Source organism: Equus quagga, chromosome 11, assembly GCF_021613505.1.
Source record: "Equus quagga isolate Etosha38 chromosome 11, UCLA_HA_Equagga_1.0, whole genome shotgun sequence".
Classification (NCBI taxonomy): domain Eukaryota; kingdom Metazoa; phylum Chordata; class Mammalia; order Perissodactyla; family Equidae; genus Equus; species Equus quagga.
In genome coordinates, this window is record NC_060277.1 from 67,081,458 (window position 1) to 67,145,827 (window position 64,370).

The 64,370-nt window shown below is 46.5% G+C and overlaps 2 protein-coding genes across 2 annotated transcripts; one reads left to right on the plus strand and one right to left on the minus strand.

The window, feature by feature from the left end:
- Positions 1–25,334: 25,334 nt before the first annotated feature.
- On the minus strand, positions 25,335–46,441 carry PELP1 (proline, glutamate and leucine rich protein 1). The gene is made up of 17 exons (XM_046675412.1): positions 46,087–46,441; positions 38,406–38,470; positions 37,910–38,015; positions 35,419–35,568; positions 35,106–35,177; positions 30,711–30,770; positions 30,252–30,402; positions 29,951–30,080; positions 29,712–29,799; positions 29,154–29,242; positions 28,957–29,073; positions 28,678–28,825; positions 28,374–28,533; positions 27,610–27,665; positions 27,242–27,448; positions 25,628–27,109; positions 25,335–25,483 (listed from the first exon to the last, which is right to left on the minus strand). The coding sequence occupies exons 1-17, from the start codon at positions 46,333–46,335 to the stop codon at positions 25,391–25,393; spliced, it is 3,423 nt and encodes a 1,140-aa protein (XP_046531368.1). The 5' UTR covers positions 46,336–46,441; the 3' UTR covers positions 25,335–25,390.
- Positions 46,442–51,444: 5,003 nt separating this feature from the next.
- On the plus strand, positions 51,445–60,447 carry ARRB2 (arrestin beta 2). The gene is made up of 15 exons (XM_046675413.1): positions 51,445–51,563; positions 54,781–54,811; positions 55,444–55,504; positions 55,614–55,658; positions 55,875–56,071; positions 56,359–56,418; positions 56,832–56,899; positions 57,022–57,157; positions 57,390–57,474; positions 57,789–57,861; positions 58,139–58,276; positions 59,169–59,252; positions 59,350–59,429; positions 59,542–59,596; positions 59,889–60,447. The coding sequence occupies exons 1-15, from the start codon at positions 51,541–51,543 to the stop codon at positions 59,980–59,982; spliced, it is 1,230 nt and encodes a 409-aa protein (XP_046531369.1). The 5' UTR covers positions 51,445–51,540; the 3' UTR covers positions 59,983–60,447.
- Positions 60,448–64,370: the final 3,923 nt, after the last annotated feature.

Below are 64,370 nucleotides of genomic sequence, written 5' to 3' on the forward strand. Positions count from 1 at the left end.
GCAAAGGAGGTCAATAGAAATACATCTGTAATGCATACTTTCTTGTTTATTTTTTTAGTGGGAAGTGATTCAAAGTTCAGAAGGTACAAAGTGGTATTCACGGGTGTCTCCCTCCCTCTTGGCCCCAAGCCCCCTAATTTCTCCGCCCCCAGCAGTCACTGATCTGCACCCATTCACAAGTAAATACATGCCTATCCTTTTTGTCCTTTTTCTGCACATGGTAGCACACTTTATACGCTGTTCTGCACCTTTTTCCCCCCAGTTTGCAACATAAATCAAGAGATCATTCCACATCAGTCCTTAAATAGCTTCCTTGTTCTTAAGGCTGCCATTGTTTTGATGGAGCATAATATACTCTACTAATTTCTTGTAAATGGACATTTAGGTTATTTGCAATCTTTTGTAACCATAAAAAATTTTTATTGCTGAAAGAAATTACCTGGTATATACATCATTTCTCAGATGTAAATATATCTGTATACAAAATGCTAGAAATGGAATTTCTAAGCCAAAAGCATGTATAATTTTGGCACAAATTGCTACACTACTCTCCATATAAGCTGTACGAATTTATACTCCCATCAATGAGTCCACTGATGTGTGGGAGTGCCCATTCTCCTTCACTCTTGTCAATAGTGTGTTGATAAACATTTTTGCCTTAGCCAATCTGTTAGGTGAAAAATGTTACCCTAGTGTAATGTTAATTTGCATGCTCTTATTATAAATAAGGTTGAGCATCTTTTCATATTGTAGGAGCCATCTGTATTTCCTTTTCTGTGAACTAGCTATTCCATTTTTCTATTGGATTTTGGTCTTTTTCTTATTGATTTGTAGGGACTATTTATATATTAGGAAAATTAGCCCTTTTCCAGCTCTATCACTACTAAAGGGTCCCAAAGTAACAATGGTCCTTTTTACCTACATCAACTCCTTAGAGCCCAGATTTTGGTCTATAATATTATTCTCCACTAAAAGAAACTTGGCCTTCTTAGGGGGTAGCTGACTCCATGGCTGGGGGCAGGTAAAACTCAGGATAAGCCTGGAACATGCTATTGTTGCTAAAAAAGTAAGAGCACTCTCAAGAAAGTCACAGGCAAGATGTGCAATTAGAGAGGCTCTGACTGGCTGGGTTGTGACCTTTCAAGGAGCAAAACTAAATAATAAATAGGGTTAATTCCAATAGATAAATGCGTCAGAATGCTTTATGTTGCAAGTAACCAAAAGATCAATTCAAAATGGTTCAAACAATACAGAAAAATTATTATCTCAGAAAATAAGAAGTCCATAGGGTAGGCTGGCCCTAGGGTTGTTTAGTTCAGTGGCTCAACAGCATCCTCAAGGAGCCAGGGTTTTGTTTTTCCATCTTTCCGTCCTCCATGAGTCAGCTCCTCAATGAGTTATCTTCTTAACAAAATGGCTGCTACCACTCTAATAATCCCATACAGACAACAACATCCAGTGGGAAAAGAAGGACCATTTCTTCTTGTGCCTCCCTTTTTAAGAGCAGAGGAAGCTTTCCCAGAAACCATCCAGCACCTTTTCCTTATCTATTTTTAGCCAAAACTGAGCACCAAACCCAAATCCTTCAAACCAGCAAGAGAAACAGAACCATCATGATCATCTTAGCCAGTCAGGATTTGCCCCTGAGTTAACCAGGGAAGGATGGACACACAAACACATTTGAGGCCCTCGCCAACAAGGACGATGGGATAATGGATGGGGAGGTAGGCACCCAAGGGTGTCTCCTACAATGAGTTTGTGAAAAACCCAAATCCATAATAATATTAAAAAGAGAAAAGTCACTGTGAACTATTACAAAAAAGTATAATCCAAAAGAGAGCGATTATTTTGGGATTTTTGAAGTTTTTGTAGGTTTTAATAAGAAAGGGAACATTACTCTACATAAGCATGTGTGTTTCTTCTAAGTACACTTCTGTTTATAATGAACACATATATGCTCACTTCCATTGGTAAATGGAAAAGAATAAAAACAGGGAATGGTGTGTGAGCCAAACAGTCTGGGGGAAAATAGGAGCTGTTCCAAGAATGGGAAGGACTGATAAGAACACGCGGCTACATGTGATTATCAGGTAGAAAGGAGGGTCAGCCAGCTAACCAGCACTGATGCTCACACTCCGTGACCAAGGAGAAAGGGTGTCCTGAATTGCTGAATCAGCCAAATGTCCTAAAGAGGAGCCAACCCAATCCTTTTCTCCCAGAAGATGAATCCCCAAGACACCCCCTTAACCGTAATAGGACATTAATAATGCATGCAGAATTTTAAATAATACTAACGAAGCAAGTCAACATGTCATAATGACAGAACAAGGGATTCTATAAGTCTGGCCAAGTGAAACTAAAGGAATACATCATTTCAGGGGGGACAGACAGATCGCAGAAACTAAAAATTTATGTGGAAGATACAAACATTGAAAGACTTATTGGGGTAACAGGAGAAGTTTTGCTGGAACACAGCTCCCTGGGAGAAACAACAAGCTTCAGAGCCCCAAGCATGAATCCATCTGCTGAGAAGCCCAATTCCATAGCCTCAGTACATAGAGGATCTGAGACAATAGTCTTGGGGCGAGTGGCGGGGGGAGATTTCAGTAACACCAAGAAAACATCAAAAGAAGTATTTTAATAACCTTAAGAAAGTATCTTATCCCTAGAGAAAAACAAGAACAAGGAGAAATCAATGAAGTAATCAATTAAATCCATTGTGTTGGTGTTTTAAAATAGATTTAAGTTATAATGACAGTCGGTCTTGTAATCATTGTATTTGTGTGTATTTTGTGTACTGTTTAAAGTATATTCAAAAGAATCATCATATTAAATTTGTAATTGTAGTTTAAATTGTTTAAGGAGATTTAATGAAGTTTGCAATCAATGTTTAAATATTAAAATTTATTTTTCGAAGTTCTGTTTATAGATATGTTTAATAAATTGAGCATTAAATAAAATACAAATATTTTTAGGGTGTTCTCTCCATGGACAAAAATCTCCTCAAACTTTCAAAACTTTACCAATAATAAACATAAACTCTGTCAACAGTAAGCATAGAAAAATACCTGAAAAAGTGTACACTGAAGTCTTAGCAATGATTAATTCTAGAGAGTGGGCGACGGTGGGGAAGGGATTTTCATTTTTTACATACTTTGGAATTTTTAAAACTTTCTACAGAAACATAAGTTATTTAGTAATCTCAAAAATGTAATCTTGAACAAAATTCAAGGCTATAAATCCTATTATAAAAGCATTAACTATAATCGTGTGTGGCTATAAAAGGAGGCCTGATCCTGCCTGGTGGTGCAGCAGTTAAGTTCACGTGCTCTGCTTCAGTGGCGGGGGGTTCGCAGGTTCAGGACCTAGCACGGCTTATCAAGCCATGCTGTGGCAGGCGTCCCACATATGTTAAGCAGAGGAAGATGGGCACAGATGTTAGCTCAGGGCCAATCCTCCTCAGCAAAAAGAAGCCCCAAAACTGAAGTTCAAGTTTTCTGTTATAAATGAAATTCAGAAAAATCAAAATGTAGTGGATAAAACTGATTATCTATAGAAATGGCACAAACCTAATGATTTTCTTACAGATTAAAAGTGTGGTTGAAGAGTTAGGAAGACACCCAAAAGTTGTTCACAGTAACTTCTGGGTAGATTCCGTGAGATTAGGTTATGATGCATTTGTGACCTTGAGAGGTAAAACCCAGGCCGTCCAACCCCCCCCCCCCCATTTTTGAATAGGAATATCTATGGTGGTTATCCTAGGCCTGTTCCGCCATTGTATGGCAGGGGGAGGGAGACAGATGACTTTCTCTTTAGTTCACAGGTCTTCAGAAGGAGAGGAATTTCACTGAAAAAGTCATACTTATGGAAACACAATTGAGATATCTCATCCATAGCTGAACCTGATTTAGATGATGAAATTCTGGATTTCAAACTGATGCTGTCATGGGATTAGACTTTGGAGTGCCCTGGAGTGGGTGAGTGTATTCTGCCTGTGGGAGGAGTATGAATCATTGGGGGCCAGAGGGCCTACAGTGACAGCCAGTCTTCAGAACAGCCCCCAGTGATCCATACCTCATGGTATTCATGCCCTTGCACAGTCTCCTCCGAAATTGTATCAGGTTAGCATAGCCAATAGAATATGGCAGAAGGGAAGGCATATGACTTCTGAAGCTAGGTCCTAAAAGACACCTCTCTCTCCCTCTCCCTCTCTTTCTTTCTTCTTCTCTTCATCTCTTCAACTGCTTTTCTGAGAGACGTCAGCTGCCATGTCATAAGGATAATGAAGAAACTTCATGGAGAGGTCCACATGGCAAGGAACTGAGCCTCTCTGCCACAAGACAGTGAGGAACTGAGGCCTCTAACTAACAGCCATGTGAGGGGGCCATCTTGGAAGCAGTTCCTTTAGCCCCAATCAAGACTTCAGATGACTACAGCCCCAGGCAACATCTTAAATGAAACATCATGAAAGACCTGAGCTAGACCCACCTGAGTCTCAGAAACTGTGTGAGACAATAAACATTTGTTGCTCTAAGCCACTGAGTTTTGAGGTAATGGTAATAAATCAATAAATAATTAATATGGTCTACATATTTTTCTGAGTCCCCAAACACATAAGGTTATGTAATGTCAAAAAATATTCATGATGAACTGACCACTTACAAAATTAGTCCTTACTCAGATATTCCTCCCTTATGAGTACCAGCTACCAACTTTGTCCATTTAATTGGCCGCAGAGTGGAACTTCAGGTGTTGAAAAAGAAGCCTTCACCAATTGGAAAACTGATCAGGAAACTGATCAATCAGTAAAGCAATTGACAAATAATGTTGATGTAGCAATAAAGACCACCCACCTGAGATAACTCAAACAGGGGCTAAGCAGGGTTGTAGGGCCTGCTATAGGTGACATATTGGCTGCAATCAAAGGGACAGACATGGGCAACCAGCAAAGCTTTTCTATGCAGGTGATGTCCACTGGTCATTTCTGTGTGCCCTCCTCTGTCCCCATGTGGCTCCTGGGCACTGACAACAGAAGGTTCCCTGAATGAAGGGCAGAGAGGACCCTGGATGCTGACCCTGCTCCTCTCTGTGGCCCCTCCCAGTCCTCACTCAGTAGTCTTTTCTCACCGTCATCGTCTATGCACAGGAGTCATTCCCAATCCCCTTAGGTTCAGGATTTGAAACTCAAAAATCCAAAACTGAGGATTAAGCACAGTAGGCCCAGCTGAAATTGTGGAAGGAAGTACCAGGACCACAAAAACACATATGTTAATGTTGTTTTTTACAAGTATTATTCCATCAAAGTGGGGCCTAGGAATGTAATTTAATGGATTATAAATATTGCCCCTAACAGTCGTGGGAGGAAGGTAGAGGATATGAGAGGGCAAAGAGATTGCCAAATGCTCTGTGCTGCATGATACAGTTCCTCCAACAAACCTTCTGGACCTTCCATAAATATTATGAAATGCTTGATGTGATGTGATTTTGAGTGGAGGAACTGAATTTTGCAAGTAAGTTTGCTCAAGAGCCATCCAGAGATACCATCCCGGGAACTGGGATTAGAGGCAAGAGATATACTAAGGCCACTAGCCTGAAGACTTCCACAGAAATTTGGGGGAACATTTTGCATTTCTCTAGGCTATGAAAATTTGGGGGGTATGAGGAAATTTCCCCTAGAATGTAAGGGACAACGGTGTCCCTAATTGACCATCTTGCTATATTTTGAGCTCCCATCCAGGACAGTTTGAACTAAGATAGTATAGCCAATTACATGTTGATCTTGAGCAAGCAGCGCACCCTCCTCACTACTGCCGAATCGTGCATATTGATGCCAGGCTGTTAATGGTAGTCGCACACAAGCCACTATGGTCCTAGGAAATCCACTTCAAAGACAAAGGGAAGTTGTGTAACTACACTGAAATCAGCCTTATAACCTTCAGGGAATGGATGCCCAATCTCGAATTGGATGTCTCAATAGTAAGTCATGTATACACTGTTACATGAACTTAGAGCCACTGAGCCTAAGAAATTCTCTGGTGAAATAACTAGTGGCAGAAGACTTCAACATCTCGTGTTTCCCAGCCTTTACAGACATCCCATTGCTTAAGAAAGCGGAGTTTCTCAGGAAGCATATATGATATGATTGAAATTGATCAGCCTCCACACTAAGCCTTCTGCCGAAACAGGATTCCATTATTCAGTTGAAGGACACTGGGTTGTTGATTTTTTTTTTTGGTGATTACAAATAAAGCTGGTATAAAGATTTGCAAACAGGTTGCCATGTGAACAAAAGTATTCATTTCTCTTGGGTAAATACCTAGGAATGGGATTGCTGGATCACATGGTAAGTCTATGTTTAACTTTATAGAAAACTGCCAAACAGTTTCCCCTAGTGGTTACACCATTTTGCATCTCCACCAGTGTGGAAATAAACAAAGATCATCCAAATGAGAACAAACAGAGGCTATTTATTCAGAGCTTGCTATAAAGCAAGGGAGTCAGGCACCATCACTTGTGTTTGGCAGAGACTTAAAGGCAGGTGGGATAGTTGGAAAGCTTCACAGTGAAAACAGGGGGCGGCTTCAGGTATTTCCTAGTTGGAGGCTGTTGGCATGGGAAAGCTCTAGACAGGCTAACTAAAGCAGGGGCATCCTATGAGACTGGTTAGGGGAGCATATTTGTCTTTCTCTGGTTGGTCCTAAATTGGAAGTATGGGCAAAAATTAGGGAAGCTAGCAGTTATTGACCAAGTCCTGACCATATGGGACCATTTGCTTCAAAGGTTGTAGTTTGGCTTCCCTGACTGGTTGCTCCAGAGGTTGTAGGTCAGAGTTCTTTTTTTTTTTTTTTTTTGGTGAGGAGGATTGGCCCTGGGCTAACATCTATTGCCAGTCTTCCTCTTTTTGCTTAAGATTGTCCCTGAGCTAACATCTGTACCAATCTTCCTCTATTTTGTATGTGGGATGCCGTCACAACATGGCTTGATGAGCGATGTGTTGGTGCATGCCTGGGATCCGAACCCATGAACCCCAGGCTGCTGAAGTGGAGCACACGAATTTAACTAACTACTACGCCACTGGGCCAGCCCCAAAGACAATTTTTAAAAATTTAATCTCAATCCCTGAAGTACGCTTTGATTAAAAAAAAAAAATGTGGACACTAGAGGATCAGCTCAGATCCTGCTGTCTGCAGTTTTGCTTTCCTGAGTTATCTTTTCTCTCTGCTGTCAAGTTTAAGGGCAATGAATCAGACACCAAAACATTTGCAAACAGCTGGAATCAGCCTTAAACAGTGCACAGTGAAGCACCAAGCTTTAAACTATTAAGACCGACCACAGAAATTGTGGAGAAGGCCATTAACCATGCAACAACAAAATGTAAGAAAATAAGCTTTTACATAGAAAAGAGAATCAAATTTCAAAGAAAAGAATGAATTCAAAAACAGAATTCAAATTAAAACTCCATAACTTTTTTCTTTTCTTACTGTGATTTTTAACTTTTCATTTAAAAACAATTGTAATGGTATGATTATATAGACAAAGTTCAATAAAACAAAAATTTTTTCTGTCTCAAATTATTTTCCAGCTATGATTATTATAATTATTTTTTCAATTCATGATTACCAAAATTAATTTAAGGGTGTTAAAAATGAACTGCTTTGGATGTCAAACAAGCTAGGTACACAGCTGCCCCTTGGTCTTGATTGTAGCAAGGATGGCCCCTGTGATTAAAACCTTCCCTCGGACATTGTGACAGATTGTATTTTCTAGACACGGCCACATCATTGACTTTGAGTGATGCACTTTGAGTGATGTACTTCACGTTCAATCTTCTTGCTCTTGAGCAGACCCTGTGACTGCCTTGACAAATGGAATACAACAGAAACGACACTCTGTGACTTCCAAGACTAGGTCATAAAAAATTCATTCACTTCCTTCCACTTTGTGCTCTTGGAACCCAGTCACCACGCTGTGTGGAAGCCCAAGCCACATGGCGAGGCCACATGTAGGCGTTTGTTCCAGCTGATAACCAGTATCAACCACCACATACGTGAGTAAGGAAGCCTTCAAGATGACTTCAGCTCCAGTCACAACCTGACTCTAACCACGTGAGACACTCCACGTGAGAACCACCTAGCCCAGGCAACCCCCAGAATCTTTTAAGATAACAATAAAATGATTGCCGATATTTTAAGCCTCCAAGTTTTGGGGTGACCTGTTAGTAGCAATAAGTACCTAGGACAGATTTTGGTCCCAAGAGTGGGGTGCTGCTGAAACAAAAATCTAAAACATGTGGCACTGGCTTTAGGACCAGGTGTTGGGCAGAAGCCTAAGGGACCTCAGTGAGAGTGTTAGTGAAAACCTAAAGTGCTTCAAGGAAGTTGTTGGCAAGGCTTAAAGGAACTGGAGAGAAGGCTTATTGGAAACTAGAGGAAGAGATTATGTGGGCTGGTGAAATCTTATGTGTGTAGTATTGTTGTGTGATAGTGCAAGAACAGGAAAAGTGGGAAATGCATCTAATAAACTCAATGATCTAGTGAAATTTCTAGGCAAAATATTGAAAGGACCACCCGACTTCTCACTGCGTATGATGAAATGCAAGAGGAGAGAGACAAGTTAAAGACAAAATGTTACATATGAACAATCCAGGACTTGCTGAGTTTAAAATAAAGCTGTTTTGAGCCAGCTCTGATGGCCTAGTGGTTAAAAGTTCACACACTCCGGGCTGGCCCCCTAGCAGAGTGGTTAAGTCCACGAGCTCCACTTCTGCGGCCTAAGGTTTTGCGGGTTCGGATCCAGGGCTCAGACCTAGCCACGCTGAGGTGACGTCCCACATAGCAGAAGCAGAAGAACCTACAACTAGAATATACGACTATGTACTGGGGCGCTTTGGGGAGAAGAAGAAGAAAAAAAAAAAAACATTGGCAACAGATGTTACCTCAGGTGCCAATCTTTAAAAAAAAAAAGTTCACACACCCTGCTTCGGTGGCCCCAGCCCCGTTTCCCAGTTGCAGATCCACACGCCCCATCCGTCAGTAGCCGTGCTGTGGTGGCAGCTCACATGGAAGAACTAGAAGTACTTACAACTAGAACATACCACTATGTCCAGGGGCTTTGGGGAGGAAGATTGGCAACAGATGTTAGCTCAGGGTGAATCTTTCCCAGAAAAAAAAAAAAAAGAATTGCTAAGAAAAAATAAATAAATACTAAGAAAATAAAGCTGTTTCTTACTCTCAGCCACTCCAGATGACCCACAGTGCCAAAATTGAGAAATGGCTTCTGGGCAGAGATTAAATCCAGGGCATTTTCAGGAAAACACGGTCTATTGTAAATCTTTAACTGCAAAGGTTAATCTCCAACTGTAAAATCATTTGTTAAAACCTCAGAAAGATTTAAGGTGGTGCTTCATACAGACAAAAGCCTTTTAAGGATCTTAAGGGGATGTCTGGCAAAATTTCTCTGTTAAAACTAAAAGGCTTTTAAGAATCTTAAGAGCAAGTAGCGCAAGCTAGAGAAGGGATTATTGTAAACAGATTTGTATATGGATTTTTGTCTAATAGATTGGATCATAATTGATACATACAACACCCACAAGGTTTTTTTTAAAAAAAAAAAATTATATGAGTTTGAACTGAAAGGAACAGAAACAGTACAAACAGAAAAGAGGACTTTATTGGGGGGGGGGGGTTTCAAAGATTGGCACCTGAGCTAACATCTGTTGCCAATCTGTTTTTTTCTTCTTCTTCTCCCCAAAGCCTCCCAGTACATAGCTGTATATTCTAGTTTAGGTCCTTCTGGCTCTGTTATAGTGGGATGCCACCTCAGCATGGCCTGAGGAGTGCTGCCATGTCCATGCCCAGTATCTGAACCAGCAAAACTCTGGCCCAGCAAAGCGGAGCATGCGAACTTAACCACTCAGGTACAGAGCCAGCCCCAGAAAAAAAGACTTTGGATCCACAAATTTCTACAAGCAAGAGTCAGGCTAAGAAAACTACTCACCGACAAACAGGGGCTACTGTTTATGGAAAAGGAAGGATGGCATGGAAGAGAAAACTAAGATCTAGAGGGTGCAACCAAGAGCCACAGTGAGCTCACAGGCAGTAAACTGAACCCCAGTCAAGCAGCTGTACCTGAGAAACCACACTCAGGAAGCTTCATCCTCACCTGGAACGGCCCTTGGACTTTGATGCCATAATGGGATGTGACTTGGGGGAGGGACTGAGTGAAATTTGCATGTGGGACAGATATGACTTGTGGTGAGAGGGTGGACTGTGACAGATTGTGCTTTCCAAATATTTCCACAATAATGTATAACATCTTACATGCTCTTTTGTAATACTGATATTCCTCTCATTGAATGATGGGGTCCAGTTCCCTCTTCTTGTGTACCTGAGTGGACTTTTGTGACTGCCTCAACCACTAGATATGATGGAAGTGATGCTATGTGACTAGGTTAAATGTCATGCTCTTCCTTGCATCTTCTTTTTTTCTTTTTGAGGAAGATTAGCCCTGAGCTAACATCTGCTGCCAATCCTCCTCTTTTTGCTGAGGAAGACTGGCCCTGGGCTAACATCAGTGCTCATCTTCCTCTACTTTATATGTGGGATGCCTGCCACAGCATGGCTTGCCAAGTGGTGCCATGTCTGCACGTGGGATCCAAACCAGCAAACCCCGGGCCACCGAAGTGGAACATGCGCACTTAACTGCTGCACCACGGGGCTGGCCCCCTGCCTTACATCTTCTTATCTTGGGATATTTGTTCTTGGAACCTAGCCACCATGCAGTGAGGAAACCCAGGCCACATGGAGAGGCCACATGGAGATGTTCTGGCCAACAGCCCTAACTTGAGATCTCAGTCAACAGCAAATATCAACCACCAGCATGGCAAATGAGGAAGCCTTTGAGATGACTCCAACCTCAGCCACTGCCTGACTACAACTACATGAGATTGCCCAAGTGAGAATAACAGCCGAGGCCCATGAACGGCCAGAACTGTAAAAGATAACAAAATGATGGTTGATGTGTTGAGTCACTAAGTTTCAGGAAGATTCATTATGCAACAATAGATAATGGGAACAGACATGCAGAAACCAAGGACAAGAAGCAGAAGGCCTACAGAGATGAGCTACCCCAATCCTTGTAACAAAAAGGGTTGACAGAAACTGCAGGCCCCTTGCCTTACAGGACACAGAACCCTATAGGCAAGGCATATGGAGGACAAACAGGGCATATGTCTGCCCAATGGTGTTCTACTTTGTAGATGTCAAGATATATGTGGAGGGGCTGGCCCTACGGCCAAGTGGTTAAGTTCCCGCACTCTGCTTTCACCAGTGCGGATCCTGGGCGTGGACATGGCACCACTCATCAGGCCATGCTGAGGCAGCATCCCACATGCCACAACTAGAAGGACCCACAACTAAAATATACAAGTACGTACTGGGGGGATTTGGGGAGAAGAAGGAAAAATAAAAAACTTTTTAATTAAAAAAAAAAGAGAACTCTTGAATCATTTTTAATTAAATCATTTGGGTAGCCCAAGCTTCTTACTTAATCCTTCACTTTGAAATCCACACCTACATTAAGTCCAAAGTAAGCTAACTGAACTGAAAATACACAGTTCCTTGGAAATCGAATAAAAGATCAAGTATCATTTTTCAAGTGACACCGTATTACTTGGAACTGCACTGGAAAATTTTCTACACTTATGACCTTATGAGTGGGAGACTGTGGAATGTTGGAAACATCTCAGATTCAATATAAGGTCATCTGAGCCGTAAGACTCTAAGAGACAAGATTAAGAAAAGCAAACCACACTCAGCCATAAAAGAAGACAAATTGTGGGGCCAGCCCCATGATGTAGTGATTAAGTCTGCACATTCTGCTTCAACAGCCCAGAGTTCAAAGGTCTGGATTATGGGTATGGACCTACACACTGCTCATCAAGCCATGCTGTGGTGGCTTCCCACAAACAAAATAGAGGAAGACTGGCACAGATGTCAGCTCAGCGACAGCCTTCCTCAAGCAAAAAGAGGAAAATTGGCAACAGATGTTAGCTAGCGGCCAACCTTCTTCACCAAAAGAAAAAAAAGACAAAATTGTGCCATTTGCAACAACATGGATGGACCTTGACGGTATTACGCTAAGCGAAATAAGTCAGACGGAGAAAGACAAATACCATATGATTTCACTCATACGTGGAAGTTAAACACATAGATAAAGAGAACAGATTAGAGGTTATCAGAGAGGAAGGGGTTGGGGTGAGGGGGAAAGGGGTAAAGGGGCACATATGTAGGGTGATGGATAAAAACTAGACTATTCGTGGTGAACACGATGCAGTCTATACAGAAACTGAAATATAGTAATGTACACCTGAAATTTACACAATATTATAAGCCAACATGACCTCAATAAAAGAAAAAGAAAAGAAAAGAAAAACACCCGTAAATGTTCTAATTGAAGACAGAGTATGTTAACAGAAAGGGGAGCCTGAAGAACAAGAGCGTGTGAGGTCAAACAATCATCAGGACACCTGACAGCTGTCATTATCCGAAATGCCTGGAGATGAGAGAGATGGGGTGACAGCCTCTGTGCTGGGAGCATTTCTAACACGTTCACAAATGTTAGGATTTTCTATTCGGGGATTGGAAGGAAAAAGCACACTAGTTTAACTGACTGAAATACCTCTGCCACTGATTTATGACGGTACCTCGAGTTCAATGTACAGAAGGTGCATCCCATTCCATAAGGGCCTAGCTCTCCATTGAAGAATGACGACATCCAAAGGGAGCCCCCTAACCTGGAGGGTTCCAGGGACCTGCCACAGAGCTCTCTCCTTTAAGCCTGCCCTCATTCTTGAAGAGAACATCATACTTCAACTGATGGGAAAGTTTTATCTTGCTGCTTCCAACAACCTTGTCTCCAAAGCCCCAGATAGTCCCCACTTTAGTTCTCACAAGACTTAGGCTGAGCTGAAGCACACCCCAGTGTGATGCCTCCAATCTGCGGTCCATGAGCCTAGAAGGGAGGGAACCCAAGAAGAATTGGAGCATTCTTCACCAGTGCGCCTCTCTCCCCATGGTGAAGAGCAGATTATGGCTCAAGGATGGGCCAAGGAATAGGGTTGTGTAGAGGTCCCTACAGCCTACCTCAAACACGGAGCACACAATACATAAAGTAAACAGGTTTAGCATCTGCCATTTGTTATTCCTAAAATGATACATCCATCCACTCCACACTTTTCCTGAGAAAGCTGGCCCTTATAACCAGGATGAGGAGACTACTTCTCAGTCCAGAGAGATATTGCAGACACTTCTGATAAAGAATGGATGATCAAACACACCTTTACCTCCACTCTCTCCTAAAGCCCCACACTAATGGCAATAAAGGAATTTTTTAAAACATATAAACCCACAAGAATAAAGACAGCAGGGGGGCCGGCCCGGTGGCGCAGCGGTTAAGTTCGCATGTTCCGCTTCTTGGCGGCCTAGGGTTCGCCGGTTTGGATCCCGGGTGCAGACATGGTACCGCTTGGCATGCCATGCTGTGGTAGGTGTCCCACGTATAAAGTAGAGGAAGATGGGCACGGATGTTAGCTCAGGGCCAGTCTTCCTCAGCAAAAAGAGGAGGATTGGCAGTCGTTAGCTCAGGGCTAATCTTCCTCAAAAAAAAAAAACAATAAAGACAGCAGAAAAGGTGACAACTGCAGATGAGAGATGTCAACAAATTCTGTCACCTGGAAGCAATCAGGTGATAACTGCCTTAAGAGATTGGAAAACCAGGAAAAACTAGAGACACGGAGTGGGGCAGAGCTGGCGTTAGAAAACTCCAAGGAGCAAGCCAGTTCCTGACACAGAACGCCAAAAAGGCCCAGTAACTGAAGGCACCAGATACCTCTGAAGGCACAGGTGCAGAGCAGGACTGAACACTGGAAAACTCGCTAAAAATCCTTAAAGGCAGCATATCTCTTCCCCCAGTCTGTGCAGCCAGGCAACTACCTCTGCCCAGCCCTGGAGGAAAAGTAGAAGTTTCCTTCCTGGGAACACCAGGCATGGCTGAGAGCCAGGGTGCAATTTTATGCTGAAAACAACATACTGGACAGGGGAATTCCCAGTCCCCCACCCATCAAAGCTCCCTGAACACCAGCAGCCAGGCAGAGATAAGCAAGAGACAAGAGGACTCCTGTTCAAAGAAACTGAGCACAACCAAGTGAAATGATCTACAAACACAGGCATTTGGGGTCCTCCCACAAAATAATCAGGTCCCCAGCTGATCATGCCCAGCAAAGCCCTCCAGTAGCAGAGTCCCACTGATGCACACAAAGTTTCCAATGAGCATCTCATAGGCTCTTGCTTTAAATATGAAAGACAGTGAAGCATCACCAGATATCTGAGGAAAGCTTCTAGTGGGAAATACAGAGACCAAACAGAAAGGGGACTTGGAGAAAAGAGAGATAAGGGGACCTGAAGAAAACTTTTTAAAAAATTACCATTAACATCAAAGGAAAGATAAGAGAAGATATTGTAGCTATGAAACAAGAACAGGAACCTATTTTTAGAGGAACATTCAGAGACTAAGGACAAGCCCTTGGAAATAAAAATATGATAGCAGTAATTAAAATTTCAAAAGAAGAGCCAGAGGAAATGTGAATGAAACCTCCCAGAAAAAGACAAAGAATAATAAGATGTCCTGAATGAGAGAAAAAAAAATGAGGAAAATTTAGAAAATATGTAAGAAAATTTTCTAGAACTGAGAAAGTATTAGTTTCAGATTGATACAACCCACAAGTGCCAACAAAATGAACATAAACACCTACACCAAGGCATACCACTGTGAAATTTCAGAATGCTGCAAAGAAAAAAATCCTAAAAGTTTCCAGAGAAAATTTTTTTAAAAATAGTTCACATACAAACTGAGTCCAAATGGCATCAGACTTCTCAATGGCAACACTGGAAACTAGAAGAAATGGGAAAATGCCTACAAGATTTAGAGGGAAAATAATTTCTGACCCCTGTACCTGGCCAAACTGCCCATCAAATGTGAGGATAAAGTTATTTTCAGACATGCAAGAAGTAAACCAATTTACCTCTTAAGCACCCTTTCTCAAGAAGCTATTAGAGGGTGTGCCCCACTGAAATAAGGAAATAAGCCAAGAAAAGTGAAGGCGTGGGAACCAGGAAACAGAGGAGAGGCAAAGAGAATTTCCAAGGAAGATGGTGAAGTTCCAGAATAACAGATAGTAGGTCTAGAGAAGAAGTAAGCCAGAGTAAAGCAAGAAGCATGTTCCCAAGAAAGAATGAATGTTTACTTTAATTAAATATAGATTAAAATTTTAAGATGTAGAAATATTCTTAGTTATTACGATGTCACAACAAAAGCAATAGGATGAATTTTCCCCTTAAATCCTCTCTGCTTTCTCTCAGCTTATCTCACTGTTTTCTCCTACTCCCACTTATGATGCCAATCAAGGACATGGCTCTAACCAATCCCAAACTCTTCTTTTCTGCTGCCTGCTATCCAGTCAATTTCTGGCTTTCCCAAGCATTCCTTTATGTTTCATTCAACCCACAAAAACATGAGCGCCTACTATGTTGTTGGAAGAGCAACTCTACCATGTATTCAGCCTGACCCACACATTCAGAGGTCTTTTTGAGTGCCGGCCTCAGTGTTCTGTGGAAACTGAAGAAGTGATGCAAGCAATAAAACGAGGCTGGAATTTCGTGTGTGTGTGTGTGGCTGCATTTCAGTGGTCAAGGGCCGCCCATAATGACTGTAGCCAGATGAGAGGAGAGGGATCCTTGGCGGGAGCCTGAGAGTCCATCAATCCTCCCACAACCTGGCCCTTATTTTTGCCTGACAAGCATGGCATTTCTGTTTAACAGGCATCTTTTTAGTAAAAATTATCAATCTCTTATTTATTTTTGCTTTTGACTGGAGAGAAAAGCAGCAGTAAATACTAATTAGAAACTAATGCCTTAACAGCGAAGCAGGAGTTAGCAGAGGCAGCCCAGGCCACAGAGATCCAGCCAAGGGCCACGAAGGGGTCTAAGTGGGGGTGAGGAAAGGGATGAGGCTTGGGAACAGGACAAGAAACAGAGTTCAGGCCACAGATGGGACAAAAGTACCTGTGACTTGGTGACATAAAAAGCTAAATTCACAAACAGCTGTAACCGACATTAGCAGGACAACTGAGGAAATTTGAATATGAGCAACATATTAGGTAATAGTATTCTCTCAATTGTTAAATTTCTTGAGTGATAATCACCTCGTGATTGCGTAACAGAAAGTCCTTATTCTTAGGAAATACTGTATAAACATTTAGGAGCGTGGAAGTGATACCGACCCTGGTATCAGTTTCCCCAGGTTAAACCCAACATATATGGGGTTAAAACCAAAACACTCATTCCTTGCTTACTCTCTGGCTTCCTGCCTCCAGAATCCACTATCCTCCATGGAGACAGACACCGTCAAGGACAAGCACCTGGACCATCTCCTCCCCACAAAGAGATACGAGCTGGTGGGAAAGCTGCTGACCAGCAAGGTCACGAGCTCCCTCCTCTCTGCAAGTGTCTCAAGGCCCAAGACAGGCTGGTGGGAAAGCTGCGACCAGCAAGGCCATATGCTCCCCCTCCCCTACCTAAAGCCCCAAATAAAAACCCTTCCTTTTAGCTTCTCGGGGAGTTTGGGATTTGAACGTTAGCTGCCCTCTCTCCTTGCTCAGCACTGTGCAAAAATAAAGTTCCTACTTTCTTCCACCACCCCCGCTGTCAGAGATTTGCTTCCTGTGCAACGGGTGAGCGAACTCACTTCAGGTTCGGTAACAGAAGTATTTAAGGGTAAAGTATTACGATGATACAACTTACTCTCAAATGATTCAAGACATACAGAAAGCAATGTGGCAAAATACCAATATTGGATTAATCTGAAGTGAAATTTGTACTGCTAGTCTGTTAACTTTTCTACAGATTTGAAAAAACTTTTTTAAGTTAGGAAGTTTTAAAAATTTTCTTAAAAACTGAAATACTTTGTTTGCTACAGTGTAAATGTGAAAATGTCCTGCTTCTTGGCTCATCACTTGGGACCGGTGGGCTCCCCAACCTTCCCTCCAGAACGCCCGTCCCGTAATGCCCAGCCCACAGGCACTCTCTCCAAAGCGCCTCTGATCCCTTGCCTTCCCACTAACCCCACCCCTCTCGTGGACCTAACACACAGTCCCTGTCCAGAGGGTGCTACAGATATCTATTGAGGGAATCCCAGAGCAGATCATAGGGAAGTCACTCGGCCAGCGTTTGAAAACAGATTTCTGCCTGGGCCCAGGCAGGAAGCGACTGAACGTGGGAAAGCAAACCAGGCACACGGGCTGGAGATCAGTGTGACCCCCGAGACAGGCCAGGGAGTGGCACCTGCCGGGCTCTGAGAGCTGCCCCTCAAAGTCTCCCTGGCTTGGAAAGGGCGGTGCAGTTCCAGGGACAGCCTGCTGCCCCGGGCCATTCTTCTGTTGTTGCTGCGTTCAGCCTTGTAAGAGGGAGAGGGCTGGAACAGACAGCGTGTGAGATGAACACTGAGTGACCCCTTCAGACAGCTAAAGGAAGAACAGCTTGGAGACCTCAGTCTGACAGGCTAAATACCCCTGCTGAGCTCAGTTTCTCAATCTCCTCCAGCAATATGCACTCCCCCGGCATCAGGTGGACCGGAAGCCTCCCCAGAGAGCTTATCCAGTTGTAGATAAGGTTTGCTTATCTCCCACTTTCAGCCCCTCGAGGGACTGAGCGGGGATCAGTTACTCATTTCCCCATTCATTTATTCGTTCATTCAATAGTCACTGAGCCCCTGCTACGAATCAGGAATTTGGGACTGGAGATACAGCAGTGAACCAACCAAAAACAAAACAGTCTCTGCTCTCCTGGTGCTTAGAGTCTACTGGGAGGAGACAACTCCAATAAAGTCACACTACATAATATACATCAGGTGGTGCTAAGTGCTAACAAGAGGGGAGCAGGGTAAGGGCTTAATGATGGGAGGTGCGGAGGGAGGGGTGATTTTAGATAGGCCGGCCAAAGCCCCTCTGAAAACATCAGCTCTCTGCCCGTTAGGGGTGGTCAGGGATCAGAGCCCGAGATCTTTTGGGAGCTTTGCCTCCCCTAGAGGTTATGACCGGAACCACACAAAAGGCTGAGCAGCAGCCTGGCCCCAGCAGTCAGAAACCATTGAAGGAACATGCCCGGAACTGAGCAGGGCTCATGGCGGGTGGCTGCAGAGGCAGCACAGTGGCCGGTCCCTGGGTGGAGACAGGAGGTGCAGAGGGCGGGCAGCGCCCTCACTATCCCATCTTCTCTCCTCCTTCACACTCAGAATTGTGTATTTCCCCTTTTCTGGCCTCACAACCCTCCCAGTGAGTTCGGCCCCAACCACCCTTCTCAGACTGCTTTCCAACGGACTGCAACGGACATTTCTCAACAGCACTGATGTTATTCCTGTCCTGTTTGAAGTTCTTGTTTTCTTGGACGCTGCCCTCTCCAAGTTCTCCTCACTCCCCTTTAAAGGCCCCTCTTGCCCCTAAAATGTTGGTGTTCTCTGGGCTCCACACTCAGCCCACTTCTCTCTTCACTCTGCTCATATTCCCTGGATGACTTGCCCCCTCCCAAATCTCTGCAGCCCTGAACCCTCTCTCAGCTCCAAACCCCACAGATCCAGTTGCTCGCTCTCCTAGAGGTAATGCTCGCTCAAAGTGTTCTGCATCACTGCCAGACTGGGAATTCCTTTAGAGAAAGATCTCGAAAGATGTATTATTTCCCCAATGCTTGCTACCCTGCTTGTACACCATAAGCACTCAATAAACCCCAAACTACTCCTATCTTGGCTATAGGCCCTGCCATTTGGGGATTATCTAAATTTTCCAGCTATTTACTCTCCCAAAACCCCATCTCTAGAGGGCAAAGCAATAAGGACAGTGAGTGACAACAGAAGACTAAAGGCCTAGGCCAGGCAGCCAGCTCTTCCTGGGGAAAAGCAAAAGGACTTAGGGCCTGACCTCCCCATCCCTGCCCGTGGCTACCGCCCAAAGTCCCACTTCAGAATTCTCCACCTAGACCAGTGAACATTTCCTCTCACCTCTTGGGCTCCAGCTCTTCTCCACAGGCTGCCAAAGCTGATGGAAAACAGAAATAGTCACTTTCCTCCTCAAGGTTAAACTTTAAAGGAATCCCTGCTACCTAGAGAACAAAGCCAAATTCCTGAGAACAGCTTCCAAGGCCCTCCACAACCCGTCCAACCACACCCCCATGCCACCTTTAATCACCACCAGCTCAGCTCCAGCTCTTTACTTAAGCACCTGATGGAAAGCTGTCTTCACCCTCCACCCATCTCTGAATCCTCCTAGTCCTGCTAAAGCCACGTCGTCTTCCTGTACTATGCAATTGTTTGAGGAGCCCAAAGACAGAACCACATTCTGATCCCTATAAAATTCTACCATGCAACTTAAAAAAAATCCTTATCAGACATTCCAAATACATATCGGCTAGCCTTCCAACTTTGTGTCTCATGAAAATTTAATAAACAGATCTGCATCCAAGTTACTTACAGTGATTTTGAGCAAGGTCTGGACCACACTCCAAGAAATCTTCTCCAGAATAACCCTGATCTATTATCCTTTGGATATGATTATTAACTGCTTGAATAATTTAATTTACTATCCTAACATTCAGCCAACATTCTCTACATGGTCACAGTGTATTGTGAGACCGCTGAAGAGCTTGCTAAAGTCAAGAGCTCTCCCCATTTCTACAATTCTCCATCCAGAAACCCAAAAGGACTAGTTTGACAGGCCCTGTTCTGAATTGTGAGCCCATTCCGGCTCCTTTCAATTATTTCTTCCCAAAGCCAAGCCAAAACACACCTTAATAACCTACTCTTCCTATCAAATATTGGAACGTATCATAAATCCATCAAGAAAAGATTGTTTAATAATAGACATTTCGACAAAACAGTAAAGTCGGATCTGTACTTCACATCTCACACTAGGATAAATTCCAAATGGATGAAAGATTTAAACATAAAAATTAAAACTACAAAAGAATTAGTATTATAAAAGCATGGCATCATTAAAATACTAGGAAAAAAGTGAAAATCTTCTAACAATCTCAGAATGGTGAGGCTTTTTAAAAATATGACTCAAAACCCAGGAGCTTTACGAGACGTATTAAGAAATACAATTAGGGGCCGGCCCTGTGGCCGAGTGATTAAGGTCACACATTCCGCTGCAGGCGGCCCAGTGTTTTGTCACTTTGAATCCTGGACGCGGACATGGCACTGCTCATTGGAGCACGCTGAGGCAGCATCCCACATGCCACAACTAGAAGGACCCACAACTAAGAACATACAACTATGTACCGCGGGGCTTTGGGGAGAAAAAGGAAAAAAAAAAATTAAAAAAAAAAAAGAAATACAATTAATAAAAGCAAAAGTTTTCAGCATGGCAAAAACCACTATCAGGTGGGCCAGCCCCGTGGCCGAGTGGTTAAGTTCGTGCGCTCCGCTTTAGCGTCCAGGGTTTCGCTGGTTCAGATCCTGGGCACGGACATGACACCACTCATCAGGCCACACTGAGGCGCTGTCCCACATGCCACAACTAGAAGGACCCACAACTAAAAATATACAACTATGTACTGGGGGGATTAGGGGAGAAAAAGCAGATAAAAAAAAAAAAAAGAAGAAGAAGATAGGCGGGCAGGCCCTGTGGCCAAGTGGTTAAGTTCGCGCACTCCGCTGCAGGCAGCCCAGTGTTTCATTGGTTCGAATCCTGGGCAAGGACATGGCACTGCTCATCAAACCACGCTGAGGCAGCATCCCACATGCCACAACTAGAAGGACCCACAACAAAGAATATACAACTATGTACTGGGGGGCTTTGGGGAGAAAAAGGAAAAAAATAAAATCTTTAAAAAAAAAAAAAAAAGAAGATTGGCAACAGTTATTAGCCCAGGTGCCAATCTTTAAAAAAAAAAACCCACTATAAGCAGTCAAAAGACAAAAATAAAGCCAAAAAAATTGCAATTCTTATTGTAGACAAAGAGCAAACTTTCCATAAAGAGCTGTGAAACAATAAGGAAACAGATCAACAACTTAATAGGCAAAGCATATGCACATTTCACAGAACAGGAGATTCAGAGAGATCTTAAACACATGAAAACAGGTTCAAACTCTCTCTTAAAGGAAATATAAATGAAAACACATTGATGTGCCACCATTTTCCATCTAATATATTGGCAAATATATTGGCAAAGATCACAAAGTTTGCTAACACACACTGATAAAGGTTTCAGGAAATACTCATATTTCTGATGGGGCAAAAATTGGTACAACATGCAAGAAAGGACTCAGCAATTCTATACCTAGGAATTTCTCTTAATTATACTTATGGACAAAATAACACGTGCATACGTCACTTGTATACAAATACATATGTTTGCTTGTTTGTGGCAGCAAAAGATAGGGAATTGACCTAAATATTCATCGGTCAGGGACTGGTTAAATAAATTATGGGACAATGAAATTCTAGCCCGCTGTATAAAAAAGAACGAGGAAACTCAGTGTGAACTGAAATGGAATGATCTTCAAACTCTGTCAATTCTATCTTCAAAAATTATCTAGAATCCAACCACTTCTCCACCACTTGACCCAAGACATCATCTCTCCTAGCTGGATTAGCCTCCTGACTGGTGTCTCTGCCACCACCCTTACTCTGTCCCCTTCATCTATTTCCCAAGAGTAGTCAGTGAGATCCTGTTAAAATATAATCATGTTATGTCAAGTCTCTGATCAAAACCCTCCCGTGATTTCCCACCTCCCTCAGAATAGAAGCCATATGGCCTACATCCCTGTCCCCCCATTCTGACTCGCACTCTATTATCTCTCTGACCTCATCTCTTTTTCAACCCCAATGGTCTACTTGCCTTCAACACCCAAAGAACGCTCCTGCTTCAGGACCTTTTGTTTGCTGTGCCCTCTGCCTGGAAAACTCTTCCCCTAGAACTCTGCATTGCTCTCCCCTCAACTCCTTCCGGTCTTTATTCACTATCACCTTCTCAGCAAGACCTTCCTTGACCATCCTACTTAAAATTGCACAAACACACACACATACATAATACCATGGTAGATACATGGATGTTCTCTGCATAATTCTTTCAAATTTTCTTAATGTCTGAAAATATTCATAATAAAATGTGGGAAAAAACACACCCACACAAACCCATTCCTGTCCTTTCTTTCCCACTGCACTCGTCACCACCTAACATACATTTTACTTATTTATTGTCTACCCCACCGCACATCTAGAATATAAATTCCATTAAGAGCAGGGCAGGGATTTTGTCTGTTTTCTTCACCGCTCTATCTCCAGCTTGTAAAACTGCCTATCACTGTACCAACATCAAATTCCTGGTTCTAATAGTGCACTATAACTATGTAAGATGTAACCACTGGGGGAAATGAGGTGAAAGGTGCCATGTCACTCCCATCCTCTCTGAACTACCTTTGCCATCTCCTGGGGATCTATAATTATTTCAAAAAATATCTATTGAGAAAACACTGCCTAGTACACAATTGGTATTCAATATTTACTGAATGACTAAATCCCATGACTTAATGAAATTAAGTGATTCACATATATTTGTTGTTGTTGTTTGCTGAGGAAGATTAGCCGAGCTAACATCTGTGCCAATCTTCGTTTTGTATGTGGGTCACTGCCAGAGGATGGCTGATGAATGGTGAATGTCTGCCCAGGATCCAAACCTGGGAACCCAGGCCACCAAAGCAGAGTGCACCAAACTTAACCAGTACGCCATAGGGCTGGCCCCAAGTGATTTATATTAAGTGATAATATACTACTACTTGTGTGAAAAATAAAGGAAAGGATGTTTATACATATTTGCTTGTATATGCACACATTATCTCTGGAAGAATATATAAAAACTGATAAAACTGGCTGCTCTAGGTGGAAAACCTGGGTGACTGGAGAATAGGGGTGAGAAGACAACCTTTTGTCCCTCTTGAGTTTTGAACCGTGTGAATAGATTATCTATTCAGGATACAACTTAAATTAGAAAAATTTCTGCTCTAGCCCCTTCCTGAGGGTGAACGTCAGCTTCACCCATCTACAGTTTCTAGAGTTCAGGTTCTTTCCATTCCTGAAAAATAACTATCATAGGAGTTTTCTCACTTGTGCATCTTTGTCCCTGCAGTGATCCTTAGGCCTTACATGGCCCTCTCCACCTAAAAGAAACTCCTTAAACTTGAATCAGAGAAAAAAACAGCTGGAAAAGAAATATCAAGGATAGAGAAATGTGAATATCACAATACACATACAATATGAATTACTGTTATAGGCATCCCCTCTTATCTGCAGTTTGTTACCCGTGGTCAACTGTGGTCCAAAACATCAAACGGAAAATTCCAGAAATAAACAATTCCTAAGTTTCAAATTGGACATGGTTCTGAGTAGCGTGATGAAGTCTCGCACCATCCCGCTCAGTCCCACCCCAGACGTGAATCATCCCTTTATCCAGCATATCCACAGTGTACAAGCTACTCACCCATTAGTCACTTACTAGCCATCTATCAGATTGACCGTCGCAGTGTTGCACTGCTTGTGTTCGAATCACCCTTATTTTACTCAATAATGGCACCAAAGCACAAGAGTAGTGATGCTGGCAATTCAGATACGCCAAAGAGAAGCTGTAAAGTGCTTCCTTTAAGTGAAAAAGTGAAAGTTCTTGACTTAATAAGGCAAGAAAAAAAATCATATGCTGAGGTTGCTAAGATCTACGGTAACTTTCATTACAGTATACTGTTATAATTGTTCCATTTTATTAGTTATTGTTGTTAACCTCTTACTGTGCCTAATTTAGAAATTAAACTTTATCAGAGGTATGTATAGGAAAAAAACATGGTATATACAGGGTTTGGTTCTATCTGTGCCTTCAGACAGCTACTGGGGGATGACTGGGGACTGGGGGATTATCCCCTGCAGATAAAGGGGGACTACTGTACTTTTCTTAAGTTTGATAGTGGTATTGTGACCATGCAGAAAAATGTCCTTAATCTTAGGAGGAGACGATGTTGAAGAATTTAGAGGTGAAGGGCCATAATGTCTACAACTTACTTTTACATGATCCCACAAAAAAAGAAATGTGTATAGATAACTATAAATGTATTGATTACAGACATATATGTGCATATATAAATACATATGTCTATATGTAGTTATAGACAGTTATACAGAGATGAAAACTAACATGGCAAAATGTTGACAACTGAGGAATCCATGCAAAGGTTATATACTGTAGTATTTTTCTACAGGTTTGAAATTTTTCAAAATAACAAGTTGGGGGAAATTCTTTTAAAACTCTACTAAGTTTCCAAAAATTAGCTCAAATGTCTCCTCAAAGAGGCCCTTCAGGATACACACATTTGGGAGAAATCACTCCCTTTTCTGCATTTCCAAGGCACTTATGTTCATACTTCAAGAGTCTGAGTGAAAAAAATCACAGGGCATCTCCCTGAAGCCATGAGTTCGACATCCTCTCATATATACACCTCTAGGCTCACGCTCACACGTGCATCCCCACAAGGCCTAGAAGTCTAAGTGCTTAAAGGGACCAAACACCGGCTAGGAAATGGCCAGATCTCAAGAGCAGGTAAGAAGGCCTGGGGTGAGGAGCTTGTCAAACTCCTGTCAGGAAGGGGGGCACAGAAGAGGGGCGGTACTGGGATGTTGTCACTGGAAGGACCAGCCCCAGAACAGAGTTCATTCCCCATACCCACTGTGGATGCCCCTTTACTTTGGGACACCCAAGGTTCAAATTTCACAGAATCCAATGACCAAACTCCTCTATACCCTTCATATTTTTCTAAAGTTCCATCACAATCACTCAGCCTACTCTTTCAGACCAAGGGCCTGTGTGTGCGCGCACACGCATGTTTACAGAGATTCACTCACTAGGACACTTAATCCCAGCAATTTCCCACACATTCCCACACCTGGATTACAACTCAAAAGCAGGGCTATGTCTTCTTACTCCTTGTAGTCTTAACCACACAGGCAACTCAACACATATTCAGCATCAGCAAGAGCAGAGGGTGAAAATTCTAAAATTCTGGCACTGACTTCCTGAGCAACAGGACAGTCCATTACTCCTGCAAGTCAATGGTTCCTTCTCTGTACAATGGAGACAACAGGACAGCTATACAGACATTTGGGGAAAACTATGGATACCTTGAAAAGCCCAGGAGACCTGGGGCCTTCTGGCTGGGGCCACAGCTGTGGCAAAAGGCAGAAGCAGCAATCAATATCCAAAGACATAACTTTATTGGAAACAAGTAGTGGGGATGTAGGAAAAAACTAGGAATCAGGCTCTGTAGCAGATGGTGGCTTCTCCTCATCAGGGGGACAATCGATGAAGTCAGCCAGCATGGCAGCTGTGTCATCCTGCTCCTTTTAGGGACAAAGACATAAGATTCAAAACAGTTAACACACATACACAGAAGAGTGAGTGGGTCAGGCTGGGGACAAACACAAGCAACTGCAATCCCTTTTCCTCCACACTCCAGAACCACCCTCCCTGCCTGGCCCACTCACCTTCTCCTGGAGAGCTGCCACCTCTGTCTCTGTCTCCATTTCTTCTGCTGCAGGTGGCTCTGGTAGGGGTGGTACCTTGTCATCCCCACCCTCAGTCCCCTCTTCCAGCAGGGTTGGGGGAGCAGAAGGCTCCTCTTCAACAAGCTCCTGAGGAGGTGGCCCTGCTGGGGGGCTCCCCCCTTCCTGCTCCACCTCCCCCTGGGAGGGGAGCACCTCAGGAGCCAGCGTGGGGGCTGTCTCGGCCCCACGCTCCTCCTCAACCCCTGGCTCCTCTACTTCCAACAGCAGCCCGGGTTCCGGCTCCGGTTCAGGCTGCACCTTGGGGGACTCGGCAGGGGGCAAAGCTGGAGGCAGGCTTGGGGGTGGAGGTCCAGCTTCGTCTACCTCCCCTCCTGCTGAGCCAAACTCCAGCTCTTCCACCTCTTCCAACTCCTCTTCCTCCTCCTCGTCCTCCTCCTCTTCTTCTTCCTCTAACTCACCCTCCTCTTCCTCAAATTCCTCCTCAAACTCTTCTTCCTCTTCTTCTTCCTCTTCAAAATACTCTTCTTCATCCTCTTCCTCTTCCTCAAAATCTTCTTCTTCTTCTTCCTCCTCCTCCTCTTCCTCTTCCTCTTCTTCCTCCTCCTCCTCCTCCTCATCACTGCTGTTGATATTAATAACTGTCAAATCTTCTTCCAGGGCTGGGGGTCCTCCCCCACCAGGAGTCCCTTCAGGGACCAACTGTGGTGGCGGGAGTGTCACAGGGCCAGGCACAGGAGGGGGTGGAGGCGGAGGGAGAGGCCCTGGGGCTGCGGGAAGCTCTTCAGGCTCCTCCTTGGCTGGCACAGGAGGGGAGGCTGTTGGCGGCCCAGCTGGGGCTACAGGGGGGGGTGTAGTGCCTGAGGGGGGTGGGGGCGGCAGGGATGGCAGCCCTTCAGGCACGATCACCACACTGTCATCAGAGTCGCTTTCCAAGGAGATCTCCACATCAGATGCCTCCTCCTTATCATAGTGGACAAAGGCTGGTCTGGGCATTCTTCCCCCGAAAGTTTCATCTGGTGGTATAGCAGGTGGAGGAGTGCCACTAGGCGCAAGGACAGGATCCTCATTTGAGGCTGCCCGGTGGTTCTCAGGGCCAGGAAGGAGCCGGGGGGGTACAGACACCAGGCCTGGGACAGAGAGGCCTAAGTGGTTGGCTGTGGCTGGAGGTCCAGGACGTGCTGGGGGCATTGGGCCCACTGAGGGCATTGGGCCCACTGAGGGCAATGGGCCCACTGAAGGCATAGGGCCTGCTGAGGGCACAGGGCCTGCTGAGGGCATGGGGCCTGCTGAGGGCATGGGACCCGGGGGATGGAAGGGTGCAGCCCTGAATGGAGATGGGGCCTCAGGAGGGGGAACTGGGGCAGACGTGGGGCAGGTGGGGCCCATGGACTGCAGGGGAGGAACCCGGGGGTGGGTCAGAGCAGCACAGGTCACCAGTGCTTCTGAGCAGAAAGAGGAGACCTGAGGAAAGAGGAGTAAGTGTAAGCATATAAGAATACAAGGTTTTGCGGCACCAGAGAGGGAGAGCCCACCAGCATCGACAACAAGAGAATCCAAAAACCAAAGAGGTACTCAGTCCCAGTCAGCAGGTACCTCGAGGCTGTCTTCTCTCTGGCCAAGGGAGAAGGCTTGCAGGGCACAGGCGAGAGGAGGTGGGCAGCGGGGAGAAGGTGCCAGTAGAAGAGCCAGCAGCAGGCGGTAGAGCTCACGGCGGCAGCGGGAGCTGGTATACGGGGAGCTGCCTAGAACCTCACCCTGCTGGACACCCATGACCAGGGGTAGGACCAGATCATGCAGTCTCTGAAAAGGACACAGGGCACACCTAGAGACATCACCGAGACTACCCAACCCTTCTCCAGGGCCTACCACCAAGTTTGAATGGACCCACCTCTGGGGACACCCCCACACACGTACAGAGCAGTGGCCCCCACCAATCTCCATGGGGACCAGGCTTCACTAACCCTGTGAGTCTCCTCCTTGATGAGAGGCCCACACATGAGGATGGTCCGGCTGAGGCCTGGGGAAGGAGAATGGTGTCTAAGAGGCAGGCTACCAACAGGGTTAAGAACAAGGGCTTCTGAAGCACTCAGCCCAAGGTGAGCATACAGCTCTGCCCTGCCTAACTGGGACAAGTCACTTAATTTCTCTAAGTCTGTTTTTTCAACCATAAAATGGGGATCATAAAAGCACCTCTACTACATGGGGCTGTTGACAACATGTAAATGAGATGATGTAGGTACTACATTATAAATCTGCGTTTATGTATCCGGGGAGAGTTGGCGGGCTGTGAAATATATGGGACCCAATTGGAAGTCACCCATCTACTGAACAGTATCTGACTATACTTCTGCTTTCAGATTAGCGATTGTGTTGGAAGCAGAAAGCCCCACTGAGCAACCTGCCTGGGCAGCATGTAAGCTCCACAGGGCTCATTTTCCCCCATGCTGGAATAGTACCTGGCATGTAGAGAGGATATGCAAACAAAGATAAATGAGACTCTGGAGAAGCAGTGTAGACCCAGAACTCCCCATCCAACAGCAGGATCCAAGATTCTACCTGCAGCCCTGGTGGTTGCATGGCTGCTTCTGCTCTTTCCTTTGGCTTCTCTGCAGAGTTTTAGCTGATTCTGCAATTTACTGACGCCCTCCACTTCAACAACTTGTTTTGCGCTATATCCCAGGCCAACCCAGCACCCCAAGAGTACAGAAACACAGGCCTCACCCACCTCTCAGGGCAGCCGCACACACATCGCTGTTGGCATTGCTCTCCCCTTTCCGGTGGCTGGGCGGCGCCATAGCCTCCCCAACATCCAGCTTTAGCTTCTTGGGAGCGCTAGGCTTCCCGGACTGTAAACCCCCATCAGGGCTTCCCCGAGGACTGCGCAGCTGGTGGTGGAGGGAAACATAAATCACATACAGGGGCAAACAGGAAGGCAGGACAGAGGCAGGAGACAGTGTTTGGTGAGGAGGGTCATTAGGATAAGAGGCGCAGGATGAGAGTCCTGAGACAGGAGCAGAGGCCTCACTCACCTTCAGGGCATCAGCTGGGGGGGAGATGTCACTGAGCAGGTGGGTGAGCAGAGCCTCTCCCGAGGCTCCTCCCTGCAGCACTCCTGCCGAAGCCCCACACACCTGCACCCACAGCTCTAATACAGCGTACACTTTGGTCCGCATGGTGCTGTGGAGTGAGCAGAGGACAGTTCGTGAAAGGGAGTTGACATGCCAGATCCTGCCTCTCTTTCCTTGGTACTCTCAGCTCCTCGGAACCCCCAGCCCACCTGCACCCCTTCACCCTTCCGTGATGGTCACCTGTAAGGCCTCTCCTGGCCTGGAGAGAGGGTATCCCTACCAATGCTCCAGGCATTGAGGACCTGGGGAAGCAGGCGGCTGATCAAGGCCCCAAAGCGCAAGAGCCGGCCTCCACACCTAGGGGCAAAGACAGGACAGTGACCCCCGTTCCCAGCATGTCCCAGTCCCTTCACCACACCCTGCCCGATCCCACTCACGCAAGGATGAGCGCAGAGAGCAGGTCTAAGGCTTCAAGGTGGATAGAGGGCAGCAGCAGCAACCGCAGGGGACCATCTCCAAGCAAGCTCTGCAGAAAAAAACGGTAAGAGTAAGGAGTGGAGAAAGAAAGTGAGACACACAGAGAGAAACAGAGGCAGAGTAGCCGTGTGTGACTAAATACACGTGTACACAAAGGTACGGAGCCCACCGCTGACCCCAGCTCTCCCAACAAGATCAAACCCCCATCCTCTAAAACAGATCCTGAAAGGAGCATGAGGGGAAAGATGGCTGAACCTCTCAGTAATGACTCAGCCGACGCCAGCTGACCCCAGGGTAGCATCTGCTACAAGTGTTCCTGCAACATGTGAGAGAATCCACTCTGCTGTATACATGTGTCAGGAGAAGCACAGGGAATAATTGCATTTGGACGAAAGTAAGGAGATGTCCAGGACAACCTCAGGGAGGACATCATTTTGGGAGCCTTAGATCCTACTCTGCTTTCCTGGTTGTCCTGGTTCTTGAGGAAGGGCTGTGAACAGAGGACAAACTCCACTTACAATATTCTTGGCACTGATGCTGAGAGTCCGGCAGATAACATCCAGGATTTCCTGCACAGGGACGGACACAGGAGCCCCAAACTCAGAGCTAAAGAGAATCAGAGCAGGGAGACCCTCAGCGCAGGTTCCCCAGTGCAACTCCACACCCAACCTCAAGCTCCTTCTTCATCATGAAGACAACACTCCATCTCAACCTTTCCTGCTCCAGGCCCTTGCTCCCCTCACACTCACTCACACACCTGAGCATGAGCCCCAGGCAGCGGGCCAGTCCAGAAAACCTCTGCCGAAGCCGGAGAAGGGCATGGGCATCACCATCTTCTGAGGGGGAGAGCAGCACCTCCACTCCAGGGCCTTCATACTGCATAGGAGCTGGACGGAAACACAACCACCTTCACACTCTAGGTCTTCCTACCATCCCCTCCTTTTTCATTTGTGGTGGATGATCCACCTATATTCTAATCCATTCTGCCAGAAATCAACTGCCCCGCCTCTCTGGGTCACCCTCCCAGTTCCCTCCTACCACGTCTCCAACCACCCTACCTGTTTCTGCTCCCTCGTACAGGGCCCCTAGCAGGCTGTGCAGTGAGGCCAACAAGCTGTGGAGCTCCTGCTCCCAGCTCTCGGTGTGCTTCAGGCCCTGGGAAAAGCCAGCCCCTAGAGAGGGCAGCCTGGAATAACACTCACAGGCCAACTGCAGAAGAAAGGTCAGAAACCTGGTCAGACAGGAATCCAGCCAGGCCACCAAACACCCTGACCCACCAATGCCTAGAAAGACGAAGAGCAAGGAGATCTCAGAGGAAAGATATAAAGGAACAACAAGGCAGAAGAACACAGGTGGAAAAAAGGAGACAGAAGTCATGACTTGTGTATTTCGTGTATGCTAACAGGGAGGGAACCGGGAACACAGCCCAAAAGCAATAATAGAAAAGCTAAGAAGAATAGATAAGAGAAACTCCAGCTCAGATACCCCAGGCTCGCCATCTCCCCCTTCCCCTTTACCTGCTGGAGCTGAGGGCTCAGGGCATCCACTCGAGACAGGAAAAATGAGGCCAGCTTGCCCTGGGTTAGGGGGAAAGAGAGAAAGAGGCTGCTGAGTCAGTTCCAAGGGCCAGAGACGGACACCCTGCCCATGCCCAGCAGCAGAATCTAAGCCCAGGCCTTTTTCTGTCCTGCAGACACAGGAAGCAAAGCACTCTAAGAGGCATCAAGCCTGGGAGCAGACATGCTCTCACGGTAGAAAGACATCCTGAATGTCAGCTCTCGTCCTTAGCCTCCCTGTTCGGGGGGAAAGGGTCTGGCCTGTGCTCCAGACACTGGGCTCCCTCCTGCCAATTTAAAAGGACAGAGAGTACTGAAAAGCAGCAAGCCCATCCCCCAACTCCCTACCAGCTTAGACAAGAAGGGAGAGTCCAAGCTGGGAACTGAGGCACTAACCAGAGGTGTGAGGGCAGGACAAGTCAAGAGAAAAGGGAAGGCTGTGGAGCAGACTGAGACAGCACATCTCAGAGCAGTGACCTGTCTACTGGCACACATTTCCTCTGCCTGCTATGTGAAGGTGCTGGCACAGGAGTGTTTAACCTGGGGCTATAATTTATTCGGGGGTAGCATCAAAGGGGACTGTAAATAGAGATGTGAATGAAACGTTTTTTCATTTTCACTAACCCATAAGTGAAATGTAGAGTTTCTTTCAATTATAAATTCAGACAAAAAGCCACAGTAGTATTACAGTACCTCTGACCATCACCAACAGAAGTCACTTATTTTCATTTCACATTAGAATTATAACAGGTATCTTGAAATATCATTCACATGCATCACCAATTTGAAATTTCAGTAGGTATCAGACCTGCTGCTAGATTTTGTAATTTGACATGTTAATAAAAAAGCATACTACTCTATCACAACTTTTTTAAATGTACATTTCAACACAATCAGTTTCCCTTGCAACTCTCTGTATTTTATGAATTTAGAAACATTCTGAAAGGGGTCCATGACACAAACAAGGGTAAGAAGACTGAAGTGGAACTGGAGAAAGGAAACAGGATTCCCACCTTCAGTGGGATGTAAGAGTTACTGAGGAAGACAAGCTCAGTGTATGGAACCAACAGTGGCACCACACCAAGAGGCGGGCAGAGGGAGAGTCAAGAGGCATTGATGCTGGAAGGCAGGACTCAGCTGAGCTTAAAAGAAAGGAGAGAATCCAGTCAACAAGACTAGAGAGGGAAAAACACTGTGAGGAAAACTACAGACTCAGGAGATGCTCAGAGAAGCAGGCTGAGGCCTTAAATCCCAGGCTAGTGAGTATGGACGTGATGGGGGCAGGTGCATCACTTGAACAGGAAAACCTCGGGAAGACAAATTGGCAGGAGCCCCAGGGACTCGGCAGAGGACTTAGGGGAGCACAGGAGGAGCGGAAGCCGTCAGTGTGTGGTTCAGAAACCAACCCTCCAAGGACTCCCTCTCATCCACCTTGCGGCAGGAACCACATTTGGTTTCCCCCGTTACACTCCAGGGTTCTCACTGACCAGCAGACAAGCACTGTTCTAGCTGATCCCAGGGTAGAAGACCTAGAAGCATTTCCCTTGAGATCCAGAAAGCACTTTCATGTCTGGTGTGCTAGGGTTTGGAACACTTCAAACCAAAAGCAGTAACCACCCACAGGTCTCCTGATTCACCAACTTCTCCAAGGACGATATTCCTTAGTGAGCTGCCAAAGCCCAACTACAGTGGCACTCAGTCCTTTTGGCCAACTTACTGCTCAAGCTATCCTTGAGACTCTAGCTCAAAAAGCTGGCCTGAGGCCAACAGAAGTCTGCTTATATGACAGCAGTAAAGCAGAGTACAAGGACACGGCTCTGAGCACAGGTCTATCGCAGGTGACCCACAAAGCAAACCAAAGCAATGGCTCACTTGGAACATTTCACCTGAAACGCAAGCGCACATGCAAACATGCACGCACACACATATATACATACACACAAATACACACACACACGTCCTGGGTAACTCTCAAGAGTGAGGTTAGTCTTCCCACTTATTCCAAGGAACTAGTAATCAACTTGGCGAGGAGGAGGAGGTAAGGCCTCTACAGGACAGACCTCAGAAACTCAGAATGCTTAATATCATTTGGGAGGAGTAATTCTGAGCTTGGAGACTGCAACTGTCCTGGGAGCTTCTGGGGGATGGGAGAGAGAACAGACAAACATTCCAAAATAGCAATTATCAGTTTCCTAAGTACTGGTCTCCAGGATTTTCCAAGTACAAATTGCTCCTGGGGCCTCTGCACAAAACAGTCTTATCTGACATGTTGGCAGTAGACAAAGCCAAAATCATCAAGAGAAGCAAATTCTCCAGATGACCCTATATTCTTAGGAAAAAAAAGGCATACACACCCTGTAACAACATATGAAAGTTTTTTTGTTTGGTTTGGAAAGGGTACTCAAAATGCCAGTCATAAGTTCAAAAACTACACATCTGACAAAAGGTTGGGAATTACAGATGAATTCTCCTGACCCCTCAGATCGAAAATTAAGAGGCACTAGCAGAGGAAAAACTTGGTATTCTAGTCTCCCTGACTATTCACATCTTGATCCTGCAGGAAACACTCAATTCTCCCTCCACTTTCGTGGGAGGATTCAGGTAGATACAGCAAACCCCAGAGTGAGCTGAATCAAAAAGACATTTGCAGTAAAACCTCACAAACTTTGACCAATGAGAGGTCAGGGACAAAGATCTAGCCTGTATAATTTGAGAAGTTAATTTACAGAGCATTTTAGAAGAAATGCACTTTTTACTAAACTTAGTAAAATTTTAGGAGAGAAACTTTACTAAAATCCACGAGTTACTCCAAATGCCTTCTTGAGAAAGTTCTGTCCTGCCTACCCAAAGATTCTACTACCTTCATTAGTGGCAATCACATGAAAACAAAGAACATAATGCCATGTTCACTGAGGAACATCTGCTCTCGGACTTTTCAAATACTGCAAGTAACCAGTTACTAAAGCCTCGGCAGACGCTACCCCCAGATCACAGCTCACACGTCCACGGAACTCCACGTCTGGCTTACAGTGCTTCTCTAGTCACCGACAACAGATCAGAGCTGGCATGAGTGTTGAAGCCTATCTGCCGATCCTGTCTACATTCTTGAAAGTGTCCAGGGAGCCTGGTTTAGTGGAAAAAACATGGCTTGAAGCGTAAACAGATCTGGCTCACACCCTGGCTTTACAGCTACCTGATACCTAAGCTTGGGTTGGGTTAAGTTAGTTAAACCACTCTGGGCCTGTTTCCTCCTCCATTTAATTCGGTGACACTAACTCCACAGAATTACTGTAATAATGAAATGACACAACACATCTTAGACATTCAGCAGAGTGCCTGGCACATAGCGGGTACCCACTAAATACCAGTTCCCTTTCCCTTTCTTTTACTTTCTTGATTTGGTCATAGGACCATGGGATCTTACTTTCAAGATCATTTGAATGGCAAACTTCCCCTTAATTGATAATACTGATGACCAGTACAGTTAACCACACCACTTATACAAAAAAATTACTAATTTGCCACTAATTCCAGTCCTCCATAGACTTGTGCTTCCATCTGAGTAAGAGGATGTCCAACGGTTTGTCAAGCAATGATGAGAATAACACAAGGGAGAATATGCAATCTACAGGAAAACAGTTGCCTGTTCTTAGGTACTAGGTGGCATCCAATCATACTGCAAACAGACGTGCCGATTACAAATAGCCCTTTAACTGTTACTGCTTTGGCAGAATTTGTTAACCATTCATATTTGTTATTGTATTTCCTTGAAAATGAAACTGATTCTTTCACTGACCTCCTCCCTCACCTGACCCTCGTACAGCCTGCCTGTGCGACCTAACAAGGCTTTGGGGTATGGCCACCTCGTATGGGTCATGACAGCTGGGGGAAAGGGTGGGGAAGTGACAGAGGGAGTTTAGTCAGGAATAAAGGAGAGAGAAGCGTTGAGGAAGTTGATATAAGGAAGCAATAAATCAGGAAGGCTTCCTGGAGGAAATTACAAGAGCTTTAGAAACAAAGTAAAACAGGATGGTAGAACAATGGATAGGGCATTCTAGAGGTACAGGGAAGGCAGGGCAGAAAGGAGGAGTCAGGGTTAAGAGCCTGGGCTTTGGCATCAGACATAGGTTCTGATCTCTACTTATCTTGTACAAGTTACTTAATTTCAATTTCTTTATCTGTGAGGATTAAATGAGAATGCATTTAAAATGCTACAAGGTGGTACAATTGTAGCTGTGGAGCTAAGTGAGGAAACAATCAGAAGACAAGTGCTTAGAAATCCCAGTAATGGAATCCGAAGTAAGACAGTCATCAAGGTTTACGTAGGTGGGAAGAGGAGTGTCCACGAATACTTACTTTGAGAGACCCACAAGCCCGAGGAAAATAGGTCATACAAGCCTTCATTCCCTCCAGTGCTGAGAGCTCACACTGTGGGAAAAACAGAAAGTAAGCAAAGGCAAGAGCCCGACACCCCTACAGACCCCATCTCCACCACGCCACCCCTCAGGTCCCTTCTCCATACACTTTTCCTCGGCCCTTCCCTCTTCTCACTTCTTCAATCCTATTCCTTAATCACTTCCCGTCACATTCTTTAATCCAGTCGGTGTGAGTGAGGGCAAGCACCACAAGAGGCCAAGGGTCGGGGGGATGGGGGAGGGAGGTGTCTCACCTCTGGTCTGAGGCCCAGAAGAGAGGTGAGAAGGCCAGGGAGGTGGTTCATGGAGATGTCCCGGAAGAGGGTAGGAAGCTGGGCTGCATATCGAAGCAGGTCCCTCAGGACGGCCACAGCCAACTCCATTGTGGGGGGCGAGTCCTGGGACTAAAGAGCAACAACACCCCAAGTTCTCAACCTCACCTTCATGGTCACCAAGAAGAGATCCTAACATCTTGAAAGGATTGCCTATCTCCGCTATTCCCATTCCTTCTCCCACTCACTTCTCATTCAGGTCAATCTGGTCTTAGTGTCCACAACTCCACCAAAAACACTTTCACTATAGTCTTATAACCCTTGAGTTCCTAAATCTGATAAACAATTTTCAGGGGCCAGCCCCGTGGCCGAGTGGTTAAGTTTGTGTGCTCCGCTGTGGCGGCCCAGGGTTTCACTGGTTCAAATCCTAGGCGTGGACATGACACCACTCATCAGGCCACGCTGAGGCGGAGTCCCACATGCCACAACTAGAAAGACCCACAATTAAAAAAGTATACAACTATGTACTGGGGGGCTTTGGGGAGAAGAAGAGAAAAAAAAAAAATTTTCAGTCCTGGTCTTGTTCCACCTCTGAGGGGCATAAACAGAAGGGAGTCCCCTCTCTTCTCTGAAGTACTCTTCCCTCGGATTCCATCCAACCCACAGCCCTGGTTTTCTGCTGCTCTGTCCCAGTCTCCTTTGTAAGCTCATCTTCCTCTACCCGACCATTAAACGTGGAGTGCCTTAAATCTAGTCTGGACACGTACTCAACTTGATCATCTCATCCTCACCCTCAGCTTCAACTGCCATCTAAACGCTGAACACTCCTCCATTGTAAAACACATTGACTGAAGCCCCTACCCACTGAACCCTCAAGGTTGTACCCTACGACATCGGGCCACTTCCACTTGCACCAGATCAGAGGCACGCTTACTAAGAGGGCTCCCACTCAATGACCAAGGCCACGCTTACAGTACTTTCACACACACACACCCCGACCCTGGCTGCCTTCCAATGTTCTGAAATCCAGGAGTCCTCCTGGACACATCCCCTCCCTGACCCTATTCCATCATCCAGACATGTCCACTTTGCCTCTCAATCTCTCTGGAACTCATCTACTTCTCATCATTTCTACTTCCACCATCCTAGTCCAAGCTACTGGGAACATTCTCTGAGGGTATTTCAGTAGGCTTCTACATGGTCTTTCTGCTTCCAGTCTGGCTCCTTTCTAATTCTTCTCCACACAGCAGCCAGTGTTATTCCCAAATGAAAATCTGATCATGTCACCACCACCACCATCACGACCACCTCCTCACCCCTACTCAAAACCATCCATGAATTCCCACTATTCCAAGAATAAAAGCCAAACTCTTTAACATGCCTACAACACCATACATGTCTTGGTCCCCATCTACCTACTTCCCCAGTTGCTTCTCATCAACCCCAGCCACATGAGCTTGCCTATAATTCTTCAGATGAGCCAAACTCCTTTTCTCTCAGGGATTTTGCACACTTACAACACTTACAAAACCTTCTCAGCCCAATTTACTCTTATTGATCAGTTCAGAGAAGCCCTCCCTGAGCCACTGACCCTTATCACCATTGCCCACGCCACCCGAGTCCGGGTCAGATTCTCTTGCTGTTAAATGTCCTCAGAGCACTGTATTCTTTACCTCGATAGAACATGCCACCGTTTATCATTTCCCACTCATTGTATAATTATTCGATTAAAGCTTCTTCCACCAGAACAGGGATCAGCAAACTATGGTCTATGGGTGCCTGTTTTTGTACGGCCCACGAGAGAATGGCTTTTAAAGGGTTGGAAAACAAACAAAGAAATAATATGCGACAGAAACCATATGTGGTTTGCAAAGTCTAAAACATTTACTGTCTGTAAACATTTACTTCACAGAAGGTGTCCCAATCTCTGCGCTAGACCCTAAGCACCGTGAAAGCAGGGTCCACGTACATCTTACCACTGTCTCCCCAGAGCTTAGCAGACAGCCTGCCACATGTGCTCACAATATGCTTGTTGACGAACTGAGTGGAGATGTCATCAAAGGATACAAAAGTTACATCCTTTTAAGTTAATTAATTAATTTAATTAATCCTTTTAATTTTACGAAGGTAAATTAAAATGTTAAAAGAGGAAAAAAAGAGTAGGAAAAAAACCCAAACACCTGGAAAAAAAAAAACAGAGATGTCACTCATCAGAAAAGCTAACGAGGAAGTGAAACAGTCAGAGGTTACAGTGTGTTAAAGGTCGGATGAATTAAAATAACCCAGTAGACAAAAATAACAAAAGGTTTAAAAGGACATTTCTATGTGAAGATTATCCTTCCTGCTATCAGGAAACTGCTTCTAATTATTCTATCCTCAGAGCTAAATGTCCAAGCCGCAAGAACACACCACATCCAGAATGAAGGGATGACTGGGGGAGGGAGAGGAGGCAGGGTGGCAGCTGAATCCTTACCTGCAAGACCTGCTGAATGCTCCGAAGCCAAGAGACACAGTGCTGCTGGAACATCTCTGTGGGGCTCTCCCCCACCAGCAGGGACAGCAGACATAGGCCCTCAAACCTTGTAAGACAGAAGTGAGTGATGATAAGTGGGTGGAGGCCAGACTTCAGAAAAAGCTATTTACCGCTCTTTTACTCTCACTGGGCTAGAGTAACACGTCACGTCCAGATCCACTGTGGTTTCTAACTCCTGAAATACTTGGAGGACTTGAAGTGAGGTGCGGGTAGCAAGGAAAGAAGGGAACCGTGGCATCCCAGGTGAGGCACAGGAAGCTTGGGAGCTGGAACAGGTCGGGCTCAACTCAAGTGAGCTCATGAAAAGAATGAACTCTCCACCCTCTTGGGAATGGAGAGCTCTCCTCAATCCATAGGGTGTGACAACGGATGGACAGATGTACAGCCCACTTCCTAAGGAAACACCCCTGGGAAAAAAACAGGGTTAAAGACTTACCGAGTTTTGATAGAACCAAGACGTGCATTACTGAGACCCACCAACGCCCCAACAGCGGAAAGGTTCTGGAAGAAAGCAAACAGGGAAGTGAGTCAGGAATAGGATTCTAAAGACACAGGAGAACTTCTCCAAGCCCTTCCCTGCCCCACCATCTATGAAGGATTTTCTGAAGTCACGCCTCCTTTGAGGCCAAAATCCCATTCCTCTAGAGGCCTTCAGCCTTTGCCCTATTTTCAGCAGGTGAAAAAAACACAGCAGCCTGTCCCAGAGGCTTTCTTCAAGTTCCATCTTGCCTGACCCCTTCTTTCACTTCCCACTCAACAAATTAGTGCTATGCAGAGAACAGCCCAACTCATTCAGCTACCAGACTTCAAGGACAGATGTCCTTCACCTCATACGCCAAAACAGCACCTAGCGCAAAGGAGACATCCATAAATGCTTGCTGAAAGGATGCTGAACTCAGCCGTCATGCTTCTTCCTTCACCCCCAAACAAATCCTCCTCCTCCTGTTCCTGGCTTCCTTAGAGCTGTTAAGAACGCCAACACAGACTAGTGAACCAGAGCCTCCTTCCAACCCTCTCCTTCTCTCACATTCTGGGAGCCCTGAAAGAGGCTTCCTCCCTGGTCCTCTCACAAGTAATCTCTCCATCCCTTGAATGGCCAGACTCCTCTACAGCCCCTGTATCACCCTAACCGTACTCACCACTCATTCGTTCAAGAAACCCATATTATGCACTGGGACAGATGAAGGAATACAGAGCTGAATAAATACAGAACTCCCTGCTTTCACAAAGGGAAATGTTCACTCACTGATTCAGTAAATGTTTATGTAACACCTACTTCATCAGGTGAGACATTGTTTTTGGTGCTGGGGAGCTTATATTCTAGTTAGAGGAGACAGAAAATAAACAAGTGACCAAATAACAAATAGTATGTTAGATGGTGCTAAGTGCTATGGGGAAGAGAAAAGCAGAGTAAGAAAGAAAAGGAGAGCCCGGAGTAGGGAAGAGAAGTAGTATCTTATGTGGAGTGGACACAAAAGCCCTCCCTAAAAGGCCACTGGAGCAGAGACCTAAAGGAAAGTGAGAGCAAGACATACCGATACCCTCATACAGTACTGGTAAGAATGTAAAATGGTGCAACCACTTTGGAAAACAGTCTAGCAGTCCTCAAAAGGTTATACATAGAGTTAACACATGACCCAACAATTCCACCCTAGGCATATACCCAAAAGAAGTGAAAATATACATTCTCATGAGAACCTGTACACAAACGCACATAGCAGCATTATTCATAATAAGCCAAAAAGTGGAAACAACCCAAATGTCCATCAACTGATGAATGAACAAAACACAGTACAGCCACACAATTGAATATTATTCAGGCATAAAAAGGAATGAAGTTCTGAGACATGGATGAACCTAAAACATTATGCTAAGTAAAAGATGCCAGACCCAAAAGGTCATATTTTGTATGATTCATTTATATGAAATAGTCAAATAGGCAAATCTATAGAGACAAAAAGTAGATTAGTGGCTGCCTAGGGCTGAAGGGCAGGGAGGGGGTAGGGGCAAAGAGGGATTGAGCACCAGTGGGTACAGGGTTTCCTTTCAGAGTGATGAAATGTTCTAAAACTCATCATGGTGACGGTTGCACACTCTGTAAATATACCAAAAACCATTGAATTGTACACTTCAAATGAGTGAATTATACATGTGCATTACATCTCAACAAAGCTGTTTATAAAAAGGCATACTGTTAACAACAACAAAAAATGTTTAGGGAAAAGGCAAAGGTCGTGAAATGACAGCACACTTGGTATATCTGAGGAACAGCAAGGAGGCAAATTGTCACAGGAGGAGAAGAAGCGAGAGAGAGAGGAATAATAAAGATGAAGGTCCCAGCAGCAGGGTAAAACCTTGTAAAGTCATAGAGGCAACTGCTGGGTTTTACTGTGAATGAGATAAAAACCATGGGAGGAGAGGGGAATTTGGGGCAGAGGAAAGCTATTACCTGACTTATGATTTATTTTTTAAAACACATCAACGAGACTTGAGTTGCCTTGTTGAGAAGGCAGAAGCAGAGAGAAGTAGGAGACTACCATAATAATCCAGGAGAGAGATGAGGCAGCTTAAAGAGGCTGGTAATTCTGGGGACACAAAGCATCAAATTCTGGATATATTCTGAAGGTGCAGCCAACAGAATTTGATAACAAACTGGATACGCGTGAAAGATAAAGGCAAAGATAATTCCAAGGTTTTTCACTGGAGCAACTAGCCATTTACTAGGAAGGGGAATACTGCAGGAGGAGTAAGTTTTGGAGGTGAGAATCAGGAATGTTAAATCACATATGTTAAATCGAGGATGTCTATTTAACATCAAAATGGAGATGCCAAGTAGATGTTGGGTAGATGAGTCCAGAATTAGGAGAAATCCTGGTTAGAGTATTTGGGAGTTGTCAGTCATGAGGCTGGACCAGCTCACCGAGGAAGTGAGTGTAAACAGAGAAAAAGCGCAGTACGAGCACTAGGTTCTTGGGTACTCAAACACCTAGAGTTCAGAACAGTGAGGGGGGGAGCCAGTAAAGACAACTAGAAAGGAGTGACCAGTATGGTAAGAGGAGAATCAAGAGAGAGTGGTATCCCAAAAGCCACATGAGGAAAATTATGCAAGAAGGGGTGATCAACTGTATCAAATACTACAGACAGATCAAGGAATATGAGGACCCAAATTTGACCTTTGAACTTGATATCCTGACGGTCACTGCTGACGTTCAAGAATTACCATATGACCCAGCAAAAAGCTATTTCAGTGAAGTGGTTAGGCTGAAAGCCTAAATGGAATGAGTTCTATGGGACAACCATTATAGTAATAATTCATTCAGGGAAGAATCTTTAACGGATGCTCAAACAGGAGAGAGAAAGGCTGACAAGACACAGACAGTTATATCATCTCCTCACAGGACACTTACTAATTACAAAAGGAAAAATTCTAACTTTATAATGAAGCAACCACCCTAACCCAGTAATCAAAGTTAACATCACCAGTAATGAAACAGAGACATTATGTGCCTCCTATATGATGCAGCAAGAATGTCACCTCACTTCTGCAGTATTCCTGCCAAAAATGCATAACCTGGATCTAATCATCAGGAAACAGCAGATAAACCAAACTGAAGGACATTCTCTAAATACCTAACCTGTACTCTTCAAAAATGTCAAGATCCTAAGACAAAGACTGAGGAACTATTTCAGGTTAAAGACTAAAGAGACAGGACAACTCGATACAATGTGTGATCCTACAGTGAAGCCTGAACTAGAAATTGTTCTTTTGCTAAAATGACACTTTGAGGATAACTGACAAAACTTGAATAAGGCCTATAGATCACGTGCTTCATAGCATCAATGTTAATTTTCTGATTTTGATGACGGAATGTGGTTATGTAAGGGAATGTCCTTGTTTTTAAGGAAATACACACTGAAGTATCCAGAGGTAAAAGGCATTATGTCTGCAACATCTTCAGACATGGACTCAGAAAAAAACATACACAGAATGAGAAGACAAATATGCATCTTAAATGCTGATATTTGGAGTACCTAGGTGAAGGCTATATTCTTTCAAATTTTCTATACACTTTAAATTATTTCAAAGTAATGTTACAAAAAGAAGAAGAAGAATGGGAGAAGAATCAGAGACAGAAGTGCAAACTATTCTTTTGAGGAGTTTTGCCATAAAGAGAAGTAGAGAAGTGGGGCAGGAGCTGGAGGGGGATTTTTTTAAAAGCAGCTTTGAGCTGTATGCTGATGAAAATGACCCAACAGAGGGGGAAAATGTGATGATGGAGAAGTGGCGCAGAACTGCTGAAGCGGTGCACCTGTGTAAGTGGAGAGGGGATAGCCAGCGCACAAGCAGAGGGTTGGCCTTAAACAGGAGCATGACTAGCTCAGCCCTAGTGGTGGGAGGCAAGGCAGAGCACATGGGCACAGACACAGGTAACTAGCAGATAGGGTGGTTGGAGCCTATGGGAATTCCCATCCAACTGTTTCTGCTTTCTCAGCAAATGGGAAGCAAGGTCATCAGCTAAGAGTGAGGATGGAGAGAAGTAATCAGAGATTGTCGAGGAAAGTGGAAATATAACAGGATTGCTAGGCAACACTAAGCGTCCACTTGAGATGATGATGGCCATGAATTTAAAGTGAGACTAGTCAGCAAGGATACATGTTTTTCTCCAGATATACTGAGCTGTGCAGGTGCGGGCACAGAATAAACAGAGTTGGATTTAACATAGACAGGATATTGCGAGGCAAGTACACTGAAGGGAGAAGGGCAAGGAAGTGATTATAACAGAACTTAAACTGGGTAAGAAGGGAAGAGAGAACAGGACAGACAATAAGTTAATTTCTTTCAAATAGTGAGAAATGCTAGGAAAGCAACAGAACAGGATAATGTGACAGAGAATGACTGGAACGGGAAGGACTACTTTATTTCAAGACGGGGTGGTCAGGAAAGGCTCCTCGGAAATGGTGACATGTAAGTTGAGACCTAAACGAGAAGCTCACCTTCCCATGAGATCCCAGCAGACTAAAGGAACAACGAGCAAGGGCCTCAGCATGCTCCAGAAACGAGATTAGCTTGGGTGGCTGGAGTACAGTTCAGACAGACAGGGAGTCTTATGAGATGAGGTCAAGAGGTAAGCAGAGGCCACACTATATACGGCCTTGTGCAATAAGTTACTGGAGGATTTTAAGCAGAATGCTGTAATCTTATTGATATTTTTTAAAAGCTCACTGGGTGCCGGCCTGGTAGCACAGCGGTTAAGTTCACACATTCCGCTTCAGCAACCCAGGGTTTGCCGGTTCGGATCCCTGGTGCGGACTTACGCACTGCTTGTCAAGCCACGCTGTGGCAGGCATCCCACATATAAAGCAGCGGAAGATGCGCATGGATGTTAGCTGAGTGCCAGGCTTCCTCAGTAAATAGAGGATTGGTGGCAGACGTTAGCTCGGGTCTAATGCTCCTCAAAAAAATAAATAAAATAAAAGCTCACTGGTTACTGGCTGGGGAATGGAATAGTACAAAGCCCTAGGGATACAAGGCAGAACAAGACACCCTGCTCCTTAAAGCACGTGCAGTTATAGGGGAAATGAGATCTGAGATTTGCTTTAAAATGCCCCTGGGGGCATTTTTGCCCCCGAGGGCAGAGTTGGGATGGTGGGAATGAAACAAGACTGGTAAAATGTTTCTTGTTAAATTTCAGTGATGGGGACAGCACAGGGTGGAGAGGTTCAAAACACTATTTTTTCTACTTTTGTGTAATCTGATATTTTCCATAAGTTTTTTTTTTAATTACACACAAAAACAAAACAAATCAAAGCCTAGTTGTGTAGGTGTGGTAGAAGGAGGTTGTACGTATACATAAAATAAATGAATGGATCATTTCAATATGGTGTAATAAAGAGCAGCTGATCACACCTGTTTGGGGAAGGTCTCCCAAAGGCAGCCACAAATAAGCAGAGAATTGAAAAGATTTTTGGAGGGAGCAGGGAGGCAGCACAGGGAGGGATTCCAAGCAGAGAACAGTAAGTGCAAAGACCCTGAGGCAAGAAAGCCCAGGTACTGAAGGACTTTAAAAGGTAGAAAACAGGATTCGAATTTTACTTTAGAAAGTTCACTCCAGCTGCTGTGTGGGGAATGGGTTAAAAAGAGCAAGACTGAGGGCAAGGAGACCAGTTAGGAGATTGTTGCTATAACCCAAGCTAGAAATTGTGAACTGTGCTAAGGTAGCTCCATCTCGGAACTGCTGAGTTTGCAGTATCTGTGCGAAAGCAAAGTTGGTGGTTAAGCCTAGATAGAGGGACCAATCAGTGGATCTCTTTTTCTCTCAAGCTCCAAACCTATTTACTTACCTTGATTACTCCTCTCAACTAAACTAGAAATTCTCCGAGGGAAAAGACTATGTCTTATTTATCTACCTGGAGATGAGGAATAGTACCTAACAGATAACAAATACTCAGTAAATGTTGAATGAAAATCTCCAGGGAAGGGAAGGAAACACGCCACACCCTTCCATTTACTGAGGACCCAATGCAAGAGACACAAGTAGAAAAAATTTCAAGGCAAGATATACCCAAAAATGTGGTTCTGGCAATACTAAAGGGAGAGTCTAGTTTCCCACATCACCCCTAGCTGCTTTACTCAAAATCCCACTCGACTGTAGACACTTAGAGGAAATAAGCAAGACATTAAGTTCATGTAGCTCCCCTTGAAGAAGGAGGGGAAGAACTGAAAGAGATGATGAAGAAAATCACACATTTATGGGCAGAATAGATACTATTTCAGAAATATTTAGGAACCACATGAATTTAGAGGAGGAAGATGTAGAGGGAAGAGAAAATATACAAATCAGCTCCTGCTTCTGAAACTGGGCTGAGAAAGCAGATAGTTTTGCCACCCTCAACAATGAGGAGTAATGTTAATATAAATAATAAATGAGGTTGTCCCTGAGAAATTTGGGGCTAAGATTATTGAACCACCTAGCAGGTTGTAACAATCCTCTTCCTGGAAGGAAGCATAGAGCTGGGAGGGTCCCACTAATACAGGTTGAGACAGAGAAGACCTCAAGTAATGAGGGTTGGAGGATGCACAGAATTTTGGAGAGGGTTAGGGAAGAGGACGGAGGGAGGAGATATGTTATTTCTTGTTAAAATCAGTGCCTTCACCTAGGCAAGATGATAGAGCCTCAAGCTGGGATGCGGACAACGGGAAAGATATAGAAACAAATGAACAGATCAGAAAGCTACTCAGAGGAAAAAAATCAACAGGACTTGATAGACTGCATACTAAGGTGTGTGAACAAGAAGAAAAGTATTTAGGATGACACTTAGGTTTCTAGCTTGCAGAATTTAATAGATGTCAGATACTACTCTTAGTATAATCCAAACGCCCCTTCTAAGCTAGTCTACAAAGCTCTGTATGGTCTATCCACTGCCTACCCTACCTCACCAGCCTCATCACACCCACTCTCTTCCCCTCCACCTCTGAGCTAAAGGCACAATGCCTTTCTTTTCAGCTGTTCCCTCCCACAGGGCCTTCCCACATGAGCTTTCCACTGACTGAACCAACCCTCTCATTTTCTTTCCCTAGCCAACCCCTACTCATCCTTAGGGGTCTCAGCTTAAACTCCGGTACATCAGGAAAACCTCTGCGATTCTCCAGATCAGGTTAGAGCTCCGTAATATACAACGTTCATAGTGTTTCCTAACATTTTGGCCATCGCCATCGCATCTGTAACTGGAGCGCCCAGTACTTGACGCTCAGTAAGAGCTCAGTAAATATTTGTTGAATACGTCCATTAACTCAGTCGAAACAACTCCAAAAAACAGATAACACCGGAGGAAAAAGAAGCTAAAGATCATACGTCTAGTGAGTGACGGGACCTGGAATCGAATCCATTCCCGCGTGACTACTAACAGCCCAGCAACAGAGAAATGAGGCCCTTCCTTTTCCCTGAGTTTCTACTCGGGGCTGATAAAGGAGAAATGCGTGAAATTCATCCAGCACGACACCTAGATGCGGTTTCTGCCCCCAGCTCTCCTTCCCTCCACCTCCCTACCGTGACCCGGCGCACAGGTGCGGCGCCAACCTTCCAACAGAGCCTCAGGCACGCGGGCCACAGACTCACCTGGGCCCCGCCCACCGTCCCATGCAGCCGCAACAGGCACATAAGTCCGGGCAAGTGTGCGGCCGAGCGGACGTGAGGATGCACGGGAGCAACGGTAGACCCGGCTCGCGGCTGCAGCAACCCAGACACGCTCTCCAGCAGCAGCAGGCGGAGACGCGGGCCCGAGGCAACAGCCGAGAGACCCCCGGTCCCGCCGGCAGCCCCAGCCGCGGAGCCCGCAGAGGGCCCACTAAGAACGGCTGCCGCCATCTTCACCGGGGTTCTGGTGGTGGCGTGGCGCGATGACGCAAACACACCGCGACGGACGCCCCGTGGGGAGTGGGCGTGAGGAGGGGGCTGTGGTCCTGCGCGACTGGTGAACGGAAGTTGGACTCCGGGCTCTGGCTGGTAGGGAGCATGCGCGGTGTGCAGGGGCCGGGCTGCCTGGGCGCCGGAGAGTGGGGTATTCAGTCCTCCGGGGGCGGGCCAGTGGCGCCTGAAGAACACGTGATCAGAACAAAAGGCGCCCGAGTCTGAAAGCTATCCTTTAAGCCTAGAGAGTCCCCGGACACTTTCCTTCTAGACATCACTGATACCTAAAGAACTGGCCCCGTTGTCTGAAATAAGACGTTTTTAACTACATTTACAACTACAGAAATGATACAATATACGCGCCTTGCGAAAACAAATTCAAACAATACAGAGGGCATAAAGTAAAAAGAGAAATCTACTCTCCCCCGAAATCCTTCTCCCAGTAATGTGTATACTTGCCTAATATTAGTCTATGCACAAAAACAAAGATGCATATTTGACAAGAGCAGGGTCTGCACTTGACTCTTTTCCCTCAATATATATCGCGGGCGCCTTTACGCTGTTTTTTATGCTGCATGGTACAATGAAATGGGAGCGCCGTGATTTAACAATTCTATTGCTGAATACTTCCAGCTGCTCCAGTTTTTCACTAATACACTTTAGTGGACACTCAAATACTTCTATGTGTGCTTTTGTGCACAAAGATAATCCAATAATTTTAATCTAATTAAAGGCAAATCCAAGAGTCATCTTTTTTCCACTCTTACTGCCCTCTAATCCTTCCTCAAGTCCTGGCATTCTGCCTCCAAAATATATTAACCCAGTAGGGTTATTTTTTCTCTATTTCTCCACCTTCAGTACCACTGTAGTCCAAGTCACCATTCTCCCTCACCTGGCCTCTTTTGATAGCCTCCTTCAAAGGCCCCTTCATTGCTCCCCTCCGTCCCTCTTGGCCCTTGGTTGTCCCTTCTCCACACAGCAATGAGAGGTCTTTCCAAATCTAAGTCAGTTCTTGTCACTCCCTGCTTAAAGCCCTTCAGTGTCCTGGAGATATGTGAATGAAATCCCATCTTTCAGCTTGGCCTTCTGTAATCTACATGACCCCACCATAACCACCTCTCTGACCTCAACATGTACCAGATGTATCACTCTCCCTCTCTTTCCCTATCCTTGAGTCCAACTAGCCTTCTTTCTATCCTCTAGCAAGCCCATTCCCACCTCAGAGCCTTTGCACATGCTGCTGCTTCTGCCTAGAAAAACCATCCTTTGATTCTGCATGACTGATACCATCTTGCCATCCTCAGAGAGGGCGCCTTTTTTTTAAGAAGTCCCCATTCCCTCCTCCATCACCCTCTATCACGTTACCCTTATTTTTTTTAATAACTCATAGCACTATCCAAAATTTACGCATTTTCTTATTTATTGACTCTCTTCTGTCTAAATACAAACCCCACGAGAGGTGTCTTGTCTTCTTCCCTATTTTATTCTCATCACTAGAAGAGTGCCTGGCACGTAAAAGGTGCTCAGTAAAGATTTGTTGAGTGAATAAATGATTGAGTATCAGATGAAAGAGGATGCCTATTTTTAATTTTGACAAGAAATGGCAAAATGCCCTCTAGAAGTTCCATCAATTTAAACCCCAGCCAACCATGTAAAGTAGAGCTCTATGCCTTAGACATCATCCCAATACTAGGCTTATTTATCTTTTTAAATTTTGTCAGTCTGAAACATGAAAAATATCTCCTTCTTTTAACTCGTTTTTCCTGATCATTCGTGAAATGGAGTAACTTTCATATGTTTAATAGACATTTGTATTTCTTCTTTACTTTTCATGCCCTTTACCCATTTTCCTATTGAGTTTTTCACCTCTATCTTATTAGTTTGTAGGAACTCTTTGTAGATTTAAGAAATTACTTTTTTTTTTAAAGATTTTATTTTTCCTTCCAAAGCCCCCCAGTACATAATTGTGTATTTTTAGTTGTGGCATGTGGGATGCTGTCTCAGCGTGGCCTGATGAGCGGTGCCATGTCCGCATCCAGGATTCGAACCGGTGAAACCCCGGGCCACCACAGCAGAGCTTGCAAACTTAACCACTCGGCCACGGGGCCGGCCCCTATTGTTGATTGTTATATGTGTTGCAAGGTTGCAAGAGGTTTCTTCCAATTTGTCTTTTTATTTTATTTAATTTTTAATCTCAGTCGTTTGGAAGTAAGGTGTTGTGATTAAGGGCACAGATTCTGGGGCTCGACTGCTGGGTACAAACACCAGCTCTGCCTCTTTCCAGTCATGTGAGCCAGCAGGTTACTCAACTGTGCCGCCATTTCTTCATCTATAAAGAGGGGATAATTATAGACCCTCAACTCATACGGTTGTGAGGACGAAATTAATTGATGTTTGTCAAGTGCTTAGAACAATGTTTGGCACATGGTAAATACTATAAAGTGCTAGCCGTGGGGTTTGATATCTTGAGATGCTTTTCCTAACCTCCCAGATTATAAAAATATTCATCTGTATTTTCTCCTAATACTTTCATAGTTTTACCCTGTGCATTTAGATCTTTAACCCATCTGGAATTTACTTAAGGTATGAGGTAGAGATATAACTTTTGTTGTCCCCAAACACATAGCTGATTGTCGCAACCCTAGTGAATCTGCTATTATTTCTCCAATGACTCAAAATGCTACCATGTGGGTCTATATCTGGACTCTATTCTGTTTCATTGCTCTATTTAGTATTATTGCACCAATAATACAATTTTAATTATTGTAACATAAATTTTCTTATCTGGTAAGACAAATGCCTGCTGTACTCTTATTTTGCAAAATTTTCCTGGCTATACTTGAAAGTTAATTCTTCTGATTATGTTTAGAATCAAGTTCCCCCAAAAAGTCTTGTTATTTTATGTGGCATTAAATGTTCAGACAATTTGCAGAGAAATGACATCTTTATAATGAAAGTTTTTCCCACCTAGAATATGGTGTATCTCTTTCCTTTTTTCTTGCCTTTTTTACTATCTTTCTAAAGCTGTCTTTATATTAATATCTTTTAATACAGTTGTTTTTATGCCATGTAGACCACTTATCTTTCAGTTCCAAAAGCACTTTAGATATGTAGCAATACAGATCTCATTACCTTCTGATGCTGACCCTTTGACAAAAGCGATTCATGAGTCTAAAAGAAATTTATCATCTAGGGCCAGCCCAGGTGGCCCAGTGGTGAAGTTTGGTGCGCTCTCTTCGGTGGCCCGGGTTTGGTTCCTGGGCATGGACCTACACCACTCATCTGTCAGTGGCCATGCTGTGGCAGCAGTTCACATACAAAAAGAGGAAGATTGTCAGTGGATATAAGATCAGGGCAAATCTTCTTCAGGAGAAAGAAAAAGAAATGTATGATCTAAACTTGAAAGGGGTGAAGAGTGAACTCAGAAGGTGGTGAAAGAACTGAGGGGTGGGGAAGTGGCAGCTGGTGGGCAAGATCCGTATTTGAACCCTAAACATGATCTCAGAAGCTGTCTTGTGTGCATAGAAAAGTGGAGGGAGAAGTGTACAGTTAATTCATTTGGGGAAGACAGCGAGTATGAGAAAAGAGATGGAAGAAGAAAAACTTCTTTAACTCCTTCAATCCAGAAATATCAGTCATCCATCATCCTCCCCAAGTCCAGTCAATTTTGCCCTAGAAATGACTCTTCAACCTCTTCTCCTTTCCACTCTATCGTTTATCATCTCCCCTTGACTAGTTTTAATCTGCAACAGCCTTGCCCCACTCCCTCCACCCTCCTCATTGCCCAGAACTAGCTGCCTAAAAGATAAATCTCATGATGCCACTTCCTTGCTTAAAAAGCTACTACTGGATCCATGTGTCCTCCTCCAGGGCAGGGCCCCACTCTCATTCCCTCACCTGCTATACAAAATCTCCCTTTTAACTGTTCCAGCCTCCTCCTCAGTCTTCTCTCTCCTGCCATCTATCCCCACAAACACTTCAGAACAAGATGTGCCTCACCTTTCTCTCTTTGGAATACCCTTTCTCAACTTCTGCCCACTATTCAGAAAGATTGTCCTCAAATGTCCCCTCCTCTGTACAGCCTGCACTCCCTCCACCCCCGCCCCAGCTAAATGCTGGTAGTTGCTTTGTCTTCTGAGTCATACCTCTATTATAGCATTCCTGGGATCATAATACCATTTTATGTGTCTCCTCAACTATACTATTCGGAAGGCAAGGGCCATGTTAACTAATGTCTGTGTACCCACCGCCTAGCATAGTGACTAGCACAAAATAAGCATGGATAGATGGAAGGATGGATGGATGGATGGACGGATGGATAGATGGGTGGATGGGTGGGTGGGATGATAGTGAGGGAGGAAGGAAGGAATGAACGGATGGGTGAGTGGGTGGGTGGATGGACATTAGTTGCGGTGAGTGGACGGAGGAGATGGGTAGTTGGAGCAATTAGAAAAGTAACCCTGCGAAGCTCAAAAAGAGACACCAGGGGGAGCTGACACGCTACAAGAAAGAAGCGGGAGGGCGGTCCAAAGAAGGCTGCAAGCTCTGGGATGAGCGGGTGAGCGGCGCGCGCTAAGGCAAGCACCACGCAAGTGGAACCGCTCACCCACGTGTGTTATCCCTCATCCTCCTTCTCAGACTGTGCTCGAGCTGCTTGCACCGCCCCCACACTCTAATCGCCTCCGCCGCCACAGGGAAAGCAAACAAAGGGGTGGAAACCCCTGCAGGGTCCTGGATGCAGGGAGCCAATCAAGGGCTCTAATCTTCTGGAAGGCGGGAGCCTTCGTTTAAGGGAACCAAATCAGTTTCTAACCGAGTGCGGAGGGGCGGAGAGATGGGCGGGAAGAGCAGAGAGTAGAGACAGCGCCCGCCGGGGAGAGATCCCTCGGGAAGGGTGGGGATAGAGCGCGGAGGGGGCGGGGGCGGAGCCAATCGCCGCGCGTGTCTGTGAGGAGAAGGCGGGCAGCGCCGCGGCGCGCGCGATCCGGGCTGACGCATCTGGCCCCTGTTCCCCGGGATCGAGGGGGGGCCCGGAGGGGAGGGGGAGAGGAGAAAGAGCCGAGGGCGCGCTTGCGCAGTGGCGCGGGGAGGAGCAGGGACTTGGCAGCGGGCTTGGAGGCTGCAAGCGAGCCGCGAACCGGGCGGGCGGCGGGCGCGCGCACCATGGGGGAGAAACCCGGGACCAGGTAAGGGAGGTGGGGCCACGCGGCGGGACGTGGGCGGCGGCCCAGGGCGGGTGCCGGGACGGTCCCCAGACAAGGCCACCCGGGAGAGAATCTGGGGGCCGGACGCCTGGGTCCCTAGGGGCCAGCCATTCGGGGCCGCACGCCTAGGTCCTCGAGGATAATGAGGGAGACGCATGCTGGGAACCCTGCAGAAAGCGAGGGCTGAAGGGCATCAGGAAACCGGCATCTGGGTTCTCGCAGGGATGTGGAGGCCGGACGACTGGGTTCTCCGGTGCAGGCTGCGATGCAGGGGCGGAGGAAGGAGGAGCAGGTGGCCAGTCCCAAGGGGTCGGGTATGGGCAAGCTGGGTGCCGGGAGGGGGATCCCCCCTAGACTCGTGCCGAGCCACTGGAAAGCCTCCTGTCCAATACCCTACAGGCAGCTGGGCTGCCCCCACTGTCCCGAGGGCCGCCTCCGCTTCCAAACTTCTGCCTTCCCCCGGGTTGCTAGGAGCAACAGCTTCATCTTGGGGGAGCAGAGTGCGCGGCGACCCTCCTCGATTATGGGCCTTGCCCTTCTTCCCTGGGGTGAGGGGAGGCAGTATGTGCCCTGGGCACGCCATCCACTCCCCGGATGTTTTCTGTGCAATCGAGGCTCTTTCCTTCCACTGACACCTCGAGTTCTCTTTTTTGGTCTCTAGCAAAATCCACTTCCTGTTGTGACCCAACACCCCTAAAGGGACAGTGGGTGCATGGCTGAGTCCCTGGGGAGCAGGAGCAAAAGAGGAAAAGATTGGGGCTGTATGTCTCTATCCAGAGGGCATCAGGAATGGGACCCTGGTCCTAAGCTGTCACTTATTCTACAAACCACTATCATATCAGCCCACCACTCTCCACCCATAGAGTAGGAGAACCCAGGCTTCTGAGCACCAAGTTGACTAGTATTGGAGAGAGATGATCAGAAGGAGGATTGGTGTCCTAGATTAGAGATTAAACACCCCCAGAGAAAGGGGAAGTCGCTAACTTGAGGGAGGCCCCCAATTTCCGTTATGTGGTTCAGGGAGGAGGACTGATGGACCAAAGGGGGACTGCTGACTTGGCACAATTCCTGCCACCCCCATCAAATTCTGGGCCACAGAAAATGAAGAGAATAGCAGGAAGTGCGAGGGGGCATCTACTTCTGCTGCCCCCCTTCATTGGGCACCTCCATGGTCACCCCAACACTCTGCCTCCTTGGCCAGCCTCAGTATACACATGCTGCTCCCCCCTAGCCTGGCAGGGTGTTGGCTGGGTTAGGATCCAAACGGCAGGTGCCCTGCAGCTGCTCCAGGGCAGTTATTCCAAAGCCACACTCCAGTTGGCCAACTCATTGTGGCTGTTGCAGCCCTCTGCCAGGGCTCCTAATTGGAAGAAACACTGGGACAAAGAGGGAAATCGGAAGCAAAGGGGAAGGAGAGCTGGATGATGCCATAGTAACCATCCCCCAAGTTGGGACAAGAGATGGGGTGCTTTTTCTAGCTGCCACCATATCAATGCTTACTCTCCTTTATTGAATGGGAATACCTGGGGACCTCCATACCCTCTGCCTTATGGCATTTGGATAGCTTGGCCTTCTGGGAAGAAGGGGCAATTGAAGTTGTTATAGCAGAAACAAGTGGTGGGGTTGGAGAAGGGATGGACCAGTTGGCAGGATTTCAGTTTCTACTATCTGGGGACCCTTCCCAGGGATCACTGCCAAGCCAGTGAATTGGGAGTGGACTGTAAGGTGGTACAGCAAAGAACAAGCCCACGAGTGGCCAGAGCATTGGAGCAGCCAGACACTTCCCCACCCTCCTAATGGGTGGAGTGCTCCCTTAAACTGTTTCGGCAACTGGAAAGCAAATCTCCTTCGATTCAACAAACTTGATGTCAATTACAGAGGCAGGGTAGTACAGTCGGCCCTCTGTATCTGTAGGGTCCACATCCGCAGATTCAACCAACCACGGATCTAAAGGCCTACGATGGTTGTGTCTGTACTGAACATGTAAAGACTTTTTTTCTTATCATTATTCCCTAAACAATACCAATGCTAGTTACATTGTATTCAGTATTATAGATAATCTAGAGATGATTTAAAGTATCTGAGAGGATGTGCATAGGTCATATGCAAATATTACACCATTTTATATAAGAGACTTGAGCATCTGCGGTTTTGGGTATCCGCAGGGGTCCTGGAACCAATCCCCTGCAGATACCAAGGGACAACTGTATAATGGTTTAGTGACTAATGCATGGACTTGGAGCCGGGTTGGCTCTGTTTTTATCTGAATTCCACCATTTACACTGTGACTTTAGGCAAGATACTTGACCTTTCCAGTACCTTAGTTTCCTCAACTGTAAAATAGGAATATTAGGACTTCCAGCATTGGGTTATTAAGAGTATTAAATTACGTGAAACACTTGAAACAGTGCTGAGCACACAGTATTCACCCAATAAATGTTAGCCAGCTTGTCATCTTTGTCGTATGGCTGGCATGGTGCTGGGGATGCCTAAATGAATAAGGCCTCTGATGTTCACACTCTGTCTGGTGAGACAGATGATACACAGCTAACTGCCCTTGTGTGCTATCACACCACAAGTAAAGCATAAACAAGGTGTGACAGGAGCCCAAAAAAAGGGGTGACCAGTGGATCTGCTTTATAAAGGAAGTGGTATCTGAGCTGGGCGTTGAAAGACAAATAGGCTTTTAAGCTGCTGAGATCAGAGATGAGGACAGTTGGAGGTTAATGGAGTAGGGTCACACTTAGGTAGCGCCTACAGTAGAGCACTTTAGAGGCAAAGGCCAGGGCCATTGCTCTTCCAAGTACTCCAGCTGTCATTGGAGCTGGAGACCAGAGAAGATGGAAAGAGGGTTGATTAGGTCTTACACAGACACTGCTGCGACCTGCCCATTCGGGTCTCCCTGGGGGAGGTTCTCTGGGAGGAACCTGGGTGGTTCCTGTGGCACCCAGTGGCACAGGAGGTGGGGAACTAGTAAGGGTGGACCAAGGAGGGGTTGCCATGTTGGAAATATTAAGGACCTGTGGTTGCCTTTCCTTCCCAGAAGCAGTGGGAGGTGGTAGGGCTGGGCAAAGCCCCAGAGCCTCCAGACAGGACTCCTGGGTGAGCTCTGCTCAGGCTGGGGAGGGACAAGGTCCTGGCGCGGGGGTCCTTGCTGAGTCTGAGGGAGGCAGTGGGGTTTCCCTTTCTGTTTTGTTAGGGTCTTCAAGAAGTCGAGCCCTAACTGCAAGGTGAGTCTCCCACAGTGCTTCTCCTCCTGACCCTCCCTAGGCCCTTGCAAAGCCTAGCCTGCCCCCAGCCGATCCCCAACCCCTAGCTCCCCACTTCCTGTGACAGCTAAGAGCCGACTTCCTCCCCTCCTGAAGCCCCTTGCCACAAAGGCTGCTCCGCCTGAGCCAGCTACAGGGCGGGGTGGGGACAGGCCTGGGCCCCTAAGCAAGACCAAGGGGGAGGAGCCAGAAGCCCATGCCTGTAGCCCTCTTAGGAGCCACCCAGGGTGCCTGGGGCTGGAACGGTGAACAGTCTCCTAGGCTATGGCCTGTTTATCCCAGAACCGCTTGAGGGGAATGAGTGAGGCTGACAGCCCCTCTCTAACTGGCTGCCTAGGACTGGGTTCTCCCTGAGGACTCACACACCTGACTGTTGGGCAGAGGTGTGAAAAGATATTAGGGAGCAGCTAAAAAGCCTCAAGGTGGCTAAAAGCCCCACCACCCTCCCTTTCCAACCCTACTGCGAGGAAACCGGAGAAGATCCTTCCAATACCCCAGCCTGGGAAGAACAGGGCAGGCCAGCCACTTTTGAGGGCTCTGATGCCCTGCCACCCTCCTATCCAATCTTCCCTGTGACCCCTCTCCATCCTCAGCTTACCGTATACTTGGGCAAGCGGGACTTTGTAGATCACCTGGACAAAGTGGATCCTGTAGGTAAGTGCCCAGAAAGTGGCATCACGTCCCCCAAGAGGGGAAGAAGTTCCTGGGCCCAGGAATGGAGGAGAGGCCAGGACAGGAAATGAGTTCATGTGTCTCCTTCCAGATGGTGTGGTGCTTGTGGACCCCGACTACTTGAAGGATCGCAAAGGTACTGGCCCCAAGTCCAGAGGCCCAAGGGGAGGTAGGGAGTTGGAGAAGGGAACTGGCATTGAGAGGGGCCCCAGAGAGGTAGCGGGCTGAGGCAGAAGCCAGGAGTAGGATTCAGGCAGGTTTTATGCTGCTGAGGAGGGAGCAGCTGCTGCTAGGTACTGGGGTACTGGGAAAGAGGGGCTCCTGACCACCTCACCTTGCCCTCCCTTGCCAGTGTTTGTGACCCTCACCTGCGCCTTCCGCTATGGCCGCGAGGACCTGGATGTGCTGGGCTTGTCCTTCCGCAAAGACCTGTTCATCGCCACCTACCAGGCCTTCCCCCCAATGCCCAACCCGCCCCGGCCCCCCACCCGCCTGCAGGACCGGCTGCTGAGGAAGCTGGGCCAGCATGCCCACCCCTTTTTTTTCACAGTGAGGATGCCCCCCACCATCTGCAGGGCCAGGGGTCTGGGACTGTTTGGGGGGTGAGGCACCTATTATGGGCAGATCTGGAAGAAACAGTAAAAGGGGCCCTGACCCACCTCCCTTCAGGGTCACCCTGCACTCAGAAGCCCTTGCCTCTCTGCCTCCTCCCTGGGACCCCTTCCTTCTTCCTTTCTCATCCCCAGGAGTCCTTCCCCAGCCTCTTAAATTGAGATTGGGAGGAAGATTTGGGGGCTTTCTGGAGGAACTGAAGCCTCCCCTTTCCCCTGCCACAGATACCCCAGAATCTGCCCTGCTCCGTCACACTGCAGCCGGGCCCAGAGGACACAGGGAAGGTATGGGAGGAATGGCTCTGCGAGCTCCTAGGGCAGAACAGGGTCCAGCAGGAGCCAGGGGCACATCTGAGAGGGGAGTGGGCTGGTGAGGAGAAGCCAGGGTGGAACTAAGGGTAGGAAATGTCCCCAGTGGAAGTGGCATGTGTATGGGATGGTCACTGCTCACATGTGACACTGCCTCCTGCTCCCGACCTGCAGGTACCTGGGTCTAGGGGCTCACCTTGCACAGCCAGGACAGAGCCTCTACCAGGTGCTGGGCCTCAGGGAGGCAGAGGAGCAAGACTCAGGCCCTATACTCCTCAGACCATGATGGGGCGAGAGTCCTTGCCCAAGACGGCAGAAGAGGGAAGGAAGGGAGTGGTGGTGGCGGCAGGGGCCTTATGTAAGATGTGACCTTTCCTCCTCCTCCCAAGGCTTGTGGGGTAGACTTTGAGATTCGAGCCTTCTGTGCCAAATCAATAGAAGAGAAAAGCCACAAAAGGTGAGGGAAGGAAGCTCCCCTGTGGTTTGACCATTCCCTCCCTGCTCCCAGGAGCCCCAGGCCCCTGTGGGAGGTGAGAGCGGGTGTTTGGGTGTCTGAGGACTCACCCCTTCCACCCCCAGGAACTCTGTGCGTCTGGTGATCCGAAAGGTGCAGTTTGCCCCAGAGAAACCTGGCCCCCAGCCTTCAGCTGAAACCACACGCCACTTCCTCATGTCTGACCGGTCCCTGCACCTTGAGGCTTCCCTGGACAAGGAGGTGGGGTGCGAGAGGGTGATGCAGGTGCTACAGTGCAGGCCAGACCCTGGGGGGAGGGGTCAGGGCCACGTGTCAGGATGGCGTTTTTAAAGGAGGCTGCCTTAGCTGGGTGTGGAGAGTTGCTGAGGGCTTGGGTTTAGAGGGGGAAAGCCAAGCAGCGTGTCTGTGTCAATAGTAATAATGGGACCAGTGAAAACAGATCCAATTAACTTGACGCCCCTCCCCTCAAAAGCTGTACTACCACGGGGAGCCCCTCAATGTCAATGTCCATGTCACCAACAACTCCACCAAGACTGTCAAGAAGATCAAAGTTTCTGGTAGGAGGTGGGGGTCGGAAGGGGGTCTCAGGGGAGGGAGTTGCTGCACATGTGGCTTCTGGCGAGATCTCAGCCCCAAGGACATAGCCCAGTGTGGGAGGCCCCCCAGAGCTCAAAGAATTCAGGCTGTCAGAGGATGAGATACTGGGCTGCCCCCCCCCCCGCCCCCCTGTGTTTACCACTATGGGAAGGGCCAAGTGTCACAGTGGTGGGGGTGGTGCTGGGCTGAGGCCTGGAGCCCTTGCCACATGGTCTGCAGTGGGGCAGTAGTCTGTGCTCCATGCAGAGCTGCTTCACCCCACCCCATCCCACAGTGAGACAGTATGCTGACATCTGCCTCTTCAGCACTGCCCAGTACAAGTGTCCTGTGGCTCAGATCGAACAAGAGTGAGTATCAGAACAGCTCTGGGTCCCAACCTCGGGGAAAGAGTAGGCCCAGATGAATGTGAGGTGGGGGCAGAATTCTTCCCAAACTCTCCACTTACAAGGGCATTCCCTCCACAGTCCAGTGGCTCTGAGCTGTGAATTTTCATAAGCAGGTTGAGACAAAACCTACTCCCTGTGACCCATTCCCAAGGAGAGAAGGGGCTAGTGGTGGGAAAGATGCTGCCCCTTTGCCCAGCCTGGCCCTCCAAGAGTCTTGTCGTCTTGTCCCCACCCTCAGTGACCAGGTATCTCCCAGCTCCACGTTCTGTAAGGTGTACACCATAACTCCGCTGCTCAGCAACAATCGGGAGAAGCGTGGTCTTGCCCTGGATGGGAAGCTCAAGCACGAGGACACTAACCTGGCCTCCAGCACCATGTGAGGGAGGGAGCTAGATCTGGGGGGGCGGGGGGCTCCTGCAGCCCAGGAGACACATGTTCGTTCAGTGCCAGCTGTGTGCCATCCTCTGTTCTAGGTGCCAGGGCTCTATCAGTGAACAGAAGAGACAAAAAAGTCTCTTATATTCTAGGGGAGGGAGGACAGACAAAACAGATAAACGGTAAAATATACAGCATGTCTTGTGACAAGTGTCAAGGAGGAAAAGCAAGGCAGGGGAGGAAGATACAAAGTTTAGAGAGAGTGGCAGGGTACGTTAACTTTAAATAAGGTGACTAGGGAAGGCATAGTCCAGAGGGGCATTTTGAGTAAGGATCCAAAGGAAGTAGGCGATGTGAACAAGCAGGGAGAGTGCTCCAAGCAGAGAGAACGGCAAGCACAAAGACTCAGAGGTGGAGCGGGCCCGTGTGTTTGAGGAAGAGCCTCAGAGTGACTCCTGGCCTCTGTGGGGCCACTGTGCCTTAGAGCAGGAGCAGCCCCAGAGATCCACATCTTCACAAAGTAAGGGCTGGATTTCAGCCCCACTGGCACCTTTGTACAGAGTACACACTGCATGAGCACACACAGCAGGCTTGGAGGCCAGCATGGTGAGAATGAACTACAAAGAGAGGCGTAGGAGGTGGGGTCAGAGGGCCAAATGAGAGCAAGGCACTGCAGGGCTGTTAGGTCCCAAGGACTTCAGCTTTTACCGTGAGAGAGGTGAGAAGCCACGGGAGGGTTCTGCATGGAAGAATGCCATGAGGTACTTTACCGTGATAAGAGCACAGCCTATGCTGCAGGAGCGAGTTTGTGGTCCTGCTCAGAGTCCTGATGGGAGGCGTGGGCTGGGATGCAAGGCGATGGGGCCTGGTCCAACTCCTCCCCCCAACTGCAGTGTGAAGGAGGGTGCCAACAAGGAGGTGCTGGGAATCCTGGTGTCCTACAGGGTCAAGGTGAAGCTGGTGGTGTCTCGCGGCGGGTGAGTGCAGTCGGGGAGCCTGAGGTGGGGGGTTGCAGTGCTCTCCTCTGGCTCTGCATTGTCGTTCTCGCTTCATGCCACCGTTCTCCCTCCCCAGGGATGTCTCTGTGGAGCTACCTTTTGTTCTTATGCACCCCAAGCCCCATGACCACATCACCCTTCCCAGACCCCAGTCAGGTGAGCATGCCATCCACCCTAAGCCCCCGGACGGAGGGCCTGAAGCAAGGCCAGTGCAGAAAAGCTGGCCTTCCAGCACCCACCCACCCACCCCCTCTCCTGCTCCCCTCAGCTGCTCCTGAAACAGATGCCCCTGTGGACACCAACCTCATTGAATTTGATACCAAGTAAGAGACTCATCCCCTGTCTTCCGACCTTTGACCCTCTGCACAAAGATTCCTGTAACATTCCAATCTACCCTCTACCCCCTATTTTTTTCTCTTGGGGGAGGGATGGTTGAAACATCAAATCGCGATGACTTTGAGCATTGTGAGCTGCTGGTTACTGCCCCCTCTTTGTCCCTTCTCGCAAAACCAGCAGTCCTGTTGCTGTTCTGATACCTGGGTCTCTAGGAGGGGAGTGGGAGGTTGAGAGGAGGGTCCGAAGCCCTCACCTCACCCCCTCCTTTCTGTCACCAAGCTATGCCACAGATGACGACATTGTGTTTGAGGACTTTGCCCGGCTTCGGCTGAAGGGGATGAAGGATGAGGACTACGACGACCAGTTCTGCTAGGAAGGGGGGCTGGAAGAAGGGAGTGGATGGTGCTGGGAGAGGTAGGGGCAGGACCAAGATCCCCACTGTTGTTGGAGGGGTCCCAGCCTCTCTTCCCTTCCCTTCCATCCAGCGGCTTCCTCAACCATCCCCTTCCCTTCCTTCCTCCCCCATCCCCCCTAGATACACACTGGACTCATCTCTTGTTGAACGTGGGCATTAATTTTTTGACTACAGCTCTGCTTCCCCAACCCCCCAATGGGTGGCAAGCTGTGTTCACACCTAAGTATTCTGGAGAGGGACACTGAAAAGGGGAGTGATAGTAGAGAAAGAGGGGAGAAAGAACTCCCACATTCAACCTCACACCAACATCCCCTCCTGTCACTATCTCTGCTCCCAGTCCTTCAAGATGAGACCCTTTGGGGGGCAAGGCCACTTCTTTGTTTCTGAACATAAAGAAGAAAATAAACCTTTTAATAGGCCTGAGGGTGTGTGTTTTCTATGTAGCATTTAAGGTGAATACAGCGTGCTCATCTGTGACTCTGTTAGCTTGTGGGTGAGGACCCAGTCTCTACTCTGCACCTGCATGGCACCCAGCCCACAGGCTGTCAATAAGTGTTTACCGAATGACTGGGCTATACCTGTGTTCCAACGTAAACATCAAAACTTTGATTTGGTCAGTCCACAGTCAAGGGTACGGTTGGGTAAAGCTGCAAAGTAAACTTATTCCTTTACAAGGGGAATAAGAACTCACTTGCCTGCAGACTAGATGCCCCTGGGAGCTGGGCAGGGCAGGCTCTTACCTGCTGCGGCCAACACACATGACTGCATGGTGACCTGCTGTGTTCATTTCCACCGCTCCTGTGGTTGCTCAAGCAGTCCATTCCTGGGGCTCAGTCGACCCACAGCTAGAGGCCTCACCAGACAGAAGCCACACGACATCTCCACGGAACCTGGTACTTACATTCTAAAACAGAAGCCAAGGCTTTGGGCATCCAAAGAGTCATGCTGCTGGGCAAGTGTGAGAACCTCCATCCAACTGCTGCTCCTCTGACGCTTTTCAGGGACCCTGTGGCTTGGCCAAAGCCCCAGGGAGGGAGGCAGCAACACTCCACTGACATTCCTCACCTCTACCCCCTACTCCCACTCCTGTGGCCCAAGCTTTCTCTCCTTTTTCTCTTACGGCTCATTCATTCATTCCATGATCACTTTTGATTTTCAGTCCCTATTATGTGCCAGACACAGTATAGGAACACAGCAGTGACCAAAACAAACATTAAGTCATTCCCTAATTATTTAATTGCACTGTGCTCCAGAGGACAAGTACAGGAGCTATGAGAAGGCATGACAGGGAGTTCTGACCTAAGCTGAGTTGGGGGCAGATTTCCCTGGAGGAAGTGACCTATGAGCAGAGAACTGGAAGATGAGGAAGAGCAAGTATTCCGGGCAATGGCAACGCCATGTGTGAAGGCAGGAAGGAACAGAGCACATTTCAGGGACTGAAAGAAGCCAGAGGGACTAGGACAGAGATAGCCATGGGTAAAGTAGTTTCAGAGGAGGCTGGGAAGGCAGACGGGGCAGCTCAAATAGGCCTTTAGTCTATGTTATCGCTCATGACATCTAATTAAATCATTATTTACCCACAGGCTTTAAGTGCTGCCAAAATGCCAATGACTTTGCCCACTCCATCACAGGAGCAGCCTACCCTGCACACCCTGGTCTTTATCACGTGGAGTAACCACTGGCATCCCTCTGACTCCCGTGAACCTGTTCCTTGACCTCTGAGCTCTTGGCCCATGGATCTCAAACTTCTTCAGGTGAATCAGAATCCTCTGGGAGGCACGAAAAAGACAGAGTCCCAGGCTCTACCTTCCCAGATTCTGATTCAGTAGGTCCCAGGAAGAATCCATGAATCTGGATTTTGAATTTGCACACTTTGAAAGACAATGCCTTTTTCCTTTTAGCTTTTTATGTTTTTAATGTTTTTAAGAAGGCTTTTTAAAAAACATAGTTTCAAAAAAAAAAAAAAAACCCCAAACAGTAAACTAAAAAGAAGGCTCCGTCCTGCTCCTGATCCCCAGCCTCCCAGTTCACAGTCCCACAGGCAACCACCATCACCAGTTGCTTGATTATTCTGCCAAAGACATTCTTCAGACTCAGTTACACATGTAGGACTCTGTCTCCCCAGGACAGCAGCATGTGTGCACACTCTTTACACCTTGCTTCTTTCCCTGAAGAGTGTAGCTAGGAGAGCATCCCTTTAACAATACTCTAACTCTACCTCATTCCTTTACAGAGCTGCATAACTTTCCATTGCCTAGATGTCATTTGCTTTTACATTTCCTACCAATGGACGTGAAGGATGTCCACTCTTTTGCTAATTCAAACAATATTTATCTTTGAAGATAGGTCTTTTTGCACATATAAATATATCTGTGGGACAAATTCTTGAAAGTAAAATTGCTGGGTAAATGAAGGTGAGCATCTTTTTGATCCTGCCTATCAAGCAGGTGAAATATGGTATCATCCTAGTTTTAATTTGCATTTCTTTGATTATGAGTGAGGATGACCCGATTGATTGAGTTGATGTTCTTTTTCTTTTTCCTTTGTTTTTTTTGAGGAAGATTAGCCCGGAGCTAACATCCACTGCCAATCCTCCTCTTTTTGCTGAGGAAGATTGGCCCTAACATCTGTGTCCATCTTCCACTACTTTATATGTGGGACACCTGCCACAGCATGGCTTGATAAGCCGTGCATAAGTCTGTGCCTGGATCCGGGCCAGCAAACCCCAGACCTCTAAATCAGAGCAGGTGAACTTAACTGCTATGCCACAGGGCCAGCCCCAATGTTCTTTTTCTTAATGCACTCTAAGAGCTCTTTATATGGTAAAGAAATTAGCCCTTTGTCATATATTTTGCAAATATTTTTCCTAGTTTGTCATTTGCCTTTTGAATTTGTTTCTAGTTTTTTTTTAACTGAGGTAAAATTCATATAACATAAAATTAACCATTTTAAAGTATACAATTCAGTGGCACTTAGTACGTTAACAATGTTGTGTAACCATCACTTCTAGTGTCAAAGTATTTTGCTTCTGGTATTTTTAATAATTCATAAATTTTTTATTTTAATGTAGTCAATTATAATTACTTTTTTGATGGCTTCGTGGTTTTTTGTCACAAATCTCTTGGCCCTTCTGTTTTCTCACAATTTGAGAAATTTCTCACAATTTCTCACAACTTCCTTTTCTTTCCAGGCTAGACTTCAAGATCATCATATCAACCAGTATCTCATTAGCACCCTCAACTTCTCCTTTCGCGATACCTCCTCTCAACCCCACCCTTAACTCTATCCAACCACCACCCCGCCCTTCTCCACTTCAACACTACCAGAGAAGAATCACACCACCGTATTTATTTGTTCACTCAACAAATATTTCTGAACGTACCCTAGGTGCCAACACTGTGCTAGGTGCTGGGTATAGATTTGGGGCCCCTACAAACTTATGGTCTCTAACTTCAGCTGGGCTCTCAATACCTGATAACGCCTCGTCCTCTCCATGTCCTCAGTCACCTCCCGCTCCTGCTCCCATCCTACTCACTAACTTTCCAAACCTTCCTCACACTCACAGGGACTTTTCCTCCCATTTTTCACAGAGATTAGGCTATGAGGGATGAATGATTTCGATTTCCCACCTCCTACCGACAAACGCTGACATCTACACCAATTCTCCTACACACCAAGGTTAGGATGCCTTCTCCAGTTCAAAACTAATCCCTCTCTCTGCGCTCAGATGGCTCCCTTCCCACCTCCTCTGAGACCTTGAATCATCAAACCACCCCCCTCTTCAACCTGCCTCTCTCCTGGTGCTTCCTCCGTGGTAAATAAACCCACACAAGTCTCTTGCATTAAAGGAAGGAAGGAAGGAAGGAAGGAAGGGAGGAGGAAGGAAGGAGGGAAGGAAACCACTCCTCCACTTCAGCTCTCTTTCACAGTGAAGTATATCTCTATCTCCTCTCTCACTTTTTATTTCTGTTTAGTTTTTACTTCCAAAGTTACACAGGCACATAGTTTAAGGAGTCAGATATACTGCAAGGCCTATTACAATAAAGAGTAGACCCCTTCCCTCTCCAGTTTCCTTCTCAGAGGCAACTACTTTCACCTCCTTTAGATGTTTCTTTTAGTATTTACCTCCATATCTCTAAATAACAGGATTATTTTGTTACTTCTTGATTTTTGTTTTAAGTATCATCTACTGGCTTCCTGCCATATAGGGCGAAGATTGAGCTCCCTTTCACCCCCGTGCCCCACCGTGGAACATTTTCCATACTGCCCTCAGATCCTATACTCCCAAGAGAATTCTATCCATTGGGGTTAGATCAATATTCAATTTTTACATTATGCTGATGCAA

What these genes read in the sequence shown, in the direction of transcription:
- ARRB2 (XM_046675413.1), top strand. Translation starts at nt 51,541, where the DNA reads ATGGGGGAGAAACCCGGGACCAG. An exon ending in GGACAAAGTGGATCCTGTAG is followed by an intron (nt 55,505 to 55,613) that starts GTAAGTGCCCAG and finishes GTCTCCTTCCAG; the next exon opens with ATGGTGTGGTGCTTGTGGAC. An exon ending in GTGGCTCAGATCGAACAAGA is followed by an intron (nt 57,862 to 58,138) that starts GTGAGTATCAGA and finishes CCCCACCCTCAG; the next exon opens with TGACCAGGTATCTCCCAGCT.
- PELP1 (XM_046675412.1), bottom strand. Translation starts at nt 46,335, where the DNA reads ATGGCGGCAGCCGTTCTTAGTGGGCCCTCTGCGGGCTCCGCGGCTGGG. An exon ending in CTTGGTTCTATCAAAACTCG is followed by an intron (nt 38,016 to 38,405) that starts GTAAGTCTTTAA and finishes CTGTCTTACAAG; the next exon opens with GTTTGAGGGCCTATGTCTGC. An exon ending in GTACGAGGGAGCAGAAACAG is followed by an intron (nt 30,081 to 30,251) that starts GTAGGGTGGTTG and finishes GTTTCCGTCCAG; the next exon opens with CTCCTATGCAGTATGAAGGC.